Here is a 60948-nt window from a genome sequence, read left to right as displayed (position 1 = left end):
GGATATTTAAAAAATTAAAACAATAATTATAACCTATTTAGAAAATAAGAATTAAGTCACTGCACACCTGTACATTTTACATCATGTGGCCAGAGCAGTACTCCAAGGAAAATTCGTAGCCATAGATATCGTCAATATTAAGTGAGAAATTTAAAAAAATAAACAAGTCTATTAACTTGTTTCTTTCTTCTTAAAGGAAGAAAGCAAGAATAGTGACCATAGAAGCAAGGTCTTAATAAATGTAAATAGGATCAATGAATCAAAAACAGACAGAATCGTAAATTAAATCTAAGATCTTATTCTTTGATTAAACAACAAGAAAAATAGGCAAACCTCTGGCAAGTATTATGGAAAATGAGAAAAAACATATGTACTAGAAAATATAAAGAGAGCATAGCAACAAATGTAGATATTTTATGAGAAATAGTCTATAAACTTCATAAGAACACTGGAAGATCTTAACAAAATGAATATTTCCTTGGAAACTGTAAAAAGCCAAAATGGACTCAGGAAGAAGTATAAATCCTAAAATAAATGATAATATAAGAAATGAAAATTTCTGTCCAGCCGAGCCTGACAGCTCTACCTATAATCCTAGTACTTTATGGCTTGGCGCCCGTAGCTCAGTGAGTAGGGCACTGGCCACATACCCCGAGGCTGGCGGGTTCAAGCCTGGCCTGGGTCTGCTAAACAACAATGACAACTACAACCAAAAAATAGCCGGGCATTGTGGCAGGTGCCTGTAGTCCTAGCTACTTGGGAGGCTGAAGCAAGAGAATTGCTTAAGCCCAAGAGTTGGAGGTTTCTGTGAGCTATGATGCTGCGGCACTCTACCCAGGGCGACATAGTGAGACTCTGTCTCAAAAAAAAAAAAAATCCTAGTACTTTAGGAGGCCGAGGTGGGAAGATAATTTGAGGCCAGGGAACCAGTCTGAGCAACAATAGTGAGGCACCCATCTCTACAAAAATAGAAAGTCTCTACAAAAAAAGAAAAATTAGCTGGGCATAGTGGCCTATGCCTGTAAGGCCAGCTCCTTGGGGGAGACTGAGGCAGAAGAACTGAGCTCAGGAGTTTGAGGTTGCAGTGAGCTATGATCATGTCACTGCACTATAGCCCAGGCAATCCGATCTCAAAAAAGAAAAAAAATAGGAAAAATTTCAAGAACTTTTCCTTTAAAATGCGCATGGTTCAGATTCTTTGCCTTTGAGCTTTTTATTTCTTATATGCATTATATGTATTTCTAAACATGGGCAATATTAGAAACCCTTCTATATTATTTTCAAGATGGGAACATAAAGGCTAGGAAAACAAAATTTCAAGAATCAGCACTTGAAAAGGAACTTACATGATATTTTTCAAAGAAAAAGTCTAAAATCTTAGGGGAAAACCCAGCAATTAATTCCAGCAGCATGTTAAAAATAAATTTAATAAAACTGGTGTAAGGATTATATCAATGTAAAGAAATTTATGAATCTAGTGCACCAAATGGTAAAAATACTTTGATGATATTAATAGATAATGAAAAGGCAGTTGATAAAATGCAACATCAATTGCTGATAAAAATCCTTTTTAGTAAGCGGAAACAAAAGGATACTTTTATCAGATGACACATCATTTTTAAAGTCACCACATTCAGTGGAGCAGCCGCATTCCCTTTAGAGGAAGGAAGAAGGGAAAGGTTATTCCTATTTCCATCTTTACATGGCTGTGTTCTGATTTTGGCACTACGAAGAAACAAACCAACATCATGCAGGAACATACAGGAAGATCCAAGGCTGAGAAAGGTGTGTTTCAACCACTGAAATATATTAACATTGGTCATCCACCCTGGTGGTATTATGGGTGTTTTCTAATTTTTTTTTTTGCTTGTCTGTATTGTCTATAAAGAATTTCTAGTGTTCCTTTTTTTTTATCACTTTTAAAATGAGACAACAGACATTCAAAAATCATAACCAAAAAGAGAAGAGGTTGTTTTTTCTTTTCAAATGAATAGCTTATACTAAGACTCAGTATTTTATTGTCTTCAATCCTAGTTACATAAATGACTAAGTGAAAGCATAGAAGAAATTCGTCACTTTTGTGATATGCAGAACTAAAAAAAAGCTGAATAGGATTTCTGTGTTCCTAACATGGCTTTGTTCCTTGATGCAAATAAAATTTTGCTTTGTTAGAATCTCTGCCTTTATGGGTCTTGACTTTCCATCCATAATAACTTTATCTAGTCTGACATTTCCCAAGGTGACTTCCTCTAGTCTTTTTTTTAGGGGTCAGTTAAGTGAGCTCTTCCTTTTGGAAATTTCCATTGCACCTAACAGTGAAATTGCTAGCATGGCTGGGCTAACTTTTGGCTGCCTCTCCCTCTAGTACAGCTTTTCCTGCACCCAAGATACAGGAGAAGAGAAAAAGCTTCCTCAGGTGGATTTAGCTAGCAGAAATGGGTCCTCTACAACAAAATATCATCTTACAAGGAGGGGGACTGATAATATCTCAAAGTGCTGGAGAAACGTCATTGTTGATATTTTCCTCCTGGTTGCTTTAAAAATCCTAGTATTCTATCTGACGTCAGGGTCACCCTATGTGGCCATTGATGATTTTCGAGGAAGAAGGGGGAATGTGGGGACTGAATTCATGAAGAGGCAGCACAGTAGCGAGCACAGGCCTGCCACCGACCCTCTGGGGGCATCTACTGGCATCTGTGGGATGCCCACCAGTAGAAAGATTCTTTTACGCTCATCCTCTTCGTCCTCAGAGCATCTCTGAGGTTTTGATGCAATTTCAGTTTTCACCAAGGATGACCAGAGACACCATGCGGTCTGGTGTGCTGGAGACAAGGTTCAAGTGCAAGTCAGCTGAGCTGTAAAGTGACACCCGTTCCACTCATCCTCTGCTGCCCACAACTTGTTGACGTGATTACAATAACAACGACTGTTGTTTTGAGGATTAGAGAAATAATCCAGTGAACCCAGTTCCAGGTAGAAAGCTCTTAATTACTGTCGTGTTGCTGCACTGACCAGTGTAGTCACTAGCCACATGTGACCACTTATTACATTAAATTAAATTAAGTTAAATAACGAAAACTTCATTTTCTCAGTAAGTCCCATAGTCAAGTGCTCAATAGCCACCTATGTAGTAGCCGCCATATTGGATAGCACAGACAGAACATTCCCATCATTACAGAATGTTCCACTGCTCTCTCTCATTAACTTTGATTTTACACAAGTGCCAGACCTGAGGGCTGAACAAAACCTTCCCTTTGTTTGAAGTGGAAGCTCTCCTGGACATTTACCTGCTGTGGTGAGAGTCAGGTGAGGCCATTCTTGGAAGACAGCCTTTGTTTCTGAAGACAGAGATAGAGAGGAGTTTGTTTCCTAAATTAGCCTGTCTGTGAACCAGATATCAGGGTTTTAGCCCTGAAAAGGTGGAAAGTTCATGCCAAGGAAAAGCTCCAGAAAGGACCCAGTGCTTTCCGCTGTGCGCTCCACCAGACAGCCACAGAAGGGCTGGGGGAGCATTCCAACTTTGAGACAGCAGAGGAAACATTCTTTTGAGGTAGAATCTGGAAAAAACAACTTATCTGCTTTTCAAACAGATTTTTGTAAATAAGTGACAGGAGATGGGCTGCTTTTATAGAAGTATTAACCCAAATGATGGATGTTAATCATTAAACCTTTTAGGTGGTGGCTGGCTTGTTTCTTTGATATTCTAATCCGGGTCACAGAATGGCTAAGACAGCTTTAAGTGCAGGGTGAATTTTTTTTTCTCAGTTTGCCTTGTGTTTTCCACTCTGAAAGAATGTTGTGGCTGCTCTTTTCCCTGGTGACTGCTACTTACGCTGAACTCTGTCAACCAGGTAAGTCGCCTTGAAACTTTAAAATAGATTAGCAGTTTTCCTAAATGATTGACAAGTCCTTGACTGAAAGAACTCTTTTATTTTTCTAAATCTGCAGACATTACCCAGCTTGAAAGTTGGGGTCGGAACTGTTTAATCAGTTTGAAAGAACATTTGAAACCCTCTGTGATGATTTGGGGTAAACTTTCAGGTGTATTTGGGGGTAGCTTAATTGTAGTTCTATGTTCTGTTGTTTTGAGTTGAATTAAATAGCAGGATTTATCAGTCTTTTGTTTTCACAGATCTTATCACTATATCCTGCGCTTTCTTTTTTCTTTCTGGCAGGTGGAGAAAATGCTTTTAAAGTGAGACTTAGTATCAAAACAGCTCTTGGAGAGAAAGCAGTAAGTGGCACACCCTAGTGTTCCATCTCAGTTTTTGTTTGCTAATAACGCTCTTTCTCTAATAACAGGCTCTCTACATAGTTCGTCTTAATCTCAAACTAATTATTTCTAAAGACCTCACATCTGATCTTTTCATAAAACAAAGGTAGATTATAGTAAAATAGCAATTGTTAATAAAGTAGGTTTGCCTAAGTATTTAATGTGCAGTGTGTGCTAGAAAATATGTGAAGTTTTATCTTACGTAAAATAATTTAAAAAACCAAACATCTCGGCCGGGTGCCCGTAGCTCAATGGTTAGAGCACTGCTGCATGTACCAGTGGTGGCGGGTTCAAACCCAGCCAGGACCTGCTAAACAAAAAAATAAAAAAAAAATGAATATCTAGGCTCAGCGCCTGTAGCACAGTGGCTGTGGCGCCGGCCACATGCACTTGGGTGGCGGGTTTGAACCCAGCCTGGGCCTGCTAAACAACAATGACAACTGCAACAACAAAAAATAGCTGGGCGCTGTGGCGGGCACTTCTAGTCCCAGCTACTTGGGAGGCTGAGGCAAGAGAATTGCTTAAGCCCAGGAGTTGGAGGTTGCTCTGAGCTGTGACATCATGGCACTGTACCAAGGGTGAAATAGTGAGACTATCTCAAAAAAAAAAAAAAAGAACATCTCAACCTGGCATGGTGGAGCAAAAGGGCTTATATCAGCCTCAGTTTTCTAGTCATTGAAAAGAAGGGGCAACTCTGGGGCGGCACTTGTGGCACAAAGGAGTAGGGGGCAGCTCCATATACCGGAGGTGGTGAGTTCAAACCTGGCCCCGGCCAAAAACTGCAAAAAAAAAAGGGGGGGGGGGCAATTCTACCCACTTAAGATCTTTATGGCCTCCAATTGTCCAATGTTAATGTGAATTTCTTCCATTTTTAAAGTAACAATGTGAAACATATGCTTATGAAATAGAAGTTAAAAAAGAGTCATAATAACAGCAAAGACCATTGAATTAATAAAACAGTATTGTCTAATTCTAGTTTCCATTTCCCAGGGTGGCCTGCAAAAAATTTTTTTTTTCTCGATTAGGAGGTGATAGTGAGATGCCTCAGATTAGAAACAAACAAAAAAAAAGTGCTAAAAAACTAAATCTGTTTTCAGGCTTGTCCACCAGTATATTACATTACTTAATGAGTAATGGTTGTTATAGCAGCTGGCATTTATTTGTTTAGAAGTTAGTTTCGTTTCTGGCTGGGACCCTTTTAAGCACTTGACTCCTATCAAGTCGTTCAGCCCTGACGACAACGTTTTGAGGAAGGTAGTACAGGTATTTCCGTTCCCACTGGACGGATGAGAAAACTGAGGTATAAGGAAATTAAGTAACTCACTCAAGATCTCAAGTCAGCAAGGGACAGAGGTAAGACTTGAATCCCAGGCAAGTCTGACCACAGAATCCACTCTCTGTGCCTGGTTGCTTGTGCCAGGACACTCTGATGTAGTCACCATCCGGAACGCTAGGGAGGCAATGGCAATTCAAATCTGGCTTGTCCTAGCTATTGTGGAGCTTATGGTAGTGGGAGAATCAGTCATCCACTAGATATTCACATACAAATCTTGACAAAAGGACTGTGAATTGCAAAGGGCTTTGACTTCATCAGGGACCTTAGCACCTGACACTTGCTGTGAGGTTTAAAGCGTGAGAAGTGACCCAGGGGATAAAAGGAGAGACAGCGGGAACAGCATGTGCGAAGGCCTATCGTAGCAAAGAGGTTGGTGAGAGTGAAGGACAGAAAGGAGGCTGAGGTATCTGGAATCCAGGTAGTGAGGAGGAACCTAGACAGAAAGGAGGGGCTAGGTCAAGGACTACTGGACTCGGTTGGGGAGTTTTGTTTTGAGATGAAGGGAGTGTTTAAGAGCATCAAATCTGGCAGTGCCCATAGATCAGTGGGTAAGGGCACCAGCCACATACACCGAGGCAGGCGGGTTTGAACTCAGCCCAGGCCTGCTAAACAACAATGACAACTGCAACAAAAAAATAGCTGGGCATTGTGGCGGGTGCCTGTACTCCCAGCTACTCGCGAGGCTGAGGCAATAGAATCACTTAAGTCCAAGAGTTAGAGGTTGCTGTGAGCTGTGACAACACAGCACTCTACCCAGGGAGACATAGGTCTCAAAAAAAAAAAAAAAAAAGGAAAGAAAAAGAAAAGAAAAAGAACATCGGCTCAGTGCCTGTAGCTCAGTAGCTAGGGCGCCAGCCACCTTCACCAGAGCTGGTGGGGTCGAATCCAACCGGGGCCCGCCGAACAACAACGACAACTACAGCCAAAAAAAATAGCCAGGCCTTGTGGCTGGCGCTTGTAGTCCCAGCTACTTGGGAGGTTGAGGCAAAAGAATCACTTAAGCCCAAGAGTTGGAGGTTGCTGTGAGCTGTGATGCTACGGCACTCTACTGAGAGCGACATAATGAGACTCTGTCTCATAAAAAAAGAAAAGAAAAAGAAAAAAGAGCATCAAATCTGTTCAAAGGCCAAGCCAGATGAAGGCTAAAAAATGCTCATAGTGTTAAGCAATGTCGGGGCTGGGGGCGGCTTTGGGAGAGCTGTTTTGTGGAGTGGCGCAGCTGGAAGGCGGATGACGAAGAGAGGTAAAAATAATGGGTGGTGAACATGTGGGAATGGAATTGTGGACAACTCCTTGGAGAGTCTTGGCTGTGAAGGGCAGGAGAGAGACAGCAATAAATGGAAGAAAGGAAGATTGAGCAAAGTGACTTGTCTTTGCTGGTTGAATGGGAAAGACTCGAGCACGGTGAAAAGGCTCCAGTAGGAGCCGAATACCCAGAAGGGAGGGGAAACCGATATGTTTAGATCCTGAGAAGGGCAGAGTTGGAGGAGTAGCCGCGGAAAGGCATAGGCCGGTCTGGCACTTTGGGGTGGGGGTGGATAGGACATGTGTCTATGGAGGAATGTTTTGTATCTCGGTGTCAGGAAGATGGCAGAGTTGAAATTGATGACTTGAGATATATTTATGAATTGTGAAGCACTTTGAAGGCATTCAGTGAGATGTGAGGTGAGGTTTGAAATAGTCACCCGGCCTATGAGAGAGAGAACTGATGAAAAAACCTAAGGGATTCCCAGGCAATTTGGGGGTAGGTCGTCATGAATTTTTTAGAATTAAACCAACTAATCTGTTTTGTGATCTTACTGAGTTATGCTGATTACATACCTAAAACATGGGATTCTTAGATATGTGCAAAAAGGAAGGTGAGCCAGGGCCATTTGGGGCCTTGGCACAAGTGTTACTGAAGTGAGGAACCAGGGAATCTGAACTGACAGATAATATATGCAGTTAATATGCAGCACTTGGTCTGTGAAGCCATATGTGGGATTTAAAGGCATGTTCAATTTTATACATTGAGCACCTATCATGTGTCAAGTGTATGTACAACAGGTGGCTAAGCTGCTCTGAATGTTTTTGTGCATATATTTGTATTTTCCGTATGCTTTCTCTTTGGGGGTGGGTATTTGTCTAGGAGTAGAACGGCTGGGCCATAGAGTGCACAAATGTTTAGCTTTAGTATCTCTCTCCTTATCCTCTTTTAATTTGTACATTTTCTCATTACTACATGGTCTCAATTCCTTTTATGAGTGAAGACTGTGTCTTTGAAACATTTTGAATGCCCTGATAGAAATATGCTATGCCCAAAGCACAATCTTTCAATCTTTTCATACTTACTCAAGGTAAGTTAGTTCCACTGGCAGGACACTCAGCCTGGTCTAGAACTAAGTCAGTCCTGTTCTGATCTAAATGGCTTAGGGCTTTGTTCTGTAACCAAACTGGACTCCTACCTAGCCATCTGGCGCTCTTCTTTTCAAGAGGAATCAATGTCAGCACAGAGGTTGAATCATCCCTCAAGATCTATTTCTTTTCTTTTTTTTTTTTTTTGCAGTTTTTGGCCAGGGCCGGGGTTAAACCCGCCACCTCCAGCATATGGGGCCGGCGCCGTACTCCTTTGAGCCACAGGCGCCACCCATCCCCCAAGATCTAAAAACAACATCAATTCATGTCCTAGGGAGAGCTGGCTGGCATCTTCATTTTCATTTGCTGCACTGAGTTTATTATTCTCATGTACACTTGAGCAGCTTATTCCCCATCTTGGAATTCTATTAACAAGGCTTCCCTGTGGAAGAGTGTTCATGTGCTATTTTTAACCAGACTCATTTCTTCTTTATGTTTTGCTCATTTATTTATTAGATTGGACTATAGCTACTCTTATTCCGAGTAAAACTAATTTTGGAAAGAAATGTATTCTCAAAACCAAGGAGCTGTGTCGTGCACCAGTTAGTTATTTTTAGAATTTCCTAGTATAATATAAAAGGAAAAGTTAGCTTTTAAGAGATTGAAGGAATTGCAGTACATTGAGCTCCATAGAGACAGCGCCGGGGCAAGTGAGAGCCGGACGGGCACTGGGTGACTCTGCCTCGCTGAGGAAAAATAACTAAACATGGGCAAAGGAGATCCTAAGAAGCCAGGAGGCAAAATGTCATCACACGCATTCTTTGTGCAAACTTGCTGGAAGGAGCACAAGAAGCAGCACCCAGATGCTTCAGTCAACTTCTCAGAGTTTTCTAAGAAGTGCTCAGAGAGGGGGAAGACCATGTCTGCTAAAGAGAAAGGAAAATTTGAAGATACGGCAGAGGCGGACAAGGCCCGTTATGAAAGAGAAATGAAAACCTATATCCCTCCTAAAGGGGAAACACAAAAGAAGTTCAGGGATCCCAATGCACCCAAGAACCTCCATGTTCTGTTCTGAGTATCGCTCCAAATCCAAAGGAGAACATCCTGGCCTATCCATTGGTGATGTTGCAAAGAAGCTGGGAGAGATGTGGAGTAACACTGCTGCGGAGGACAAGCAGCCTGATGAAAAGAAGGCTGCAAAGCTGAAGGAAAAATACAAAAAGGATATTGCTGCAGACCGAGCTCAAGGAAAGCCTGATGCAGTGAAAAAGGGAGTCGTCAAGGCTGAAAAAGGCGAGAAAAAGAAGGAAGGGGAGGAAGATGAGGAAGATGAAGATGATGATGGAGAAGTTGGTTCTAGCACAGATATTTTTGTCTATAAAGCATTTATAACCCCCCCATACACAACTCATTCCTTTTAAAGAAAAAAACTGAAATGTAAGGCTGTGTAAGATTTGTTTTTAAACTATACAGTGGCTCAGCACCTGTAGCACAGTAATTACAATGCCAGCCACATACATCAAGGGTGGCGGGTTCAAACCTGGACCAGGCCAACTAAACTGCAACCGAAAAATAGCTGGGCATTGTGGTGGGTGCGTGTAGTCCCAGCTACTTGGGAGGCTGGGCAAGAGAATTTCTTAAGCCCAAGAGTTGGAGGTTGCTGTGAGTTGTGATGCCACAGCACTCTACTGAGGGTGACAAAGTGAGACTCTGTCTCAAAAAGAAAAAAAACTGTACAGTGTCTTGACTTGGCGCCAAACAACAATGACAACTACAACCAAAAAATACCTGGGTGTTGCAGCAGGCACCTGTAGTCCCAGCTACTTGGGAGGCCGAGGCAAGAGAATTGCTTAAACCCAAGAGTTAGAGGTTGCTGTGAGCTGTGACGCCATAGCACTCCACAGAGGGCGACATAGTGAGACTCTGTTTCAACAAAAACAAAAACAACAAAAACCATACAGTGTCTTTTTTTTGTATAGTTAACACACTACCGAATGTGTCTTTAGATAGCCCTGTCCTGGTGGTATTTTTAAAAGCCACTGACCTTGCCTGGTACAGTCTAGGGATTGTAAATTGTCATGGAAATTTAAAACAGGTTCTTGTAGGTGCGCAGCACAAATTAATTACATATTGGACGGTAGATTTTTAATCTTCAGTTGTCTTTGATGCAACTTATACGAAATAACTGTTGTTTTGTTAACTGAATACCACTCTGTAACTACAGAAAAACCCCTTGTAACTGTTTTGTTGATATTCTGAATGCTTCTAAGTAAATACGAGTTTTTTAATTAAAAAAAATAAAAGATTGCAGGAACACTTCAGACAGGATCTAAAGCAGACATTAAAATGCAATATTCAGCATTCGTATCTGAGGGAACAAAAAGAGACTGAATGTTCTCTTCTCAGTGGTAACAGCTCACTGCAGAGTTATGTAAGATAGGACTGAACGTGCATGGGGGTGAAGTAGAAGCAATTGAAGAAAGTTTAAAGGACATACAGTAGACCCTCCATAGTTGACCAATGACGTTGACCAGCTCCTTAAGTTGAGCTCATTTTCATAGAGCGGACATGTATCACACGTACGTATCTGTACAGAAGGCCTAGTTCCTTATGTTGACCACCTCTGTATGTCAGGCAGTTGGTTATAGTCCCTTGGGTGGTCAACTTGCAGGAGTTCTACTGTGTTTTCAAAGTATCTAGCAGATAGAAAGAGGTGCAGTCATAAACCTTCCTATCCAGAGAAGGTAGCTGAGTGATATATTTTTTGTTGTTATTTAGGAGCCATTTATTTTTACTTATTATCCCACTCCCTCCTCCACCAGAGGAGGAGAAAGGGGGTAATAGTAAAATGTTTTCCTATCCCAGAGTGAAACCCAAATTCTGAATATGTCTCCCTGCTATCCAGCCCTTCCCCTCCACTCAGCTGTTTCTGCTCCAGTCACACTAGCTTCCTTGGTGGTCCTTAAACAATATTATGTTCTTTTTGCCTCAGGCTTTTTTCTTTGCCACAGGAAGGAGCAGAAGGAGTGAAATACAGTACATGAGCTTTCTAGGGCTGCTGTAATAAACTACCGCAGACTGGTAGCTTAAAGAATAGAAATTTACTTTCTTGGGGCAGCGCCTGTGGCTCAAAGGAGTAGGGCGCTAGCCCCATATGCCGGAGGTGGCAGGTTCAAACCCAGCCCCGGCCAAAAAAAAAAAGAAGAACTTTTTTCTTTTTTGGAGGCTAGAAGTCTGACAACAAGATATCCACAGGGTTGGTTCCTTCTGAGGATGAAAGGGAAAGATCTGCTCCAGGTCCCTTTGTTTGGCTTGAAGATGGCCATCTCCCTGTGTCTGCAAGTCATCTTCCCGCTGTATGAATCTTTGTCTGAATTTCTTCTTCTAATGACACCAGTTGTACTGGATTAGGGGCCCCCTTGAATTTAACTTATTCCAACTTAATCTCTGTAAAGACACTATCTCCAAATACAGTTACATGCTGAGGTATGGGAAATTAGGGCTTCAACATGAATGTGTGTGTGTCTGTGGGGGGAGCAGTTCAGCCATAACATGTACACGCACCCTCAAGTTTCCACCTAAGAAAATAGGAAAATTGTGTCGATGTTAATAAAGGAAAGGAAACTGGGAGTGAGTTTATGAGGGAACAGAGGAAGAGAGGAAGGAAGTGGACTACTAATGGCCAGGGTGAACTGTCCAAGTGCCCTATTTGTTGACTGGCAACTGATATTGCAGGTTCCGAGGAAGATTACGCAACACACCAAATGTGGAATTATAGAATGTCTGAGAAACACTGCCCTGAACATTATGGGGATGTGATTTAGCATGTCTCCAGTTAGAGAGCCAGAGAGAGAGGAAGGACACCACTATGGTGGGCACAATTAGAATGGAAGGGAACATTTTTTACCATATGCCTCTGAATTTTTGTTTTTCTTCTCTTTCAGTATGCCTGGGATGTGAATGAAGAATATCTTTTCAGAGCGATGGTGGCTTTCTCCATGAGAAAAGTTCCCAACAGAGAAACAACAGAGTATGTAAACAGTGAGAAATCTTACCATAATTTGTGGTATTATTTGAGATAGTGCATTATTTCAAACCTTGATCTTGAAGATAATTTATTAATGTAATGTTTTGAAGGGCCCCACATTTATATCGAATTTTTAAAAACTTTTGTAATCTAGGTCAGCTTATACTTTATAATGTGTTCCAACAATGTTATTTGTTCGATAGGTAATACGAAGATAAAATATCTACCTCCCCCTGCAAATTGCAGTTATGTGTCCTAAGCTTTCTGCATTTCTTTTTTTTTTAAGACAGAGTCTCACTTTGTAACCCTCGGTAGCGTGCCATGGCGTCACAGTTCATAGCAACCTCAAACTCTTGGGCTTAAGTGATTCTCTTGCCTCAGCCTCCCAAGGAGCTGGGATGACAGGAGCCCACCACAATGTCCGGCTGTTTTTATTTTATTTATTTATTTTTGGACACATTAAAATTTGCTTTGATACTTCTTTAGGGAAAGAAAATCACACTTTTAGTGAATGAACGAGAAACATTTTTATAGTAGCAGTAGGCTATTATTTTTATCTACCATGCCATGAATTAATAAGGAAGAGGTTCCAGTAGCTCAGGGGGACACCTTGCCATTGAATGTGACAAAGTGTTGATTGACTTTTGAATTCATGGGAAATAGGTTCCAGCACCTTGTATCACTGTTACATGGGGACTATTGGTTATTCTGTGTGCTATGCTGTACACCTACAATGCCATGAGCTCATGGGGAATAAATAGGTTCTTGCACCTCAAAACGTGGGTCCACTGGTTCTTCTGTGTGCTATGTTATATGCTTATTATGCCATGAATTCATAGGGAATGGGTTCCAGGAGCTCAGGCTCCTTTCTGTTGGTTCTCACAAAGTGGGCTTCTCTGGGTGGCGCAGGCTGGCGCTTCAGTTGAACCCAGGTCCCTTTCTCTTTGGCTTCCTTCTTTTTCTGGTAATTTTCCTTCCCATGTTTCAGGAAGCTATCTTGGCTCCTAGATAATATGCTCAATACGAACATTAATCTTCTTTGCAAGGATCTTGCCCTTAACTTGTTTGTTTACAACAATGCCAACAGCATGCTGGGTGACATTGTAGATTCTCTGGTTTTGCCATGGTAACATTTGTGTGGCATGCCTTTTTGAACAGCACCCATTCCCTTGATGTCTACAATATCACCTTTCTTGTAGATTTGCATATATGTGGCCAAAGGAACAGCTCCATGTTTTCTAAAAGGCCTAGAGAACATGTATTGGGCGCCTCTCCTCTTTCCCTTTGTGTTTGTCATTTTGGCGAATTACTGGAAGATTACTGGAAGATGGCGTCTCTGGCCGAAAGGACGGCTATTTTTAGAGATGAGGTCTTGCTCTGGCTCAGGCTGGTCTCGAACCTGTGAGCTCAGGCAATCCACCCACCTCGGCCTCCCAAGTGTGCTGGGATTATAGGCATGAGCCACCATGCCCGGCAGCTTTCTGCATTTCTATTGTGTATATAATTTTTCTTGCAGACAGATTGATATTACAGAACTCTACTCTCACTTTCAAAATAACCTAAATATGTATAGGTTCTTTCTATACATATTTCATACCTATTCTAGCACATTGTTTATTTTAATAAAGGCACTTACTATAACTTTTAATAGTTTTATATTTTTTCTATTCTTCTAGAGGAACTTCTCTATTTATGAGGTTTCCTTCCTTCTCTATTTGTGATGAGGATAACACTCCTGTTCTCTCTCTTCTCCCTCCCTCATTTCTCCCCTTGAGAGGTGAAATGACTTATCTGATTGGTGAGCTGGAAGAAGAACTTGGGGATGATTTTCTGCCTCTTTGGGAGGCATTTTTCTGTGCTACTCCCTAGCTAAGTACAGAAGTAAGCCTCACACGGACAGGCACATACACCCTAAGGATATGCTTTCTGTTTACAGCTGAGGAGAGTTTAGATTAGTAGGTGCCATATCATATAGGATGTTAAATATCTTGCACATTACTCTAGTACATGATAATACCTGCCTCAGTTCTGTTTTATGTGAGACAATGTAGGTGAATTTATTTCATTTCAGCATGTTTCTTAAATTAGGAAGAAAATTTGCATACTAATTAAAGTCCTGTCTTCCAACATAGACTTTTATTTTGGTTTCCTATCTGCTTCATCTTTTTGTATTAACTCTATAATGATTTAGGGCCTGGTGAAGAGGATTAGAATTAATTGGTCTCCCTCATATTCATAATATCTGATGTGTGAGCTATAAATATAAGGAATAAAACAGAGGAGTGGAATTTCAGGGTATAAAATAAACACATGCTATATGTATTTGTATGTATACCCATGTATATTTTGAATATATATTTTAAATAATACATTCAAAAAATAAAAGGAGGGATATACTAAAAGAAAATTTTGCTCTAAGTAGTTTTTTCCTATTTTACAGATAAAAAATATATTTCCTTATTTTATGCCATTAAACTACAGCATTCGTTCCCAAGTACAGTATTTATAATGACTTTTTTCACCAAAAACAAGGTGATAAAATTACAAAATATTGAAAAGAAAAAAGCCACTGGTTTTCTCACACTACTGACCCTTTGGTATTTTCTTCTAACTCTTTTTGTAAGCAGGTTTGTACTTTGCTGCCTCCACAGCATTATTACTTCCTCTAAGTGCCCACATTTCACCTAGCACATACTAAGTTAAATCACATGTTTTAATTCCTAGGAACAATTAATGTAAACATGTAATATTTTAGATTAATTTTGAGGAGTTCACCTTTGAAGGCTTCCTTCAGAACCTGAGATATGGGAGGAGCCTGTGAATCTCTGATCTATTTTATTAAAAGGATGTTGTACTTAGAATCGAGCACACAGGGTATATAAAAGCTTTGGTTGCCAATGACAGTTGTCAAAATAGAAACTGCAAAACTAGACGATGGATCAATAAACATTTTTCTTTTTTTTTTTTTTTTGAGACAGTGTCTCAATCTGTCACCCTGGGTAGAGTGCTGTAGCATCACTGCTCACAGCAACCTTAAACTCTTGGGCTTAAGTGATCCTCTAGCCTCAGCTTCCCAAGTAGCTGGGACTACAGGCGCCTGCCACAACGCCTGGCTATTTTTGGTTATAGTTGTCATTGTTGTTTGATAAGCCCAGGCTGGATTCGAACCTGCGAGCTTTGGTGTGTGTGGCTGGCGCCTTAGCCGCTTGAACTACAGGTGCTGAGCCAATAAACATTTTTTTTATAAAGGGTTAGGCATCTCTATGGGAAGAGCCTTCTCCTATGGAAAGGGGACCGCACACTGCAAGATGAGGCTGAAAACAGCTTCGCGGAGAGGCTGCCTCTCTCCAGGGGGCAGGTGGGTGGGAGATACCAGGAGCTTGGCAAAGGCTCAGTTTGCAGCCTTCTGCCTTCCAGAGGTCTTCAGGTGCCAGTGTGGGCACAGTGAATTCCGGACTGTGGCAAGTGACCCTTTCCAGGAAGGTGTCAGGATTCAAATCTCGGGCATCAGCTATTTATTGTTTTTCCCTCTCACTAATATCCACTAATATTGCAGAAGACGTAGAAGATACTGTGAAGCCCAAAGAATAAAACAAATCACATGAACTGAAAGCAAACACATTCCGGTGATTAACAGGGTAACGAATATGCCCATTTTCATCCCACCCTTTGCCCAGTCCTTACTACCAGATCTCTTACGTCAAGTGTGGTCACCACCAATGATAGAGTCACTATTTGCCGAGGATGCCTCTTCATATCTGGAAGCTGCCCCTGGCCCACACTTAAGAGTAGGATCCCCACCCCCCCCACCCCCACCCCCACTCCCCGGCTATGGTGGAGGACGTGACTTCTACTGGAGAGCTGCCGGAGGAAGAGACAGGGATTTCCTGAGAGGCTCAGAGAAGCAGAGGGTATGGCTCCGCAGAGGCCTGTGGCATGTCCACCCCTCTCCGTAGTACAGGGGCAGGAAGGGTTCCTGTGTAGACTCAGCAACGCAGTCCCTCGGGACAACTGGCCCCATTCGGTGAGAGCACCATTGCTTACTAGCCATGATGTGTTTGGAGTGAAATTCTTTTTTTTTTTTTTTTTGGAGACAGAGCCTCACTTTGTCAACCTCGGGTGAGTGCCATGGCGTCACAGCACACAGCAACCTCCAACTCCTGGGCTTAGTCTATTCTCCTGCCTCCACCTCCCGAGTAGCTGGGACTACAGGTGCCCGCCACAACGCCCGGCTATTTTTTGGTTGCAGTTTGGCCGGGGCCGGGTTTGAACCTGCCACCCTTGGTATATGGGGCCGGCGCCTTACCGACTGAGCCACAGGCGCCGCCCTGGAGTGAAATTCTTACAGCGGCAGGGCTGCTCTTAGAGGGTGGAGCTGTCTGTAAGAGGGGAGAGGGCACATTATTTCCTGGCCAGGTGCCCCCCACCTCGCAGACTTTCTCAGCACTCCCTTAAGTTACCAGCAGAGTAGCAGCCACTGAGGTTCTAGAGCAGGGGTCCTCAAACTTTAAACAGGGAGCCAGTTCACTGTCCCTCAGACCATTGGAGGGCTGGACTATAGTTTAAAAAGAAAAAACTGAACAAATTCCTATGCACACAGCACATATCTTATTTTGAAGTAAAAAAACAAAACGAGAACAAATACAATCACACCACTGCATGTGGCCCGCGGGCCGTAGTTCGAGGACCCCTGTTTAGAATACAATGGTGTCCCCAGTCACTGCATGTGTTTCTGGGACAGAAACCTGGATATGTTCCCGGGGCTAAGGTGAGGCTGCGGACGGGAACAGGATGGCCCAGAACCAACCTCAGGGCAAGGCTGGAGGGGGCACCTGGAGGAAGAGGGGAGAGAGAGAGATGGTCAGAGATCCTCACCCACATCAGGGGAAGGCTCAGCCCAGAGTCCCTGAGGGGCCCCAAAGGCCCCCCCCCAGGTGCTGTGAACTCAGAGCATCGGACCCCCCAGGGCAGAGGACCAGTGACAGCAGCGGGGACCACAAAGGGCCCTGGTCCAGGAAAAAGAGCTGCTTCTTGTCTGTCTCACCCCCATCTCCCTTTCCTGCCTCTGCAGGGGAATGAAGCTTGGGGGAGGGGAGCACGTGCAGAGAGGGAGGGGGTAAAGGCTGGAGCCCTCACAGGGCCCTGCTCCTGCCAGGCCTGCAGGGAGGAGCAGAGCTGTAGCTTAGAGCGGAAGGGCAGTTTTGACTAGGGTGGCTGGGAGGCTTTCAGAGCCGGAAGTGACAGGACAGCTCCACCACCTGCTGCAGGTGATGTCACAGGGCCCAAAGGCAGTGGTGTGAGAAACATCAGCCTCTCCCTTCACGGCAGTCCAGGAGGCCAGCCTGTGGAACTGCATTGCTGTGGTTGGGTCCACAGTGTTAAGTGACCTCTTCTGAAAGCCTGCTGCCTGCTGGGCATGGAGGTTAAAATGAGGCGGAAGATCAGATCCCACACTGTACCAGGCCCATACCCAGCAACCTGGCCATGTAAGTGCTGTAGAAAGATGGACTAAATGTGGGAGTATCAAAATTGTTAGTCACAAATCTTGATATCAAATTTTGTTTTTTGCTATTTACTGGATTTTCTTAGAGCTAGAATGGAAGGTAGATGAAAAAAGTGAAGTTAAGAAAAAGGTCTGGTTTCATTAGATTTGGCATTTTTCTTGGCACTTGGTTGAAGATGGGAACTGTTTTCAACTATTTATAATATGGTTCAGGCCAGATTCACTAAAAGTGTTTCACGGGAATTTTAAAATGTTGACGGAAGTCTCCAAGTAAGCTGTCTTCTAAGTTTAAAGTTGAGTCTATTTCCTAGGTAAATTGGGAAATTTATCTGTCTAATTTCCCCTAATATCAGCTTTTAGATAATTTATCATTTTTAGCAAGAGAGGTAGAGCAAGAAGAGGTAACTCGGGTGTGGCTTTCTCTTTCTGAGTTAAATGGTGTAGGGCAAGTAATGGATTTCTTCCTTTGCCTAATTATTCAAGGATAAGTCTTGTGATCTAAAAAGGAACAACATGCTCTTGTATCCATGATAAGGGGATTAACAGTCTTGTGCTTCTGAAACAGCAGCCCAGCTCCCATTTAGTCCTTTTGATTTCCAGAAACAAGAGCCTGATTCTTACCACTTCTTGGAAGCAGCTGGCCCTGTTGCCACTGATGAAAAATCGCAGTTGAGCCAATTCTTAGAAACTTACCTTCAGACCTGGGCTCCCCACCCTTGAGGAAAGGGAGTAAACATCTTTACCTCTTTTTAGTGATTTGCTTAAAGAAGCCACTTGTACATGTGTTAATATAATTTATTGGTAAAAAGAATTGGCCAAATGATTATTAAATTGAATTCAGATAAGTCAATCAGCCACTGGCTGCTCTGAAAACCCATTATTGCATTGTTTCTGGGCCTGTCTCTGGGTTGGCTGGCCAGTGGTAGAGTCTCTCCTCCCACTTTGTTGCTAGAGTCCCTGGACTCTGGCTTTTATAAATTAAAAAATTTTTTTTTTGTAGAGACAGAGTCTCACTTTGTCACACTCAGTAGTGCTGTGGCATCACAGCTCACAGCAACTTCCAGCTCTTGGGCTTAGGCAATTCTCTTGCCTCAGCCTGCCAAATAGCTAGAACTACAGGCGCCCGCCACAATGCCTGGCTATTTTTTTGTTATAGCTGTCATTGTTTGGCGGGCCCAGGCTGGATTCGAATCTGCCAGCTCCGTTATATGTGGCTGGCATTCCAGCTGCTTGAGCTACAGGCGCCGAGCCTGGCTTTCTTTTTAATCTCCTGTTTCTGATGTGGCCATGGACACCACCTCCAAGATCATCAGCAAGGACATAAAGGGAAAGGAAGTTGTGGAGGGGCAGCAAAGGGAAGAGACGCCCCTGCTAATGGGAACAGCAGTGAAGAAAATGGAGAGTGGGAGGCTGACGATTGGGGTAGATGCGGAAGAGGAAGATGGGGAAGACGAGAAAGGGGAGGAAGGTGATGGTGAGGAAGAAGATGGAAGCGAAGATGAGGAAGCCGAGGCCATTGTGGGTAAATGGGCAGCTTGAGATGTTGAAGGCTGTGATGTTGCTACCAAGAAGGAGAAAATATGAGGATGACTAGACAGCAGAAAGAGAACGTTAAACTGGAAAAGAAAAGGGTGCTATGCCCCGTTCATCTGACACCTGGTCTCAGAATCTAAATATGGACAGCTTCCAGGAAAGAGGGCCTCCCACGGTGGGCAATGCCACCAGCAGGTAACAACCAATGGGCCAAAACCAACAGAAGGAATTTGCAACATGGGAGGAAAAGAGAACAAAACTTCCAAGGCCCTGCTTTCTTTTCTTAAAGTACTTTTAAAAAGAAATTTGTTAGTACTTTTAAATTTACATTTTCTGTTTTTGTATGAATTGTTAGGGGTCAGCCATTTTTAAAGATCTCAGAAGACCAAACCAGCTCTGGGAACGTTCTGTCCTACTTCTGACTTGACTTGTGGTATGCCCAGGTTCATTATAAATCTCAAAGGAGAGAAAGACCTTGAAGAAAAGCAGAAACAACAACAAAAACCAATCTTATTCGGAACACTTTTTTCTTTGCATATGTACTTAGCTATACTATCAGTAGTTGGTTTGTACCAGATGATTTAAAAGGCTAAGGATAAAAGGGTTCTTTTTCCCCCTTTTTTGTTCATGAGGTTGCTGTTTAGTTTTTGGCCTGTTTGATGCATGTGTGAAATAATGTTATCCAATGATAAACCACAATTTGATTTTACTAAGTAGTTATAACTAACTAAAAAATTTCTTCAGACTCATTCACATTTAAAATCTTGACCATGTAGTATTTTTATTTAGTTGTGCTAATGGCATTTCAGTTTATTTATTATATCAAAACATACTTTTAAAAGATGTGATTAGGTTAATAAGTGCTTGTTGGTTGATGCGTTTTCTTTTCTATTCTGTACTAATCTTGGACATTCAGAATAGTCACATTTGGAAGGAAGACCGTGAAGAAGTCACACTAGTGCATAATCTAAATCGAAAGAAACTTGTATCCTGGTTGGTTCCTTAAATTAACAACTGAACGCTGTACAATCATTCTTCATGTTTCTTCCTTTTTAGCGCCAACTTTCTCTCCTCCATTTATACTTCTTGGCTACCTCCATCTCTACAGTATATTCAGGATTCTTCTTTTACTAGAGAGTTCTCTGTGCTGTCTTGTTGTCTGAATATTTACAACTGGATAGACAAAGTTTGGGGAAAGTCATCTCCTTTCTTTTCTGTCATGGTAGCCCTGGGCCAATTTACTTCCTCTGTTTGTCTCTCTGGGAATAATAGTCAGAATCAGCAAGAGGTTAACCTTTATCAATCTATCCTATTTAATTCTTTCACCCATCCGTTTGTTTCATAATCACTTACTGAATGGCTTCCACAGACCATGCTTTAGGATTACAGTAGTTTACAGCATAGGACAGACTTGAGCCTCATGTCCCAGGGCCCAGAGAAATTTACTTATTGCAGGTGGACAAAGTATTTGATAGTCTCTCTAGTGATCTTGAAACTGATAAAATTAAAATAGATGTTCTTTGCTTGGAGATCATGACGTTGAAATCAGGGCAGGGATGAGAGACCCTCCTGACAAAGACTGCGGACAAGCCACATGAAATCTGGAAGGCTATGCCTTCCCATGTCCTGGGTCTATTCTCAGGCAGGGCAGGGAACTTTGTCCATATTCTGGCATCTCAGGAGTTACTGGCATCCACTCTGGTTTTTTTTTTTTTTTTGAGATAGTGTCACTATGTCGTCTTGGGTAGAATGCCATGACGTCACAGCTCACAGCAACCTCAGACTCTTGGGCTTAAGCGATTCTCTTGGCTCAGCCTCCCAAGTAGCTGGGACTATAGGCTCCCGCCACAATGTCCGGCTCTTTTTTGGTTGCAGTTGTCATTGTTGTTTAGCTGGCCTGGGCCAGGTTCAAACCCACCACCCTCGGTGCATGTGACTGGCACCGTAACCATTGTGCTATGGGCACCGAGCCTGGTTTTTAACATTCTTGAGACACTGACCTCACTCAATTCCTATGCCTGTGTTGCTAAGGTAAGGGTCATGGAATCTAAATCCCCTTGCAGTAGGAACTCTCTTCCTAACCATCCCTAACCATACTGGCTAATCGAGGTTAGTGCTTAGTAAATATTTGTGAGTGAATGAAGGATGTTTAACATCCTGGCTCTTACATCAGAGGCCTGTGTGCTGAGGTGCCATGGACAGGAGAAAGCAGTGTCCCCACCCATCCATTTATTCCTTTTCTTCCCCCTTACTTCTGGGGGAGGCTGCACCCATGCTGGACATGGCATATGATAGCCATAGCAGAAGTAGCTCCCCATTCTAGGGTTTAGCTCTTGTTGGATCTGAGGTTCTTACTCCTGGGGAGGCCAAGACATGAGTTAACTTCTCAAAGTATCATCAAATCAAGTAAGAAGCCCCACCCATGAGTGAGTCTCCATGTTCATATACATTAGTTGCCTTGTCTGTCTTCAGAGCAGGGGTGTGGTTTTCTGCAACATTGCTTTAGCAAGTAGGCTTATTAATTTCTAGTTCAACTGTTGGTGTGTGAGCAAAATATAAATACTTCTCCAAAATTATATTTCTATTATTGACGATTATTGAACAGTAGGTTACTTTTTTTTTTTTTTTTTTGCACTTTTTGGCCAGGGCCGGGTTTGTACCCACCACCTCCAGTATATGGGGCTGGAGTCCTACTCCTTTGAGCCACAGGTGCCACCCACTTTTTTGTTTGTTTAAAATCTTAGAAGAGATACATCTCTGGGCTGAACCATCATGTAGGAAAGACAATTAATATTCTCCTGTTGAAGAAGACCCCAAGCAACTAAAACTATTTACCTTTTTCCTAATATCAATCTTGGAGAAATGGTGGAAATGTTTTTTTTTTTTTTAATTAAATCATAAACACATAGATCATGTATACATTAATGCATTTATAATGCTAGTACCATGGGAGGCATCTTAATAAATACTTTTACATTTGAATATATAACAAAACTTAAAAATTTAGATAGCTAATAAGACCATCTTTACACTGATGGGTTTCAATATCTTGCATTTGAATATAGCTTTCTTTATTTCAAAATATGTTTTTATCTGTTGTCTATCAAAAAAGTTCACAAGAACATTAAAACATTGCTTAGTATTTTTCTTGTAAGTAATTTTACAGTGCCCAGGCAACATTTTAAGTAACTGCCTTACTCCTATACACATATTTGTATGTATGTGTCTGTGTGTGTATGTATTTAATTTGAAAAACATTTAGATTTATAAAAGAGTTGCAAAGATAATACAGAGAGGTCCTACAGATCAGTGATTCTCAGCTTGAACAGATTTTTGTCTCCCCTTTGCTCCCAAGGATATTTGAAAACATGTGGAGGCATTTTTGGTTTTCACAATTGAATGTGCTACTGGCAGCTATGGGGCATCCCCCAAATTGCCATACATGGGGAAAATTGTAGCTAAATGTACCTTTTATTTACAAAATAAGAGATATCTGCTGTTTATTACATTTTTTTCCCTATGTATGGTGACTTTTGGGACACTTTGTAGTATGTAGAGGCTATAAATGCTGCTATATGTCATACAAAACTGCTCTCCCCAAGAATTATCCAGGTTACAATGTTAATAGTGCTGGGGCTGAGAAACCCTGCTCTAGACCCATCACCCTGTTTCCCTAATATTATCATGTTAAACAACCATGGTAGACTTATCTAATCAAAGAAATTATCATAGCATCAGTTCAATTTTATTACTTAAAATATAGACATTTTCTAAATTTCCTTGTTTTTTTTTTTTTGTAATGTCCTTTTTCTCTTCCAGACTCTACTTTTCCTTTGTCTGATTCACTCTGTGATAGTTTCTTTGTCTTCTTTTGTTTTTCATGACCTTAAAACTTTTGAAGAGGTCTAGAAATGTTTCTTGGGTATGATACTGACTCCACCCATGGAGCATGTGGAAGTGGGGTATGTTTTGATATTATATCTAGAGTGGAAAGTGCTAGCGGCATTTGGAGGGTGAGGATGAGAGATAATTAATATGGTCCAAGGCTCAGGACAGTGCCATGTAACATTCTCACCCAAAATGCCAACAGCACACCCCCATTGACACACTAAGAGCTCCTGCCCTTCCTAGTAAGTCACATAGAGTGAGATGACTTGTCTCAAGTCCAGCAATTGACAGGTAGTTAACTTCAAAATCAAAGCTTGATTTTTTGGAGTTTTGGTCCGAGTGTCTATCTAACAAGTGTCTCCATTAAAAATGTAAGGTTTAATATTTTCAGCAACAATTTTAATCTTTTGGAAATCTTTATTTCTGTTAGATAAAATATTTTCATTTTCTTTGCTGAAGTAATATGTTCAAGTATGGGTTACTGCCCAATGGAATAATTGAATAAATTTAAAAAACTTAAATTCATGGTATAGTTCCGTGAAGATGGAAACAGAGTATTTGGGGACACAGTTGTGTTGGGGGAACTATACACATCCCTCCCCTGCTTTATTTTTCTTTATAGCTCTCCCCCATCCTGCTACAGTATATACATTTATTTACTTGCTATTTCTGTCTCTACCCCTTTAGACAGCAAGCTCCACAGGAGAAGGAGCTTTGTTTGGTTTATGGCTATATTCTCTGACTCTCTAATGGGGAATGCCATGAAATTCCTACCTGAACAGCATTTAAGGAGGCTTTAGATCAAAAGGACAATACGGGCAAAGTATCCAAATGACCTCTTACCTGCTTTCTGATCTTCTCTATTATGTCTGAAATACTATTTGGTATTTGGTTAATTTATGTAAATGGAATGTGCTACATGTAATATTTCACCTCCTCTCTTTTTTGCTTTGTTTTATTTTTGAAATTTATTCATTTATTAACAAATATGTATCCCTAGTTCAGTGGTTTTCGCTTCCATCAGGGGAGTGATTTTTTCTTTTTGGAGATATTTGGCAATGTCTGGAGACATTGTTTTTTTTTTTGCAGTTTTTGGCCAGGGCTGGGTTTGAACCCGCCACCTGTGGCATATGGGGCTGGCACCCTACTCCTTTGATCCACAGGCGCCACCCTGGAGACATTTTTGACTGTCACAATTGGAGGTGGTCTTAATGATATCTAGTGGATAGAGTCCAGGTTTGTTGCTAAATATCCTACAATCCATAGGATATCCCACAATATAGAATTATCTGGCCCGATCATGCTGAAGCTGAGAAATCCTGAGCTACTTCTTTCCTTTCTTTGTGAAACAGTATTTCCTTGCTAGCATATCATATATTTATTAGTACTTTATCCTTTCCCCTACTGATAGACATTTAGGTTGTTCCATTTCTCTGCTATGATGATGAGTGCTGCAAAGAACATCCTTACCAGAGCCTGTGTATATATGCAAGAGAGTCTAGTAGCCACAAAGTCTGTTCTAGCAAATCCTTCCAAATGTCACACTAGAGTGGCTGGACTCATGGGCTCCCATTTCATTCCTTGGGATTCCAATTTCATGCATTGTTACCAGCACTTGGTATTATTTAACTTTCAAATTTTTGTCAAGTTGAAAAATTTAAAAGAGTAGCCCGTTTTCAATAATTTTGCATTTCCTGGTTATTAGTAAGGGCACAACAGGAATTATATCAACAAAATTGGTCAAGCACGAGTCACTTCTCTTTGTTCATCCTGACATGTTTGGTGTGTGCTTTTATTATAAAACCTACACACTTTGGGGAACCAGGCCTTTTCTGCCGGTAGAGAGCGCTGTTGCTCAGTGAGTCTCACGAATGTGACTTCTGACCTCTCAACGCCAGAGCCATTTTTCTCACTGTCACTGTGGGTGTGCTACCGCCACCTAGACATTAGAGGCCAGGGATGCTGCTAAACCCCTGCAAGGCACAGGACACAGCTCCTCCCCGCCAACAAAGAACCATCTGGCCCAAAATGTCAATGGCTCCAAGTTGGAGAAACCACAGTGGAGCCCGTGAAATAAAGGATATGGCGATCTCTAGGATAATAAGGCTGCCTATTATGGTGGTTTAAATTCCAGGACATTTTGAATACGTATTTAAAAGTCTCAGTGGTATTCAAGGTTAAAGTAAATAGGAGAATAAATATCATTCTTTCCTCTCGGAGCCTGTAGTTCAGCAGTTAGGGCGCCAGCCACATACACTGGGGCTGGAGGGTTCGAGCCTGGCCCAGGCCTGCTAAACAACAATGACAACTATAACAACAACAACAAAAAAACATAGCCAGGCGTTGTGGCGGGCGCCTGTAGTCCCAGCTATTTGGGAGGCTGAGGGAAGAGAATCGCTTAAGCCCAAGAGTGTGAGGTTGCTGTGAGCTGTGACGCCAAGGCATTCTACTGAGGGCGACATAGTGAGACTCTGTCACACACACACACAAAAATCATTCTCTCTTTCAGTAACAACCGATGGACTTGATTGATGACAATTTATATTACTGTTTATTTACTGTCAATAAATTATTCGTTATTGACCTGTAACTAGGCAAATTGAGCAAAGCACGGAGAGAGCAGGAGTGGGTGGACAGGGGACAGGAAAGGGCCAGGACAGCAACTAGACATTGCACAAATGCAGAGGGGTGTCCAGGGCAGGCTGCGAAGCAGGGGGTGCTGTCAGGGGCTGGTCGGGGCCCGCGGGCTGTGACAGCTCCGGGCTGGGGGTCCCCGGGCTGGTTGATCGGGGCAGGGAGCCAGGGGCGCTTGGGGGCCCCTGAGGGAGGCTGGCAGGGCCCGGGTCCAGGGACAGCAGGGCAGTTGCTCCCCGGGCTCCGGTGGCAATGGTCGGCTGGTGGCAGGTGGGCCAGGAGGGGAAGTTGGTGGCGGGACGGTCCCCGGGCAGCCTCCGGCTTGGTGTTGAGATCAGGCTCGGGTTCGGGCTCCGACTCAGGCTTGGTCTCGGTCTCAGGTTCAGGCTCACGGTCGGTCTCCGTCTCAGGCTCAGGCACAGCCTCTGCCCAACCGGCGGGACTCTCCAGGGCTGCCGGTCGAGGATCAGCGGCCCCAGTTTGGGCAAGAAGGCGGGCGTCACCCCGTTTCTGCTTACCGGCATAAAAGCAGACGGCTGGGTCGCCAAGCCCTGCTTCCACCGTTTAGGGGCCTGGACGGCAAAGCAGAACAGCTCCTCGGATTTCCCTTTGCTGTTGTCACGCGGCCCAAGGGTGTCCGTGGCCTGGGCCCATGGGCGCCGGTAGACGTCGTCTGGCCGCTCCCGGGGAGCGATCCTGACCGTGACCGGGCTGTGGATCGGGCTTGGGTTGCGGGCCCGCCATAGCCAGCGCTTCATGTACGTCTGCCCAGCGCAGGACAGGTCGGGCCCCAACAGGCTCTGAGGCGTGGGGCTGTATGGAAAGCGCCGCCACAACTCAGGGGCCATGGCCCTGCGGATTTGGGCGCTGTCCCAGCCGGGCGGCACGGTGGGCAGGGGCCGGGTGCGGACCCACCTCTGCCGCGCCTGGTAGACCCTGCAGTGCTCCAGAGCCTGTGGGCGGCTGGCGGGCCCGGGCTGTGGGGACCGACGCCTCTGGACCCGCCGTGCGCCCCTGAGCCTGGCCAGGCGCCTGAGCAGGTACCGGCTCAGGCAGTTACCCATGACCGCGGTGTGGCGGGCAGCTGGCTTCGAGCGCGGCTTCGGCTTGTGGGCCGCCCCGACGGCTGAGGAGGACGAAGAGCGCAGAGGCCGGTGACTGTTGGCGGCAGAGCGCGAGACGAGCGCGGGGCTTGCTGGGAGCTCGAGACCCCCTGGCCGCCGGTTCCCGCGCAAGGCAGGCTCGCGCCTCGAGAACAGCGGGGCAGTCAGGGTGCAGGGCCGCAGCGGGCGCCCCGTGCTCTCTGGACCACCGGGGAAGCTCAAGCGCCTGTCCTTCCCGCCGCGGGTCCCAGACACTTGGCTGTGGGCAGAGGGGCCCGGCAGCTCCCGCTACTTTTGTGCCTGACTTTTTTTTTTTTTTGAATTTGACACGGAGTCTCACTATGTCGCCCTCAGTACAGTACCGTGGCGTCACAGCTCACAGGGACCTCACACACCTGGGCTTAAGTGATTCTCTTGCCTCAGCCTCCCCAGTAGTTGAGACTACAGGCGCCCGTCACAATGCCCGGCTATCTTTTGTTTGCAGTCGTCATTCTTTTAGCAGGCCTGGGCTGGGTTCGAACCCGCCAGCCCCAGTGCATGTGGCCGGTGCCCTAACCACTGAGCTACGGGCGCCGAGCCAGCGCCTGACCTTTAAAGGCAGAAAATAGAAGAAATTCTGCCAGGTCCCGAAAACTTCAGATACTGGACAGGAGGGTGCTTGTTGTCTTTTGTCATTGTGAAAATGAACATAATACATTTGGATGCTCTTTTAAGAAAACACAAAGAGGCTCGGCGCCCATAGCATAGTGGTTATGGTGCTGGCCACATACACCGAGGCTGGAGGGTTCAAACCTGGCCGGGCCCTGCTAAAAACAACAATGACAGCTGCAACAACAACAAAAAATAGCGGGCGTTGTGGCGGGCACCTGTAGTCCCAGCTACTTGGGAGGCTGAGGCAAGAAGAATCACTTAAACCCAAGAATTTGAGGTTGCTGTGAGCTGTGACACCACAGCACTCTGCCGAGGGCAACATAGTGACACTCTGGCTCAAAAAAAAAAAAAAAAAAAAAAAGAGAGAAAACAAAGAACTCAGTAAAGCCCATGTGTGTTTTTTCTTCCACAATGGATGTTAATGTCTGTTTTTGCAATTTAAACCTTAATAAAATGGCCAAAGCCATCCAGGATGTGTGTTTTAACACTGGGAATGCTGATTTTATGTGACTTTCCTATAATTTTCAGCCTTCACGCATCCATGTATAGATGTCTTCTCTCTGAACACTAATGCCATTTCTCTTTCTCTTTTTATGGTAATCCATTCATTCAAAGTAGAGTGAGTCTGCTCGGCACCCGTAGCTTGGAGTAGGGCACGGACCAAATACACCGAGGCTGGCGGGTTTGAACCCAGCGCGGCTCGCTAAACAGCAATGACAATTGCAACCAAAAAATAGCCGGGCGTTGTGGCGGGCGCCTGTAGTCCCAGCTACTCGGGAGACTGAAGCAAGAGAATTGCTTAAGCCCAAGAGTTTGAGGTTGCTGTGAACCATGATGTCACAGTACTCCGAGGGCAACATAATGAGACTCTGTCTCAAAAAAAAAAGAGTGAGTCAAATTTTAATTTGCAGTTGAAAAGCGTATAATTACAAAACAGAGAATTCAAAGACTGCTGGTGAGTTGGTCATAATGCTTATGTTTGGAGGTCTGATCAATTTGATGGAAAAGAAACTGTTTTCCAGAACTTTTCCCAAAATTTGTGCAAAGGCACCTATAGGATTGGCCCCAATACTTGGGTAGGGGAGGGACAGAATTTGAGGCAGACAATAAAAATCAAAGTAAAATAAATAAAATAGTAGGCACCAGATTTTGTCTGGATCTGAGAGGTGGAAGGTGGAATAGGCAGGGCACTAAAAACAACTTGATAAGAAAACACCAAAATCTTCTGTGGTTCAGAGAAGAGCCAAGCCTTCCTGAAGCCAGGAAGTTGTCTATTAGGGATTATGAGATCCATAATAGTCTCCACTGTTTTTATTTTTTTTTTTGCATTCCTTAAATAAAGAATGATTCCCAGCATATGATTTTGAAACAAATTTCCTATATAATTTTCTTTTTACTGAGACCTTTCTTTATAATGATAGAAATAACTTTTCAATCATAGCTAAGATGCCTCTTAAAATGGTAATAGCAATAGAGTGAATGGTTTAACACTTTTGGGATGATAGTCTTCTAATGTCATTTTTCTTTCCACTGTCTGCAGAATTTCTCATGTCCTACTTTGCAATGTAACCGAGAGGGTGTCATTCTGGTTTGTGGTTACAGACTCTTCAAAAAATCACACACTTCCTGCTGCTGAGGTACAATCAGCCATAAGGTAATCACCCTTTAACATGTCTTCTACTAGTCAGTCAACTTGTTGACTAATTCAGCTGTTTTCATAAATATTGAAGAGTTTTCTCTTTGCTCTACAGATAATTTTTTTTTTTTTATTGAGATAGAGTCTCACTATGTCACTCTTGGTAGAGTGCTATGGCATCATAGCTCACAGGAACCTCAAACTCTTAGGCTCAAGCAATTCTTTTGCCTCAGCCTCCCTAGTAGCTGGGACTACAGGCGCCCACCAAAATGCCCAGCTATTTGTTTTGTTGTTGTTGTTTTGTTCAGCAGGCCTGGGCCGGGTTTGAACCTACTAGCCCAGGAGCATGTGTCTAGCGCCCTAACCACTGAGCACAGTGCCCTTACATATAATTTCTTTATTAAAATGTCAAAGATTGGGCAGTACCTGTGGCTCAAGGAGTAGGGTGCTGGCCCCATATACCGGAGGTGGCAGGTTCAAACCTGGCCCCAGCCAAAAACAGCAAATAAATAAATAAATAAATCCTAGTCTATAATCCCCAATACCACTCTGTAATAATAAAAATAGTTCCAATAAGTGGTTTAAAAAATAAATAAAATGCCAAAGATTTCATTTTGTTAGTTTCTATTAGAGGTTAAGTTTAGATAAGTAGTTTGCTTCCAGTGACAATTTTACCTTCAAGGAGACATTGGAAATATGTGGAAACATTTTGTTGTCACAACTGGAGGGGTTAACAGTCCCACTGGCATTGAATAGGCAGAAGTTAGAAATGTTGCTAAAGGCACAGTGTCTCATGCCTGTAGTCCTAGCACTCTGGGAGGCCAAGGCGGGTGGATTGCCTGAGCTCGTGAGTTCAAGACCAGCCTGAGCAAGACCCTGTCTCTAAAAATAGCTGGCCATTCTGGCAGGCACCTGTGGTCCCAGCTACTTGGGAGGTTGAGGCAAGAGAATCACTTAAGCCCAAGGGTTTGAGGTTGCTGTGAGCTGTGACACTACAGCACTCTATTGAGGACAACAAAGTGAGACTCTGTCTCAAAAAAAAGAAAAGACAGGTTGTTAAGCATCCTATTATGTACAGGAGAACACCCCTCAACAAAGAATTATTTGACCTAAAATGTCAATCGTGTTATGGTTAAGAAAGCCTGCTTTAAATATTAGCTAAGGATCTTTAGTATTGTCTTATTTTGGCATGAACACCTTTTATTTCACTATAGTGTGATGGTTTGATGCCAGAATGTCTAGATTTTTAATTGTGACAACTATTGTATACAGACAAGTTGCTTACCCTCTTTTTTGCCTTTCTCTCATCATTTGTAAAATGTGAATAATTATGGTACTCCTCTCTCAGAGTTACCAAGAAGATTCAGTGAGTTAATAAATTCAAGGAGTTTTGAGGGATAAGTCATACCTTTGATTTTTATTTGAAAACTGAGAAAAATATTCACATTTCTTGAGTTTCTAAGGATTTACCTTTTCCAATTAATGTATAGTCTTTATTTTAAAAACCTGTAAATTTATGGCTCTTGTACAAATTAAAAGTTAATACAATCAAAGATTTTATTTCATTAGTTAATGAAGGAACAAATAAGATGTTAAAACCATTTTGAAGGAGATTTCAAGGCACCACACATATAGAGGAAATGAGGAATAGTGCAATGTTTTTACAAAATGATGCATGAGTTAATCTATCAGGCAGTAATCAGTTATGTTCCACCAGACACAATTCATTTGACTTTTTTACAGAAAATAATCATTTACATTATGTCAGTTTTCTAGAACTTATGGATTTGCAAAATAGCTCAAAGACAATAACAGGTGAAATTGCCCAAAAAGGTGCACTAGGCAGGATACTCAGTTAAAAACTCCAGTATCGGGCGGCGCCTGTGGCTCAGTCGGTAAGGCGCCGGCCCCATATACCAAGGGTGGTGGGTTCAAGCCCGGCCCTGGCCAAACTGCAACCAAAAAATAGCCGGGCGTTGTGGCAGGTGCCTGTAGTCCCAGCTACTCGGGAGGCTGAGGCAAGAGAATCGCTTAAGCCCAGGAGTTGGAGGTTGCTGTGAGCTGTGTGAGGCCACAGCACTCTACCGAGGGCCATAAAGTGAGACTCTGTGTCTATAAAAAACAAAACAAAACAAAAAAAGCTCCAGTAATCTTTTTTGCCCATTTCAAGTCTTTTACAATCTTTCCTGACAGTTACCTACCTCCTCTCCTTGTGATCATAACAAACTCAAAAATGAAACTAGGTATTAACTTCCAAGAGTAGAAGGACGTGATTTTATTTTATTTTAATTAGTGTACATTTAGTATGTTCAGAATTATGTGCACCCCACATGATTGATGTTGGGCAAGGTTTTTGGAAGAATGAATTTGTGAAATAAATTACTTCCTGAAAAAGAAAGAACAAAACAAAGTAACTCATCCCACAACAGATTTACAAGTTACTAAAATGCATATTATTCTCTTTGCCAAGGAGAAATACCTAGTGAAATAACTTATTTGCTCTCTGTAAAATATTAACGCTTAAGATAATGAGCATATATGAAATGGCAAAGGTTTTTATGAACAGTCATCTATTTCGCCAGCTGAAGCAAAGGAATGGAAAATGATTTAACTTGCTCTAACAAGAGGATTTGAACTAAATTATATTTGTACTAATGTAGTTAAGACCCACCACTCAGGGACTAAAAATTAGAAACATCGTATTTCACATGAAGAGGGATTTTATTCAAGCCTTGTGATTGGTAAGGGCTGCAGGGAAAATGAAGGTGCTGTCCTTAAGCCAGGCTTCAGTAGCTATGAGAAGGAAGAGTTTGTGCTTGGGTGAAAGTCCAAGAAGTACACATGAATATATTCACAGCAAAGTGTCTGTTTCAAAGGTCATAGGGGAAGGAATTTAGGGGGATGGAGATGGCCAATAGAATGAGAATTCATGTCAGGGAATGAGTAGGGCACATCAGGATAGGATAAAAATAAAGGTAACAACACCAAGAAGAAAGGATAGAGTGAAAAAATAGAGGACATAATACTTAGAAAGCAGCTTATAGGAATTTCAAGGCTGAAGAATTTATGTGGTTGGGGAAAATAGTATTACTTCCTTCTAATATTTTCATAGCACTTTCTGGTTCACATGGTATGTTCTTACGCATCTGTGGCATTTAATGTCAACACCAATACTTTTTTAGTAATTATTATTATCCCTCATTTATAAATGAGGAAGCTTAGGTAGATTAATTGATCTGTTAAGCCCTCCATGGTAGAAAGAGAGAGTATTCACACCTATGGAAGGAGGTGAGGGAATGACCAACCAGTTCTGTTATAGTTCTTTTGTGATGGCCTGGCCCAATTTAATGCCAATTCTGGCTAAAAGATATCCAGGATAATTGACACCAATTCACCAACTGGGGATTCTAGTAGTTGAGCAAATTGAGTCTGTACCTGAGCTAGAACTTCCAATCAGCCTGAGAGGTGATAGAGTACATTCCAAACCTAGAGTGAGAAAGTAGCAAAAGGTTGATCAACCAGGTAGACAGAATGAGAATGGAGTGAACCTTTTCATTTTTCTCTGAGTTATATCTTAACAGTGGTGTTCATTATTTTGTAGAAAGGTTTATGCTCCCAGGTTATCAATATTTAGTTATGTAAAAAGAAAAATTCCATCTTCTGATAAAAACATACATTTAATCCTTGCTGTGGATTATCTGAATGGAGTTCACTTTCAGGTTCATGAATAACCATGCCTCAGCATAGATTTTTACTTGCTAAAGGAGGTTTCCTCTGATGGCCTGGTGCTGCTCTGCAGATTCACAGCTATTATTATCAGGTTCTAGGCCTGGGCTGTCCCACGTGATTAGCCACACGTGATTATCAAGCACTTGAAATGTGGCTAGTAAAAAGTGAGCTGTACTCTAAGTATATAAAATATACACCAAATTTCAAAGACTTAGTACAAAATAAACTGTGAACCAAATCAATACTGATTACATGTTGAAATTATATTTTCCTGGATATGTTGGACAAAAAATTATTAAAGTTAATTTCACCTGTTTCTTTTTACATTTTTAGTGCAACTCAAAAATTTTAAGCCCCTCAAGGACCATAGTATATTTCTATTTTCCAGGGTTGCTCTGGAGGTAGATGAAGTCAGCTTGTGTAGTATGAATTCAGTAAAGGTCATAAAACACCTTCAAGGACTCTCTCTCCTCAGCTCATTTGAAAAGTCCAGTTAGAACTTGACTTATTTGGTTTCACTTAAATAAGTCTTTGTTAACAACTTCACCCTGCACCACCACTAAAACTGCAGATGTTTCCAAGTAAAAGTAATGTATTTTTCCAAACTTTTGGATTCCAAAAACACCAATGCAGTTAGTCCTATGGAACTGTGGGCAATTTAGTGACCAAGTCTCACATTACAGTGTCTTCCCTTCCTGTGCTCACTGCATACTTCGGTCTAAAGAACTTCTACTTGTCCTTCAAAATAGCTCAAAAATTGCCCGAGCAGAAAAGCAGCCTTGAGTTCTCACTGTAGCCCTTCTGTTCCCATTGTGCCCACATTTGCCTTTTTTACAGAACATTTTGCACTATGTTGGGGCTGCGGATGTCCTAATCTGCTTTCCCTTCCTATCTCCAGTACATAGCACAGTAACTGATACTTTTAAGTTGTTGGCAAATATTTGTTGAATTAACGAAAAAAAATATCAAGTTCATAAATTTGAAGCCACTCCTGGTTCATATTTGCTGCTTCCATTTTTCCTTTTTTTCTTTTTTGAGACAGAGTCTGACTTTGTTGTCTTCAGTAGAGTGCCGTGGCATCATAGCTCACTGGAACCTCAAACTCGTAGGCTCAAGTGATCCTCTTGCCTCAGTCTCCTGAGTAGCTGGGATTATAGGCACCCACTACAATGCCCAGCTAGTTTTTGGAGATGGGGTCTCGCTCTGGCTCAGGCTGGTTTTGAACTCCTGAGCTCAGGCAATCCACCCACCTCGGCCTCCCAGAGCGCTAGGATTATAGGTGTCAGCTACCGTGCTCGGTGCCGCTTCCAATTTTCTTTTCTTCCCGTGTTTGTCATTCATATTTTACAGGTAATTTTATTCTTTTTTTTTTTTTTTTAGACAAAGTCTCACTCTGTTGCCCAGGCTAAAGTGCCATGGTATCAGCCTAGCTCACAGCAATCTCAAACTCCTGGGTTCAAGCAATCTTTCTGCCTCAGCCTCCCAATTAGCTGGGACTATAGCCATCCACCACAAGACTCAGCTAATTTTTGTAATTTTTCTGTTTTTAGCAGAGACAGGATCTCACTCTTGCTCAGGTGGGTCTTAAACTGCTGAGCACAAGGGATCCTCCTGCCTCAGCCTCCCAGAGTGCTAGGATTAACAAACATGAGCCACCTCACCTGGCCTATAATTTTATTCTTGTGGCATGTGGTATTCATATGAGTCAACTTAAATAAAATTCTATTTTCTTTCTTTCTTTCTTTCTTTTTTTTTTTTTTTTTTGGAGACTGGCTCTCGCTCTGTTGCCCAGGCTAGAGTACAATGACATAAGCCTAGCTCACTGCAGCCTTAAACTCCTGGGCTCAAGCAATCAATCATCCTGAGTAGCTGAGACTACAGGTTCACACCACCAAATATATCTTATTTTTCTATTTTATTTTAGAGATAGATTCTTTTTTTGTTGCCCGGACTGGTCTTAAACTCCTGGCCTCAAGTGATCCTCCCACCTTGGCCTGTCAAAGTGCTGGGATTGCAGGTGTGAGCTACTGTGCCTGTCCATAGTTCTGTCATTCAAATATAGATGCTACCTCTCAGGAAATAAAACATGGTGGGCAAGGTGCAAAACACAGGACTTTTGGTTACTTCCAGGACATTCACATGGGGGCAGCTAGCATTGCAACTTATTAAAAGTAACCACAGCAAACTTTCTCATCAACCTGAAGGCTTCTGCTAGAAGGGTGCTTTGTTTATAGAGATATTTATAATCATGGAGAGACATTTGTTTCTAATGTTTTTTTCTGTCTCATTTTGTTTTTGATTATCGTTGCATTTTAGAAAGAATAGGAACCGGATCAACAATGTCTTCTTTTTGAATGACCAAACTCTGGAATTTTTAAAAATTCCTACTACTCTTGCACCACCCCTGGACCCATCTGTGCCTGTCTGGATTATTATATTTGGTGTGACATTTTCCATCATCATAGTTGCAATTACACTGCTGATCTTATCAGGAATCTGGCAACGTAGAAGGTAAGATATTCAAAGGGAATGATTTAAAGAACATTTTACTATTTCTTCATGACTTGGAAAAATAAAGAGAAGATTTTCCTTTGGCTAAAGAAAATACCTTAAATTTGAAACTTTGACAAAATTGGTGATTTTCTAAATATCACTTATGCTCTTGTTTTGAAATACTTTTTGGAGTCCAACGTCCCTCACTTCATTAGGTTCCTTCCGTTACTATCTTTCTCTCTACTCTATGCCGTATGGGTGTTTCATACCTAGAATTGATTTTACTATTTGGGTTGTGTTTGGTAATTGTCCACATCCAAATGCCAGATGTTCCACAGGTGTTTCCATGCTTCCTCACCTTAGGCTGAGAACTTTCAATTTAACAACTCAGATAAATGCTCACTTCTTGAGTTCATTTACCTGGATTCTGGGATGCTTGCAAACTTTGATGTATAAATTATTGATCTTTTGGCTCAGTGCTCATAGCTCAGTGAGTAGGGTGTTGGCCATGTACACTGAGGGTGGCGGGTTTGAGCCCGACCCCGGCCTGCTAAACCACAATGACAACTGCAACCAAAAAATAGCTGGGTATTGTGGCGGGTGCCTGTAATCCCAGCTACTCAGGAGGCTGAAGCAAGAGAATCGCTTAAACCCAAGAGTTTGAGGATGCTGTAAGCTGTGATGGCACAGCACTCTATGGAGTGTGACATAGTGAGACTCTGTCTCAAAAAAAAAATTATTCATCTTTCTTCAAGAGGGCATTTCAGACCAGTGGGAGAGTTACTGAGGTAGAGGGGAAGAAGAGGAGGCAGGATTTCTCAGCATGATTTTGTTGACAAGTACCTCTAATGCAGAGGGGAAGATGACAAAGTCCTGGATTCTTCACTAAACACTTTAATGCTTCTAAGCCTTCCCTTCCAATACCAAGGAAGAGCAGTTCTGGTAAGCTGGAGTCACAGGGACATGGTTTTCCAAAGTGTCAGTACTTACATGGGACACATGGCATGTGTTTGGTCAAGTAAGTAAGTGTTTGACTAAATGCTTCTCCTGGGATCTACTACTTTCCATATATTTCACCCTAGTTCTTAACAGAAGGTAATAAATTAAAATTTGGGGCTTTGCATTTTTTTCCACAAATGATACGTGAAATGCTATGGAATAAATGTGGTTTTGTCTAATCCCCAAGTTAAACAAAGATTGGGATCAAGGCGTACTTGCTTGATTTTCTTGATTTTGGTTTGATATGTAATACAAGAAGACTTGAAACAAGGTGTTTTTTTATTTGGGTTTGGGGTTTTAGAATACTAAGAAATAGTCTCTTATAATCCTTGAATACTGTTTTAAGTATTTTTGTTTTCTATTGGTCCTGAGATACTGTCATCTAAGGTTTCTCACAGTTGTAACCTTCATGGGTTCACTTCATCTCCTCAGCTCCCAATTTCCTCACTAGTATCGTATAGTGTAGGAGTTAGGAGAATGGACTCTGGAGGTAGATTGCTTAGAATCAAAGTATTTATCTCTTAGATTCTACCCTTGTGTATAATCAATTAACTGTATGGATATCAGGAAGCACAATGAGTCAGGGAAACCGATCTTAGGAGAATATGTTTTGTGGTGCTAGAGTCAAGCTAGTTAAGTTTATCTTTGCGATCTGAGCAAAAATAACTTTTCTAGAGTGACAGCCAGATAAACTGGAAATAATTAACTTGGTGGGATAAAAAGAGTTAATATAATAGAGTGTTTAGGTTGGTATCTGGTACAAAGTGAGTGCTCAATAAGTGTTAGCTGTTACTATTATTTTATTATCTTGGCATTTGCTTGTCTTTCAGCTAGTTTGTGCTGGGATCAGCTATCTCTTTCCTTCTGAGCAGATTCTACAGTAATATAATAATTGGGCGTGGAGCATCATAATCTGTTGCCTGGGAGAAATGAGGCTGTTGTCACAGCCCTGCCTTCACAAATTCATTTCATGTTCAAACTAGGAAAACAGATGGATAAATCTCTTGTGCAAACCTGGACAGCATCAATAATTAGCAAATATAATCAGGAAAATTATGACAACCTTCTGAAGATAAATTATTCTAAGTTTGATGTAATTTATAGTGGGTTTCTCTTGGGCAAAATGCTGCTTCAAAGGCAAGGATGCAGTTTGAAGTGGGAAAGTCCTGATAATTGTGATGAAAGTCCTTTCTTATCATGAAAAAGATAGGAGTTATCCCCAGTCTCTAGTTTTAAGAAAAGCAGTCAAAGAAATGTTCAACGATACAATCCATACATTAGATAGTAATAAACATAGTTTTCGTGGTACAAAAAAATCTTATACTTGGGAGATGTGGAGGGACAACAGGATTTTCTTTTTTTTTTTTTTTTTTTAGAGACGGAGTCTCGCTTTGTCGCTCTCCGTAGAGTGCTGTGGCATCACAGCTCACTGCAACCTCCAGCTCTTGGGCTTAGGCAATACTCTTGCCTCAGCCTCCCAAGTAGCTAGGACTACAGGCACCCGCCACAACGCCTGGCTATTTTTTGTTGCAGTTTGGCCAGGGCTGGGTTCAAACCCGCCACCCTTGGTATATGGGGCCGGTGCCCTACCCACTGAGCCACAGGTGCTGCCTGGACCACAGGATTTTCTAAGTCATCATTCTCTTTCTATGGAGGAGAATCTAACACATTTGCATATTTAAACTTACAATTGAAGAAATTTCTTAGGCTAAGCTTTAGTAATTCTATTACCTTTATCAGTTAACACTAATATATGGATTATTCAGGGCCACTGGCTGGAAAGTATGTAATCATTGGAGCCCAAACTAGGTAAACTCAAAACATTAGCTATGCCCGTTACCTATATGATCTTGGTTGAGTCACCTGATTTCTGTGGGTCACAGTTTCTCCATCTGAAGTAGGGAGATGATATCTCACAGGGCTTTCTCTGAGGATTGACTGACATAAATGTGTATAAAGTACCCATGATATAGTATGCACTAAATATATAGTAATTATTATTATTATCATCCAAGATCAGCTTAACCCATTGGATGGTAGGAAATGATCTCTTTTTTATCCAGATATTGTCATCAAACTAGATATTTCTCCAATTCACCAAATCATTGCTTGAGATTTTGATTAGCAAATAAATACCTGCTTTATTTTATTAAAGTATCATTGACAAATAAAATTGTATATATTTATGGCATACAAGGTGATATTTTGAAATGGTTAAATTAAGCTAATTAACATAGCATCACCTCACATAGTTATCTTTTGGGGGAGTAAGAGCTCTCTTAGCAATTTTCTGGTATACAATACATTGTTACTAAGTACATTCACTGTAATTAATATACAGCAGATTGTCCAGACTCTTTCTTATTGTCTAACCAAAACTTTACACTGTTGGACCGACATCTCCCAAGCCCCCAACAATCACCATTCTACTCTCTGCTTTTCTGAGTTCAACTTTCCAATCTTCCACATGGAAGTGAGACCATTATGGCATTTATCTTTCTGGCTTATTTTCCTTACCATAATATCCTTCCTGTTATCACAAATGACAGGATTTCATTGTTTTTTAAGGCTAAATAGTAGGCCCTATAGACCCCCACACACATATAAACATACTCAGCACATTTTCTCTGTCCATTTATTCATTGTTGGATACTTAGGCTGATTCTATTCTTTGGCTGTTATGAATAATGCTGCAATGAACTTGGGAGTGCAGATATCTCTTCAACATACTGATTTCAATTCCTCTGGATATTTACCCAGAAGTGGGATTACTGCATCCTATGGTAGTTATATTTTTAATTTTTTGAGGAAACTCCATGCTGTTTTCAATAATGGCTATCTGTACTAATTCACATTCCCACAACAGAGTATAAGGATTCTCTTTTCTCCACATTCTGGCCCACATTTGCTATCTTTTATTTTTTTGACAATAGCCATTCTAATAGGTGTGAGGTGATATCTAATTATAATTTTAATTTGCATTTCCTTGATGATTAATGATGTTGAGCATTTTGTCATATAACTATTAGCCATTTATATTTCTTCTGAAAACTGTCTATACAGGTCCTTTGCCTTTTTTTTTTTTTTTTTTTGACAGAGTCTCAATATGTTGCCCTAGGTAGGGTGCTCTGGCATCACAGCTCGCAGCAACCTCAAACTATTGGGCCCAAGTGATTCTCTGGCCTCAGCCTCCCAAGTAGCTGGGACTACAGAAACTTGCCACAACACCTGGCTATTTTTTTGTTGCAGTTGTCCTTGTTGTTATTGTTGTTTATCTGGCCTGGGCCAGGCTTGAACCCTCCAGCCTCGGTGCACATGGCTGGCACCATAACCACTGTGCTACGGGTGCTGAGCCTCCTTTGCCTATTTTTGAAGTGGGTGATTTGTTTTCTTGCTATGGAGTTGTTTGAGTTGCTTATATTTTGGATCTTAACCCCTTCTTGTGCAGAAGCCTTTTAGTTTAATGTAAATCCCATTTGTCTATTTTTGCTTTTGTTGCTGTGCTTTTGGAGTCATATCCAAAAACTTATTGCTAAGACCAAAGTATTGGAGTTCCCCCCTTTGTTTTCTTCTAGCATTATAGTTTCAGGCTTCAAGTCTTTAATCCATTTAAAGTTGATTTTTTTTTTTGAGACAGAGTCTCACTATGTTGCCCCCGGTAGAGTACTATGGCTTCACAGCCCACAGCAACTTCAAACTCTTGGGTTTAAGCAATTCTCTTGCCTCAGCCTCCCAAGCAGCTGGGACTGCAGGTGTGTGCCACCATGCCTGGCTAGTTTTTCTGTTTTTAGTAGAGACAGGGTCTCATTCTTGCTAGTGCTGGTCTCAAACTCCTGAGCTCAAGCCATCCACCCGCCATGGATTCCCAGAGTGCTCGAATTACAGGTGTGAGCCACCTCACTTGGACTCATTCTTCTGCATTTGGATATTCACTTTCATATACTGAAAGATCACATTTTTCTAAGGTCCTTTTTGTTTTTTTTAGATAGTGTCTTGCTCTGTTGCCTGGGCTGGAGTGCAGTGGAAGCATCACAGCTCTCTGCAGCTTCAAATTCCTGAGCTTAAGTGTACCTTTTGTCTTAACCTCCCTAGTAGCTGAGACTACAAGCCCAGCACAACCAAGCTCAGCTATTTTTTATTTTTTTATAGAGATGTAGTCTCACTGTATTGCTCAGGATGGTCTTAAACTCTTGTCTCAAGTGATTCTCTCACCTCAGTCTCCCAAGTGCTACAATTATAGGCACGAGCCACTGCACTTGGCCTAAAGTCTTAAATAAATGTATAGTCTTAAAAATAGAAATGTAAATAAAATGAAAATTGGCATAGCTAATCTAATAATTGTTTTTCTTTACTGTTCTTAAATATATATACCTGATAGGAACCCATTGTCAGTGTGTTTTCAGTGGATCCTGGGGACACTAGCGTTCTAGGTTAACTCTTTTCGCCAATCTCATTTCATTCTAAAAAACAAGTTGTTCTTCATATTTGAGTCTTAGTTCCTTGCAATGATTTGCATGTGTCCATGCATGGGTGGCGCCTGTGGCTCCAAGGAGTAGGGCATCGGCCCCATATACTGGAGGTGGCGGGTTACCAGAGCCCCGGCAAAAAACTGCAAAAAAAAAAAAAAAGAAAAACAGGGATAATAATAAAATCTGCATAATATTGCAGCGAGACTGAAATGAGATGATACATAGGCACACCTGCCATGTAATTAATATTGTCATTATTATTGCTATTATATGGCAGATGTCAAGCAACTTGTCTATAGACACATGGTTAAACAATAGTGGTAGCAGGATTTAAAACCATGTAGGCTTGATTTCAAAGTCCACTGTGAGCTTTTCAAAGCTCACTGTGCTGCAGGGCCCACTCATTATTTCAGTAACTCTGATCTTTCCCAAGGAATCCTCAGACTGATTATGAGGACAGTCCCAATTCTCCCAATAATGGGTTCTGTCCTGTTAGAAAATCACATTTGTCTCTTTTTTATTGTTTTTCTGGCTATTCTTAGGTCTCGGCTCTTCAGCTTTATTTTTTATGAGGAACAGAAATACTTTCTGCTTTTAGTCGCCACTACTTTATCTCAGAACACAGCAAACCCTGTTTCTCAACACCCACCAGCTCCTTTTTTGGTCCCTTCTTTTGCCCCTCTTCTCTCTGGATTTGTAAGAGATATCTGCTCTCAAGTCTCCTAGAAGTGAGTTCCAGGTATTTTAGTCACAGGTTTTTTTCATGCTCTTCCTGAACCACCTGACGTAGTCAGAACAGCGGAAGTCATTAACACTCAATTTTAGTTTTCAGGAAAAAGAACTCATGTTTTTAGCAGAACAGCAAATTAGAGTGGTCCAGAAGATAGTTAAGTTTTATTAGTCTTGGTAAGAGCAATGCACAGGTAGTGAATCACTTTATTACAGCACGCACTATGAAATGTGACAAAGTGCTATGTTACTGTTAGATAACCTTTGAGCTGCTTATCGTGTGCACCCACCAGCAAGTTACTGACGTTGCAGTTTGTGAAACCCGGCAATGTTAAGGCGCAGAGCAACTGGATCCAAGGTTGCAGAAAGAACGGTCTGTACCTGATTTGTCACAGACACAGCTCGGTTTGATAAATTTCCCTAGTGATTCACCTCACAATCTTTTTGATTGAGAAATTATCTTTCTTCTAAAAAAGAGAAACTTGTTTCTACTTGCTGGCATCTTCCTTTTCAGTTTTTCCCCAATCCTTTGTGATGCCTGATGAATTATTTTTCCTTTGTAGCTCTGGAGGTGGAGGTGACATTCCTTGCAATGATTTGCATGTGTCCAGCTCTCTACCATTTTTCTTCCGACTCCATAACAATGCTATTTTACTAAAGAAATTGGAAATAGACACTGGCAACTCATATTTTTAAGACTTCTGTTGCATTGCTACCTACTTCAGAATGCTTCCATCACTAGGAATTTTCTAATATGGGTTTTATTCTTATATACACAAATTTTGGGGTAAGATCTGGCTGTTTAAAAATCTATTTATTATGAAAACAAATAAATAAAAATCTATTTACTGTTATGGAAAATTATTATACACTCCAGGCTCTGTGAGGAGTGATTTGGGGGGAATTTGCATGAGCTAGACACTTTTGATGATATTTATATTTTCTACTAGGGCTTCATTCCTATAAAAAACATCATTCCTGGTGGTGCCTTAGGTCAGTCAGCAGGGCGCCAGCCACATACACCGAGGGTGGTGGGTTCCAACCCGGCCTGGGCCTGCTAAAATAACAATGACAACTGCAACAACAACAACAAAAATAGCCGGGCATTGTGGTGGGCGCCTGTAGTCCCAGCTACTTGGGAGGCTGAGGCAAGAAAATCGCTTAAGCCCAAGAGTTTGAGGTTGCTGTGAGCTGTGGTGCCATGGCACTCTACCAAGGGTGACATAGTGAGACTCTGTCTCAAAAAAAAAAAATCATTCCTCTCTTTTATAAAACATTAAAAATGGGGGCAGGGAGGAAAAGTGAATATGAAGTTTTTTCCTTTCATTGAGTCCTGTTTTGTACAAGGACTGTATCTTTTCCATATACACAGTAGGCACTCAAAATGTAGTTGTCAACTGAATGCCCTATACTATGAATGGAAGTGATATGATTGATGGTTATAGAAGTGATACTGCTTCTGCTTTCTGGAGAACATGGAAAGTGACAATACTCCTCTCCATGGGAAGAGGAAACAAAGCGTTTTTAGTCCTCTAGTGTGATTTCACCTGGCTGGAGCACCCTTCACCACATTAAACTATCCCCCCAACCTGTGCAGGTTGTTGATTGCTGATGCTCTCAGTGGACAGTGTAGTATCTTCACCCTGAGGATGGAAAAACAAGCAGCCTATCTTTCCCTGAGTCTCTTGGACTATAAGCGCCAACTTTTAACCTAACATTGGGCAAGTAGTTTTATGAATAATTGTTTAAAATGCAATGACTCCAATTTAGTGATTAACCTTTAGTGCTTCATTGTGACATTTGAGGGTGGCATATATAATGACAAAATACTTTCAAATGATGACGTGGGGATTCACAATACTGGAGAGCTGTTTTACTTTTTAAAATGAATTCCAGCTGTTTGAAATTGTTTAATAAACAATTAGCAAAGCCTGGCAAAATCTGATAACTCCTAATTCCTAAGATAAAAAAATGAATATTTTCTTCATCCATTAAAAAAAAAACGATAGAAAAAATTTCACATGTGTAAAATTCCCTCCCTCCCTTCCTTCCTCTCTTTCTTCCTCTCTTCCATTCTTCCTGTTTCTTGTGGTGAATCCCATTCGACATCTACCATAGGCTACTGTTTGAGTAACTTTACTTACAGTATTAATTCAGCCATCCATTAATTTATCATCTGACCAATCAGCCATTGATCTACATTTATTGATCATTCTTTTATCCATAAATAAATACATTCATCCATTTTTTTGTTCAACTGCCTATCCATCTTTATCCATCCATATGGCCATTCATCCATTAATTTATTATCCATCCATCCAACCATTGATCTACATTAATTGATCCAACCACCCATTGACTTGAATGCCTACACTGTCCTGAATCCACATCAGCTGTTTTGCAAAACATCTTCATTTATTTACTTTTTAAAACAAAGGTGATTTTAAATTTTTTCAGATTAATATGAGGGTACAAATGATTAGGTTACATTGTTTGCATTTGTCAGGCAAAGTCCAAGTTGTAGGTGAGCCTTTCATCCAGGGAGTGTGCTGTATACCCTTGCATTGTTCCATGAGGTGAGAGCTTACCAATCCCTCTCTCCTCTTCTTCTCCTTCTCCCCCTACTTGAATTTAATTTTGGTTTTCTTTCATGTGGGCATGTAGTTGTTTCTCTGTTGGTTTCATATCAGTATTGAGTACATTGGATACTTGCTTTTCCATTCTTGTGATACTTTACTAAGGACAATGTCCTTTAACTCCATCCATGTTAATACAAAAGATGTAAAGTCACCATCTTTGTTATGGCTGAATAGTATTCTGTGGTATACATATACCATAGTTTAATAATCTATTCATATATTGATAGACACTTGGGTTGATTCCACATCTTGGCAATTGCGAATTAAGCTGTGATAACATTTGAGTGCAAATGTCCTTATGGGTAAAATGATATTTTTCTTCTGGGTAGATACCTAGTAATGGGATTTCAGGATCAAATGGAAGGTCTACTTTTACCTCTTTGAGGATTCTCTATACTTCTAAATTTGGATTTATTTTATTAGGTTCCTCATTATAGGATTAAAGTAAAAAAATTGTGGGGGATAGGAATGTAGGAAAAAATGTATATGTGATCTTCTCAATGTATCACATCAGGAGGGTCTTGCCAGGTTGTATGATTGTTAGAGATGTTCACCAGATTTCTCCCTTGGCAAAATACAAGTGTCTTTTTGTAATTAGTATATTGAGACCATGTGAATATACTGTTCCTGAACAGTCTCTCACTCACTGGTTTAGTATCCATTAATAATTCTTTTCTTTCTTTTTTTTTTTTTTTTTGAGACAGAGTCTCACCTTGTCACTCTTGATAGAGTACCGTGGCATCATAGCTCATAGCAACCTCAAATTCTTGGGCTCAAGTGATCCTCTTGCCTCGGCCTCCCATGTAGCTGGGACTACAGACATGCACCACAATGCTCAGCTATTTTTAGCAACAGCATGTCACTTTTGCTCAGGCTACTCTCAAACTCCTGAGCTCAAGCAATCCACTCGCCTTGGCCTCCCAGAATGCTAGGATTACAGGTGTGACCCACTGTGCCAAGCCTCCATTGATAATTTTTTATCAGTTTTTATTGTAGTGGTGATAGTCTATTTCTATATTAGTTGGCATTCTTCTATAAAGAAAAGAGAGTTCTCCTTTCTTTGGTTCTTTTCATCATATTCTTTAAAGCACATTAAAAGTGATTCTCATGCAGGTCTAATAGGAAGTTTCGTCTCAGTCATCATTGTATCATCTCTACCAACTCCTCACCTGTTGAGACTCACCAAGGTCCTAGGGGATTGTCATAGTGGTGACTATTATAGTGGTGACAGTCCACCCTGGTCTTCACTGCAATGCCCAACATTCCAGCCAGATGATCCCTTCGGGTCTATCTTTTTGGAATTTCCATAGATTCCTTTGAACAAGAGAATCCTTGGCACATCTGGGAACTTCATGCTTGACATCATGACTCCATGATGTCACCATGGAGTGATGCTCCAACATATAACCTGTGATAAGCCACAGGCAACACACTCCCTTTGGTTGCCTAGAAAGGCGCCTACTCCTTTCTTTTGCTGCATGATATCAAGGATAATTTGCGCAGTGTCTTAGTCTTTCACAAAAGACAGGAAAAACTTTTGAATTAGAGTCTGTAGCTTTCAACACTTCAAGGAAATATTAAGGATCTAGTTACTGCTTGGATTGGGGTAGCAGGATCTACAAAAGTAGAGAGTATGAGGAACTAAAACATTTATCCTATCATAGGGAGGTTTTTGTAATGACCTGGAATTACAACTAGGAGTTATAATGTAATTACTCTGTGTTCTGAGATCCAAAATCCTGACTTGCTAATGAACACAACTACAGTAGAACCTCCACAGTTGACCACCTCCCTACATTGACCACCTCCTTTAGTTGGCCTAATTTTCATAGACCAGACGTGTAGGTATCAGTATAGTAGGCCTAGTTCCTTATGTTGACCCTTTCCATATGTTGACCACTTTGTTATAGTCCCTTGGGTGGTCAGCTTACAGAGGTCAACTTGTAAAGCTTTCTACTATATTTTGTAATACATAGAACCAAGCAATGATATCTGAAATTTGGAATAATTACTTACTCTCTACAAATTAATGTGAATTTACTTTCTGATAGCCCAGTGGTTCTCAACCTTCCTAATGCTGTGGCCCTTTAATACAGTTCCTGTGGGTCATGACCCACAGGTTGAGAACCGCTGTTATAGCCCATTTCAACTTGATTTTCACTCAACATTCGCAAACCATGGAGTTGTCAAATCTCACAAGATGAATTTATTACCTTTTTTAAGTTCAATTTTTATTAGTTGTTCTCCTGGAGTTAAATTTTAAACTTGCCAATTTACCATACAATTTCTTCACATTCCTTTAGGCAATTTGTGTGTGTATATAGTCATATTCATTCATATGCATACATATATATATTCACTCACATACATATTCATCTATATTTACTTTCTATTCTAAATAAGACCACTTGTTCTGATCAATATGCATATGTCATCCATGCTAAATTCTTATCTTGATAGTATCTTTTCACCTCTCCAACTCCTTAGGATCTTTGAAATTTATTTGAAAATACATAAAATCAGCCAGGGATGGTGGCTCATGCCTGTAATCCTAACACTGTGGGAGGCCAAGGTGGGAGGATTGTTTGAGCTTGGGAATTTGAGACCAGACTGAGCAAGAATGAGACCCCATCTCTACTAAAAATAAAAAAATTAGCCAGAGATTGTGGCTTGCACCTGTAGTCCCAGCTACTCAAAGGCTGAGGCAGGAGGATTGCTTGAACCCAGGAGTCTGAGGTTGCTGTGAGCTAGGCTAATGCCATGGTACTCTCAACAGAATTAGACTCTGTCTTAAAAAAAAAAAATACATGCATATCATCATTTATTTCATAGTTCTAAGGTTCCTATTCCCCTTCCTGTTCTCCACGTTTGTACAGAATACCACACTTAGCCAAGATTTCTCTTCCTAGATGCCAATGCCTCTTTTTGTACATTTTTAGGAAGAACAAAGAACCATCTGCAGTGGCTGATGATGAAGATAAGTGTGAAAACTTCACAATTGAAAATGGCATTCCCTGCGACCCCTTGGACATGAAGGGAGGGCGCATTAATGATGCCTTCATGACAGAGGATGAGCGGCTCACCCCTCTCTGAAGGGCCACTGTTCTGCTTCCCTGAGAAATTTAACGCTTGTTTCTGCACTACTGCTGAGTATCCCAATATCAAGGGCAGATCATATATTTTGTTTCACTATCCTTCTTTTGTAATAAATCTTGAATGTGCTTCAAAATGAAAGGCAACCAATTATACCCACAAACCCACTGAAATCATAAGTTATGAATACTCGAAATATTCTAAAATATTTTTCTAACAGCATAGTGTATAATTTTGGCCATGTGGTGTTTATAGTTATTGATGTAAGCATTTCCAAAAATATGGTCAGAGATGGATATATATATATAACATATATAATTTTATATATATATAAAATTTTTTACATTTCAACAACCTAAGGAAAAATAATTTTTTCCACTGGGAAATACCTATAATATGGTATAGAAATCATTGAAAATGGATCCTTTTTGAATATCACTTATATCACTCTATATATGACTAAGCAAAAGTAAAACATGTTGCAAATGGGATGGAAAAATAGAAATGTTGATAAACAGAGTGGAATTTTATTCTCTTATATGTACAGTTGCTTATTTTCTGAATATCTGTCTCTAATGGGACATTTCCATCTGTTAGCTATTTCTGCAATTTGTAAAAGTCTAATCTGTGCTAATTCAATAAAGTGCTAATCATCTCTTTTTGATTGTGTGAATGAACGTGGTCTGAGATTTATTTTAATACCATGTAACATAGCAAGTTTAATTTTTATTAGTTATGCTTAATCTACTCTAAAGCCCTAGAGGTGAATTATTTTTGTTGTGTGTATCCTTGTTTGAAGACACCTTGTTGCTTTTAGACTTGATTTTATTTCCAGATAGGGCATGTAGCATTCTAATTTTAATAACAGTGATCATACGTTTATCAATGGAAATAAAATTTACGACTGACTCTCCTATGGCTGTCACCCTTAGTTAAGGTTGCAACACAGCAACAGTCTCTAATTCACTTCCCTGCTCTTTGGATCCAGACTCTAAGATGGGCTGTTGCATGTAGCAGATTTCTTGAGGCATGCTCTCAGGAGCATCTGTAAGAAGTGAAAAAGGCAAGTGTGGCACATAGATGTGAAATGGCTTCCATCATTCCCATCATCTGCTGTTCACAACACCGAGTAATCCCCTCCTCTTGAGTGAGTATGGAAACTGTGGCTCTCTTTCTAATGAATAGATTACAGCAAAGGTGATGAGAAGCTGCACTGTTGAATTATTTTTTATTATATATGAGTCTGCCTTGCTAACAGACTTGTTCAAGAGACTTCTTGCTAGCTTGATTCAGTAAGTGGCTATGCCTGGAAAGGCTATGTGAAAGAAATTGTGAACAACCTTTAGGAATTGCTGATGACATCTAAACACAAAAGACAGCTTCCAGCCAACAGCCAGCAAGAAACTGGGCTCCTTAGTCCTACAACCACAGGAAAGGAATTCTGACAATTGGAGTGAACTTGGAAGCAGATTTTTTTCCCTAGCCAAATCACCAGATGAGAATACAGTCTGGCCAACACTTTGCAGCCTGAGCAGAGGATCCGGCTACGCTGTACCCAGACTCTTGACCCTGGACACCAAGTGATGGTAAATGTGTATTTTTTTAGCCATTGAGTTTGTGATGATAGGTTATACAGCAACATGTATAATAGAGTAGGATTAGGCAGAGAGAGAAGCATGGTTATGACATGCTCAGCCAATCCTCAGCCAATTTTTCAGGAAGCTCAGGAGTCGGGGCTGCCCCTGATTGAGATAAGGGCTGGGCCTTTGTATCTCCATATTAACAGGCATGGCCACAGGTGGTCTCTGGGAGCAGCTCTACCCTTGGGAAAGGCAGTTCACTGTGGTTGGGTGCAATGCCCACTGGAGAATTCAGCTGTGATCCTTCAACATCCAATATTCCTACAAGCTGGGGATGGGTACCTTAGCCCAAAAGAGGTGACCTAGAGGCCCCCAGGGTATCTATTAGTCCACTGGCTCCAATGCAGCCTGAATGAATGCCCCAAATGGAAACCCTAAAGGTTAAGAATCTTTAGTTCTTAACATAAAGACTTGTAAATGGTTTTTCTTTATCCTTAGGATAAAGCCAGACACCTTAACACAGGGCCTGCCAAGGTTTGATCTCCACTTCCTTCCCTAACTTCATCTGTCCCCATTCTCCTTTCTCTCCCTCCTCCTCCTCCCTCTCTCTCTCTCCCATCTGATTGTACATAGATCTTTCACTTTCTAGGCCTTTGAACAGCTGTTTTACCCTGGCTCTAAACCACTCTCCTAGCCTTTCCTTAGGATCTCTCTCACTTAAACATTTTGACCCCAGAGAGGTCTCTGCTGGACACCCTGGCTATGTGCTCCTAGAGTGCCTGGACAATTACACTCATCTTGTTGCACTATAATGATGTTACTTTTAAATATGGTTTTATGGAGGAAGGGGACCACAAAGGCAAGGGCATTTTTGAGCCCACAAACGTCTTATGGCAGCCTGCTCCCCCAAAATGTTTTCATGACCCCCTTCACTTTGCTCTCAACCTCCAACCAGATAGTTAACTCTTGCTTTGTAACCTAACTATATCTACACATATTTTAAATTATAATAATTATAATACTTCATTTTATTTACTTGCTTAAGTGTATTTTTACAGTAAATATAACAGTCTTAGAGGCAGTATTCAAGCCTCATAGCACAGGGCTTGTCTCCCTCTTTCCTTCTCTTCCATTTTCCCTTCCTTCTTTTTTTCTTTTTTTGAGATATAGTCTCACTCTGTCACCCTGGGTAGAGTGCCATGGCGTCATAACTCACAGCAACCTCAAACTGCTGAGTTCAAGCAATCCTCCTGCCTCGGCCTCCCAGAGTGCTAGGATTATAAGCATGAGTCACTGTGCTCAGCCTTTCCCTTCCTTCTTTATTTTGTTTATTCTACAATGGCGAGAAAAACCAAACATGGTCCCTTGCCCTCATGAAGCTGAAAGCTTACATACATAGCTCAATAAATATATGCTAATAAACAAGCAATCGAGGTGGTAGCTGTTCCTTACTTGTAGAAGAGGAATGATATTTGACCTGTTGGTTGGCAAGATCTGACTTACTAAAGAACCACTTTCCATCTTGTACCCATTTGGATTTTATGTTCCAGGAGAATAGTGTGGCTTAGCATATCGAAGTCTTTAACTGGTGAAATATCATCTGAATTCAGTGATTGTGCATTGGCAAGCATAATACAAGATATGCCTTCTCAATATGGCATAAATTGTTCTTGGTGGGGAGAAAAATTGAGATATTACAAGGATGTGTAGTCTTCCAAATGATCACACTATATAAGCACATAAACCAATGTCTAAGGAATTAAAATTTCACATGAGAGCTGTCAGGAAAAAGGTCTAAAAACATCTCAATAATGAAAAAAAAATGTTAGGAATCACAGATCCTAGATATATTTCTTATTTTGAAGGTGTGGGCTGAACCCCTTTTTGATCACTGGATCATTTTCTTTACTGTTTATTGTAGTGAGGAGGAGATTAATTCTACTGGGAAAGGTCTGTTCCACTAAACATCCTTGTTGGGAAGGTTTTCTGTGCTAGCAGAGATGTGCTATAACCTTGAAAGTCAATATAACAGCAAAATAGAGCATATGTCTCCTACCTACTGACTTTGACAAACACTCTGGGTAATTAGAGAGCAGTCAATCATCAACCACATCTTTTATTTTTAATTTAATGCTCCTGTAATGTGCCACGAGGGAACACATTGTGAGGTGATATGCATTGGAAATAAAATGTTGTAATGCAAGTAGAAATATAGCTTGTCATTCCAGTCTCCACATCCTTAGCAAAAACTACTTGATGAAACTGGAAAGACACAGTATCTGAAATCCAAGTTGGTACAGGACAAAATCATGGGAGTGGTGATATCTGGATGTGTTTCACAGGAGAAATGCAGATAACTTTGGGTTTTGGGGGTGTAGTTTCATCATTATATTTTTTTTTTGCAAGAACTAACCGATATTAAACATCATAATGTGAATGCATGCAGTGACTTCTTGCATTTTGAATGATAATGATTAGACTCTAGATATGAACATCACCCCCCAAAATATGCACATTTATCATCATTCCTAGATAGAGACAGGGAAAGGGAGAAAACACAGGTGAAGAGCCAAAAAGAGTAAAAAGAAACTTACAGCCAAATTCCCAGTCCTTTTTTCAAATTCTTGGGGCCCCTTAAAATAATATTTTGCTTCCCATTTCCTGCATAAAACATTCTCATCTCTACTTTCCTCAATTATGTAAGCCAATGCATAACAATACTTTCTTTCCTGCCTTTCTACTTTTCTTCCTCCCTCCCTCCCTTAAAAATTTGTGGAATGTCCATCACTCTATTCAAGATAACATGCTAGATTCAGGAGCATACAGAGAGAAAGAAGGTCCTATAAGAGACTCATTCATTATTTATGATGAGGTTAAGTTCATTACCAGGAATACCATTCTTTTTAAGGGAATTTTGGCCCAAATAAATGAATGAATAATTTCTAGATGTTATTTACTGAGTCATTCTGCTCTTTATTTTCATAGCATAGTCTGAAAAAAGAATTTTTATCAGTTACGGGCACAGAATAAGAGCCAATTTATAAGGTACATTAGCCTCCTTTTAATTATTATCACACAGTAGGGGCAGTTGGGGGGTACACGTAGTTGATGCAAGACCTCATGGTGGTACAGGGCAGTAGGAGAGAATTTGGTCAGGAACAAAATGACAATTGTATCCCTAGATACAATTTTTTCATAATTATTCCTTGTTGCCACTTACATTTTTTGAAGATTAGTGACTATATTACAATTAATATGGGTATTGGGTGTTGGATGAAAGAAAGACAATTTTAAAAAGAGATGGGGGCTCGGCGCCTGTGGCTCAAGTGGCTAAGGCGCCAGCCACATAAACCTGAGCTGGCGGGTTCGAATCCAGCCCAGACCCACCAAACAACAATGATGGATGCAACCAAAAAGTAGCCGGGCGTTGTGGCAGGCACCTGTAGTCCCAGCTACTTGGGAGGCAGAGGCAGGAGAATTGCTTGAGCCCAGGAGTTGGAGGTTGCTGTGAGCTGTAATGCCTTGGCATTCTACCCAGGGTGACAGCTTGAGGCTCTGTCTCAAAAAAAAAAAAAAAAAGAGAGAGAGATGGGGTCTCACTCTGTCACCCAGACTGGAGTGCAATGGTGTGATCACTGTAGCCTCAAACTCCTGGGCTCAAGTGATCCTCCCACCTCAGCCTCCTGAGTAACTGGGACTACAGGTGTGCACCACCACACCTGGATATTTTTTTATTTTTGTACAGACAGGATTTCATTATATTGCCCAGGATGGTCTCAAATTCTTGGCCTTCCAAAGAGCCTATTATAGGAGTGAGCCACCATGACCAGCTGAAATCAGATCCAGAGAGGGTAAACTCACTTTCTTAAAATATCTAATGACTTGAGACACAATCTGGAAGTAGGTTCCCAGAATGACAGGGATAGGTCACACCCAACCCCTTTGGAAAGGGCTCGTAGGCATGATGTAGAGCAAAGTGAGCACTAGCCACTGTGGGCAAGCATGACTAGAAGGTGCCATTGTCAAATGCCTTGCTACAGTGAACAGGTGGCCCTTATTTGTAAAATTCAGCAAAAGTTCAATAGAGAGGGAAGGAGGGAGGGGGGTGGGGCCTTGGTGTGTGCCACACCTTCTGGGGGCAAGACATGATTGCAAGAGGGACTTTACCTAACAAATGCAATCAGTGTAACCTGGCTTATTGTACCCTCAATGAATCCCCAACAATAAAAAAAAAAAGACTCATATCTTACTTGCTCTTCGAGTCCCCTGAATTCCGTTTGTTATCCTAAGCCATCGACTCATAGCCCACCATATTTAATGAATGATGAAGTATTTTCAGTTTGTATCAAGGTTACATTTGGAAAGTTAGGTAGAACCCTGTAACACTGCTATACAATCATTTTAGGCCTACAAAAATGTCAGTTTCATATTTTTCAAGCTATTAGTTTGTTAGTCAATCCTTTGGAATTTAAGAAAGATATTTTTCATGGAAATATGTGGTTTATGGTGATACAGCCATCAGGCCAGCTCTCAGTAGCATGTTAACCCATGATATGGCTGCAATATTGTACATTAATAATGCAAAATATTATAAGATAAGCTTTCTGGTAATGCCAGAAATCTAATGATAAACAAAACCCCCACAATTTAATAAGGACCAGATTTGATTGTATTTTGATTGTCAATGCTTGAGGAAAAGCAGATTTTTGGTGGGAGAATAAGAAAGTACATGAAATTGGTAAAGGAGACTTACAGGCATTCTGAAGACTTTTAAAGGAACTTGACCCTGGTTCATTAAAAAGTGGGTTTAGATTTGCTTTTGGTTTCACCATCATACACTTGCTCCTCAATTCTCTGCATTTGGCTTCTCGTCCCACACGTTGAGGAAAATGTCCTCAAAAGTCAATGTGAATTCCTGTTTGTCAAGGTCACGCAGCGTTTTGGTCCTCAACCTCCCAAATCTCTTGGAAGCATTTTGCAATGTAGGGCACCCGGTAGCCCTCTTTGAAACATTTTCCCTTCTTGGCTTCTGTGATCTGGTCTTATCCTTTTTAATTCCTTTTCCTCTGTGTCTGACCATTCCTGAAGAAGTGATAGAGCAGAAAGAGAAAGAAAGAAACAGGTGAAAACTTGAGTGACGTTGAGTAAAGTGTAGTTGTGCTCTCGGTAGTGAAAGAATGAAAAGAATTGCCTCTTGCACATAACGAAAGCAATGGAAAAAGTGCTTGGGATTAGTGGTTCTCTCTGCTGACCATCAACAGCCTGGTTGCTATCTAGACAAGCTTTGGGGTAAGAGAGAAAAAATAGGAAGGTGTCTTTGGCATATTAAATGATTGCTTCACACAGTGGGAGAGAATACCAGGGCCAGAGGATTACATATCCACAATTCCTTATTTGCAACTCTAAAATTCAAAAACTTTTAAAAATTATTTGGTGGCAACACTTGACCTGAGCAGATATAATGCTCTCAGTCATCTTCATTTATTATACTTAATGTTTTTTTTTATTTATTGTGCTTAGTGAGACTATCATATTATATACTACCAAAATATTCAAGTGTTTGATGAGAGGATGTTGCCCCAGATCCCACTGGGAATAGATTCATACATGATGTATGTACAGGATTACCTGTGCTGCCTGAATTTGAATCCTAACACTACCATTTACTAACTGGATGGCTCCAAGTGATCAAGGTTTCATAGAGAGGAGACAGTCCAGTTAAAAAACTTGTCCCCATTTGATATGAACAGGCTATATGTTAAAAAATAAGCCACTCATACTTGCTTTATATGCCCAAAGAGTTATTGAAAGAATAGAATAAAATAATGAAAAATAGCAAAATTAGTACCGAATGTATGCTGCATAAATGAAATTTTTCCTTATTAAAATTGATAGTGAAATGACTCAACTGGAGGCCATAAAGAAGTAGTGAAAGGGTTTATTGAAGGAAAATATGTTATTATTTAAGTATACTTTGTATCTATGGTGATAATCTTCAGGAGTAAGATAACCTACCCATCTAGAAAGATACAACCACACTCAGATCTGGTAGAAGATAATGGGAGGCAACCTAACGCATCTATTTGAATTTTCAACACAAAGAAATTATACAATACTTGCTAGTATAACTGCAAATAAAAACTCCTGAGAGAAAGAGAAGAAAGAGAGAGAGAGAGAGATTGAGAAGATAATTATCTCAGTATTAACTTGCAGTCAACCAGGTAATGATGATCATGTTTTAAAATGGTTACTTCTTTTTTGACTCTCTATTTTTTTTTTTTTTTTTTGCCGGGGCTGGGTTTGAACCCGCCACATCCGGCGTATGGGACAGGCGCCCTACTCCTTGAGCCACAGGCGCCACCCTTTCGACTCTCTATTATTGAATCGGTTGACATTTCCTGAATCAACTGGCTTCCCAATCAACCCACTTAAGTTTCCCTGATGCACTATACACTGGTTCCATAGTGTATGGTGCCCCATGATCTCATTGATGTACACAGCTATGATTTAATATTAATAAAAAAAATAAAAGTTTCTCTGATGGATAGACAAGCTATTTTGTTAACTAGTCAATATGGTAAAACTCTGTGGATCTGGTGAAATTCGAGTGCTACTTAGACCTCTTACACTGGGGATCTGGCCTCTGACTGGTCTGTCAAGTCTGTGGGATCAGTTGTTCTATTTCTTCATTGCTTGGGGTTCCTACAAGCAGTGGGGGAACAATTCATTGCTATTTTAACCCTTTTGGCTTTCATTTGGGATAATTCTAGGTGATCTAATGTGCTCTTTTAAGAGCTAAAGAAAATTTAAGCCAATAAAGCAGATTCTAGTTCTTACTAAAAATCTGCTTGTTCAAAAGTGGCAGAGGTTTGCCAATGTTAATATCTTTGCTATCATTCCAAGAGTAATTGAGGCTCATATTAAACTTCCATCACATATCATGTGTGCTTGCTAGAATATCATCTGCGCAGCCATAAAGGAGAAATACTAAGGTTCATTTTAGTAACATAATGATTGCAGAAAGCCTTAGGTTATAGTTTTAAATGCAGTGCTTTGACACAGCACATTTCAATAGATGAGCAAATAAAATGCCATCTATGAAATCCCTTAGAGGATTACATTACAGTCTTTTGGGAAGGGGCGGAATTGAGGGTACATGGGGCCAGAAATCAGTGTAGTTGGCTATGAGATTTTTTTTCACAGATCTCATTTTATTCACTTGTTCTTACTGTTTTTTGTTATTTATTTTATTCGACTCTCACAACAGCCCTTTGGATGGATAAGGGAGTCATTGCTAACTCTAGTGATCAGAAGAAGAAACAGCAGCCAAGGAAATTTAATTATCTTTCCTCAAATGGTGCAGCATTTTAAAATGTTCATAAGTTGTGATAGAGGATTTATAATGATTGATTCTTTTTGTTTCTGTGTTTTACTTATTTTATTTATCTTGATTTCTTCTAGTTGTTATTGAGATCACTGCATATACACACATACACATTTAACAAGATTAGATATTTTGTGCTTGAGTGCCTTAGCAGCTTTGCTACTGGGAGTAGGTGTTTTATCATTCTCTTTGGCATCCCACACATTAGTTCTTGAGAGCACTATGTTCATAACACTGTGTTGTACAGAGTTCCTCAACCTTGGCCCTTGACATTTGGAGCCAAATAATTCTTGGTTGTGGTGGGGATGTTGACATGTGTACTGTAAAATCTTTAACAACATGCCTCGTGTCTACCAATGAGATGCAGTGGCAGCCACCCCCTACTGTGACAAGCAAACATGTCTCAGGGGAGGTAAAATTGAGAGCCATTGTTCTATATCACTGATCTAAACTTGCTCTAAAAAGAACAAAATTACTGTCATACTGCCTGAGATTGTCATCTGTGAATCTGTGATCTCTAGGTACTCTTCATTCTTGAACATTCTGACCCTAGTGAGAAAAACCTGGCTTACCAAGATAGGATAGAGCACTGGTTGCCTCTCCTCCAGGAAAATCATACATAAAATTGCAATATGAGAAGTACAAGGAGAAACTATGTTGGTAACTCATGAAAATTTGATGGGGTCATTTTATGTATCTGAGTTAATCAGATAAATCAGTTTTCTTCTTTTTTTTTTTTGATTGTTGTTTAAGAGTGTTTCCACATATGCAGCTTAAAAAACATTCTGACTAAATAGAGAATTTGGAAAGAGCTTGGTGAAGTTATTATCAGTTAGTTTTTACTGCATAAGAGATCATCCCCAAACTCTGCAACTTTAAATAACAACCATTTATTTAGCACCTGATTCTATGGGTTGACAGTTTTGTCTGGGCTCATCTGAGAAGTTATGGTCTCAGGTGGTCTCACTCATGCATTTGCAATCAGTAGCCAGAAATACCCAGGACTGGCTGGTCTAGAATGGCCTCAGCCTTGTCTCACCCCTACTCCAGTGGTCTTTCACACTACGGAGTTTAGCTCAGTCTTATTCATTTAGTGTCAAGGCAGGAGGGTGGGTCGGGGAGAGAGAGAGAGAATATGAACTTCTTAAGGCCTAGACTTAGAACTGTCACATCATCACTTCTGACGTATTCTATTGGCAAAAGCAGATTCAAGAAGACAGAAAAACAACGAGGCCTCTTGATGGAGATATTACAATGTCACATTGTGAAGGGTGTTGGTACAGAGAGGACTGAAGAAAAAGTTTTGCGATTTGCTGCAGATACTTTATAATACATATTTACAAAGCCCTCTCCCTAATTAGTTGAGCCTCATGGGAAATACATGGGCTAAACTCTGGGTATCTCCACTTGTTAATGGGACTTGGGCTCTATAGTTAACCTCTTTAAGTTCATTTAGACTTCTATTTAATGGAAATTATAATAGTTCTCCACTCATAGGGTGAAGATTCAAGAAGATAGTGTGTGAAATGCTTCACGTAGCACTTGCCATATAAATATTAACCATTATTTGTAACTCATAAACACAGACCAGTACCTTCTAGGTAATGTCCTAGACTAGAATTCTCTCTTGCTCTCCCTCACTTCCCTCTCCATCTCCCTCTCTTTTTTCTATGTTAAACAAAAGATTAAAAAAAAAAAAAACACTTCTAAGTTCTCTCGCTACTCTTACCCTCAACCCCATTACCATTCTAGTTGACAGAGGCAGCTTGTCCAAGTTTCTTCATACCTGTCAGAGGGTCTGTGAACCCAGTGGAGCTCTCCAGGGTGCTGGATCGCTAGTGCCTAATGCCCTACCATGGGCATCTTGGGACCTGACGTAATGTTTTGCCTTGTCCTGTGCTTTGTTACCTCTAGGTTTTGATTATCAGCAGCTCTCTCCTTAGAAGAGTGCCAGAGTTGAAATGTCAAATGAGTACTAGACAGAGAGTCTTGCCTTCATTTTTCTCTAGTTTTTTCAAGTAGAATTTTACTTTTAGGCATAGATCCAGACTGCCAGAATTGTCTCCAGAGTATTCTATGCCCCCAAATACCAGGGTCTTCCAGAAACATCTTATGGAGGTATTGAAGCTATCCCTAAATTTCGGGTCCATAATGAATTTGTATAGAACATGAGCCTAAGGACTTCTTGACAAAATAAATTCAGGAAATATTCTGAGTGAGTTTCTAAAGAGGATGAAGCTACCCAGTGAACTGTAGCTTACTCCTGAAACCCAGCTGATCTTAAGGAAATTTCAGTGTTGACCTGGGAGAAACATAGAAGCTTTGGCAATATCAACTACCAAATCCAGTGAAGAGGCTGAATAGGAAAGATACTCACTATGCATGTTCCTCCAAGAATGTTCTCAAGTTTTCAATTTTCACAATTGCTCAATGATTTCATCCTTGTAGAAGTTTCTGAGGCCTTGTCTGCTTTTTTTTTTTTTTTTGGACACAGAGTCTAACTTTGTTGCCCTTGGTAGAGTGCTGTGGCGTCACAGCTCACAGCAACCTCCAACTCTTGGGCTCAAGTGATTCTCTTGCCTCAGCCTCCCAAGTAGCTGGGACCACAGGTGCCTGCCACAATGCCTGGCTATTTTTAGAGACGAGGTCTTGCTCTGGCTCAGGCTGGTCTCTAACCTGTGAGCTCAGGCAATCCGCCTGCCTTGGCCTCCCAGAGTGCTAGGATTACAGGCATGAGCCACTGTGCCTGGCCTCCCTTGTCTGCTTTTTAACATTGGGGATCACTGAGATTGAAAAGTAACATCTTGTGACATGATGGTATTATCCACATTCCAAGGCAATAGGGCCCCAATTCTTTCTGAATGAAATCAAAATTAATATTGAGACTTACCACATTCTGAATGCCCCCAGACAAGATGCAATATTTCCCTGTAATTTATATCATGTAATTTCTTTCTTTCTTTCTTTTTTAGAGACAGAGTCTCACTTTGTCACCCTTGGTAGAGTACCATGGCATCACAGCTCACAGCAACCTCCAGCTCTTGGGCTTAGGTGATTCTCTTGCCTCAGTCTCCCAAGTAGCTGGGACTACAGGCACCCACCAGAACACCCAGCTATTTTTTGTTGCAGTTTGGCTGGAGTTGAGTTCAAACCCGCCAGCCTTGGTATATGGGGCCGGCGCCCTACTCACTGAGCCACAGGCGCCACCCTATATCATGTAATTTCTAGGTACTAAACATATTTCTCAGCTAAAGAAGATTGCTACTGAGGCTTGGCACCTCTAGCTCAGAAGCTAGGGCGCTAGACACATATACTGGGGCTGGTGGATTCAAACCTGGCCTGGGCCTGCCAAACAACAATGACAACCACAACCAAAAAATAGCTGGGTGTTGTGGTGGATGCCTGTAGTTCCAGCTACTTGGGAGGCTGAGGCAAGAGAATCGCTTAAGTCCAGGAGTTGGAGGTTGCTGTGAGCTTTGATGCTACGGCACTCTACCTAGGGTTGACAGCTTGAGGCTTGGTCTAAAAAAAAAGAAAAAAAAAGGAAGAAGATTGCTAATTAGCTTGAAGACTAGCAAATCTTAAAAGGGTCTTTAGTAGCAAAGAATGAAGTAATAGCAGAGCTATTATCCAACTTAGCTTCTGATTTTTATGTGTTTATTGTGACATCACATCTCCTGCATCATCAAAAGCCAAGAGATTTTGATTTAAAATATGATAGACTCTGAGGCTTCAGAAAAGTTCTTATAATTCCATGTGTATATATTCATGTGGGCATGAAGTCCAAAACTGTTACCTTTCAACTTTTTACTTCTAGATTAGTCCTCCCTGAAGCTCAGATATTAGGCACCTGACAATCTACTAAGTGATTTATCCACTCCCCATTTCTGTTAATTTTTGGAAATGAAGTGGGTCTATGACTTCTTATATCTTCCTCAACATCCCCTACTTGCTTAAGTTCTAAGGATGGAGAGAACAAAAGGAGTTCTGCACTCAAATATTAGCCTACTTGAGCAGGGTACCAATCTTAAAAGATAATCTAAAAGAAAACTTCAAAGTCCTAATTAAGCCCCCTTCTCTGATCCCATAGGCCAGGCCAGCAAGCTTCCCTCTGAGCCTCACTCTGGTCCTTCTAGTTTTTCTGATAGCCAATACCTCCAAAGAAGTTCTAGCCTTGAGCTTACAATTTTCCCAACACCGTCGGGGTTAGTAAGTTCTTATCTGGGATTTGTGTGTCAGAGAGGGGCACAAATGGAAAAGAGAATTCTATACATTGTAGACTTATTACCCTATACTCTGCCATGCTGTTTTCTCTTTGAAATAATTATTTTTTCTGTCTTAGTACTTTAGGAGTATTATCTTTGTGATGAACTAAACTATGGCATAATTCAGTATCTTGACTATTTCTAGATTCTCATGATATTAATCAAATAGACTACTTTAAATTGGCTGCTCAACCATAAGTTATGAATCAACTGTGTTACATGTAAATCTGGAGTGACATCATTATCCCATGAGACAAGGAAATGGGGCCTCCAAGAATAAGCAGAATTCTAGGTCATATCTGATAGAGGATCCCAAAGGTGTAGTGATTCCTAGAGTTACCTTTTTTTCTCCATAACTTATGTAGTTAATTTATTCTGAAATAAGCACACTCATTCCAGTACGAGACTTGTTGTTAGAGATATGGCACCTCTGAGCACTCTAGATCATGATTATCTCATCTTAGTTTTCCTGGTACATTGTCAGTACAGGAATAAATGCATTCAACATGGTTTCCAGAATAACTTTTCAGGTTAGCCAGTTTTCTGGCCTCTTACCATGTGTCTGCAGTTACCTGGCTATCTCATCTTCGCTGAAGTTAATGGCTGGCTGTGAGGACCATATTAAAGAAATAGCAGCTCCTCAAAGAATG

General features: G+C 41.1%; 1 protein-coding gene across 1 annotated transcript; it reads left to right on the top strand.

Moving 5' to 3' along the window:
- The first annotated feature begins 3714 nt into the window (after positions 1 to 3714).
- CLTRN (collectrin, amino acid transport regulator) lies at positions 3715 to 47728 on the top strand. Its single transcript, XM_053580381.1, has 6 exons — positions 3715 to 3851; positions 4176 to 4234; positions 11888 to 11973; positions 28823 to 28936; positions 34964 to 35158; positions 46916 to 47728. Exons 1-6 carry the CDS (start codon positions 3794 to 3796, stop codon positions 47067 to 47069), a joined length of 666 nt encoding a protein of 221 aa, XP_053436356.1. The 5' UTR covers positions 3715 to 3793; the 3' UTR covers positions 47070 to 47728.
- The last annotated feature ends 13220 nt before the right edge of the window (positions 47729 to 60948 follow it).

The sequence above is a fragment of the Nycticebus coucang genome, chromosome X, assembly GCF_027406575.1.
Source record: "Nycticebus coucang isolate mNycCou1 chromosome X, mNycCou1.pri, whole genome shotgun sequence".
NCBI lineage: Eukaryota > Metazoa > Chordata > Mammalia > Primates > Lorisidae > Nycticebus > Nycticebus coucang.
This window is presented reverse-complemented; position numbering and strand designations above follow the sequence as displayed.

Coding starts and splice junctions, on each gene's coding strand:
- CLTRN (XM_053580381.1), top strand. CDS start 3,794: ATGTTGTGGCTGCTCTTTTCCCTGGTGACTGCTACTTACGCTGAACTC. Junction 3,852..4,175: donor CGCTGAACTCTGTCAACCAG/GTAAGTCGCCTT, acceptor TCTTTCTGGCAG/GTGGAGAAAATGCTTTTAAA. Junction 35,159..46,915: donor GGAATCTGGCAACGTAGAAG/GTAAGATATTCA, acceptor GTACATTTTTAG/GAAGAACAAAGAACCATCTG.